The sequence below is a fragment of the Chenopodium quinoa genome, unplaced genomic scaffold, assembly GCF_001683475.1.
Source record: "Chenopodium quinoa cultivar QQ74 unplaced genomic scaffold, ASM168347v1, whole genome shotgun sequence".
Classification (NCBI taxonomy): Eukaryota; Viridiplantae; Streptophyta; class Magnoliopsida; order Caryophyllales; family Amaranthaceae; genus Chenopodium; species Chenopodium quinoa.
The window spans coordinates 4,275,657-4,347,745 of NW_018744593.1; the positions used below are offsets into that span (position 1 = coordinate 4,275,657).

The following is a 72,089-nucleotide window of genomic DNA, read 5'->3' on the forward strand; positions in this document are numbered from 1 at the left end:
GGTGGGGATCTGGGTTATGGGGCGTGGGGCGTGGGGTGGTGGTGGGGGTAGGGGGTGGGGTGGTGGTGGGGAGGTGGGTGGGGCTTTTTTTTATTTTTTTCTATTAAACTTTCCGACGGAATTTCCGTCGGAAATCTCCGACGGACTTTCCGGTACCTGAAAAACTGTTTTCGATGAAAAAATTCCGTCGCAATTCCGTCGGAATAGTGTTTTCCGACGGAATTTTTGACGAAAATGGCCGTTTTTCCGACAAATGGGTTTCCGACAACGTGCTTCGACGGAATTCCGTCGGAAATAGCCATTTCCAACGGATTTTCAAGGTGTACCGACAGATTTTTTCCGTCGTAAATCAGGTGTTTTCTAGTAGTGTGGGATCATCTCAAGAAGAGATTCGCTCAAACTAATGGTCCTAGGGTGCAGCAGATTCGGATTTCCCTAGCCAAGTGCGAGCAAACTAAAACGATGTTTGTGTCCATTTATTATGGCAAGTTACATGCCTTATGGTAGGAACTAGACCACCATGAGCCCTTAATCTCGTGTAATTGTTGCACGAAGTGCACTGCGGGTCAATTATATGAGGCTAGACGAGAACAAACCAAGCTTCATGATTTTCTAATGGGCTTGTACAGTGGTTATTGTTCTTCCTTGCGTACTAATATACTATCGCAAGACCCTTTGTCAAGCCTTGATAGGGCTTACCAGCTTGTGACTCAAGACCAAAAGTGTGCATACAGTCAAGCAAGAGCCCGAGGAAAAGCAGTCAGCCGAGGCTCTTGGCTTTGTTGTCCGTGCTGCCTCTAACAGTGCGTGTGGTGTCAAGACTTGCTCGCATTGTAAGAAACCAGGCCAGGTCACGATATTTCAAGCTGCTGGTTTCAGTCTCCTTGTCCCCACTGTCAAAAGAAAGGCCACGACCCAAGCAAGTGTTATGAGATTACAGGATATCCGGAGGGGTGGAATCCCCGCAATTGAGGGGGGGGCACGTGCAAATGCTACCACGACAGATTCTCAGGCCTCTAATTCGGGGCAAGTTTTTTCCAGTGAGAAATGTAAGGCCCTTACAGGTTTTATGGGTAATTCTAATATTCCCGGAAATCGTTTAAGTGGTAAGTTCGATGACACTAGTTGGATTATCGATACAGGAGCAACGCATCATGTCACTGGAAATAAAACTTGGTTATTTGATACTTACAATATTGAATGTCCCGTTGGTTTGCCCAATGGTGATAATGTGCTCGCAACTTTGGCCGGATGTGTTTGGTTGTCTGCTAAAATCACAATCTCTGGAGTTCGTTTTGTTCCTAATTTGAATTGCAATTTAATTTCCGTCTCTCAACTCAGTGATCAGTTAAATGTTGTCGTACAATTTAACTCACATATGTGTGCTATAAGGACCAACTAAAGGAGCTGATTGGAACGGGACTTAGGCGAGATGCATGGACTCTATTATCTTAGCAAACTGGATGTGGTGCAATGTGTGTCTGTGGTTGAAGCGAAATTAGATTTGGATCTTTGGCATAGACGGATGGAGCATCCTTCAGAGAGAGTAGTTAAGTTGCTTCCTCATATTAGCAATAATAAAAGTAGTTTAGCAAAAGGATGTGAAGAGTTTTTTCGTGCTCAACATCCTAGAGACAAATTTCCTTTGAGTGACAATAAAGCTTCTAGAATTTTTGAAAAAATACATTGTAATTTATGGGGTCCATATAGACATGTTTCATCTTGTGGAGCTCGTTATTTTTTTACTATTGTTGATGATTATTCAAGAGCCGTTTCGATTTATTTGTTGATTAATAAGACGGAAGTTTTTCAGATGTTTATAGCGTTTGTTGCTATGGTGGATAGACAATATAATCAAACAATTAAAATTGTGCAAAGTGATAATGGAACTGAATTTAATTGTTTGCGTGATTATTTTATTGCAACTGGTATTCTCTTTCAAACCTCGTGTGTAGGGACTCCTCAACAAAACGGAGGGTAGAGAGAAAACACAAACACATTCTTAATGTTGCTAAAGCCTTGAGATTTCAAGACAAACTACCTATTTAATTTTGGGGAGAGCGTGCTTTAGCCGCGGCTCATTTGATTAATCAAACTCCTACGCCTATACTACAAAATAAAACCTCTTTGATATTCTTTTTAATAAATCACCCTCATTTGATGCTATTCGCACCTTTGGTTGCTTGTGTTTTGCTCACAATCAAAAGACTAGGGGGGATAAGTTTGCTAGTAGGAGTCGTAAATGTGTATTTGTGGGGTATCCTTTTGGGAAGAAAGGATGGAAGCTTTTTGATCTTGAAACAAAAGAATTTTTTGGCTCTCGTGATGTGAAATTTGTTGATGATATGTTCCCCTTTGTTAGCCCAGATTATGCTAATATTAACGCCAATTTCAGTGATATAGGGGAAGATATACATGTTGATTTTGCTAATTTTGATTTGGGTTATGATGATAACGGTGCACATGGTAGTGAGGGTGCAAACAACTCGGTGGAAAGGGGGGAAACAGTCTCCTCTGCAACCACCCCGCGGCATAATGCTGCTGATCGTAGGGGGGCTGGGGACCCTCCTGTTCCAGCCCGTGATTTTAGCTAACAACAGCAGCATTATGAGCAACAGCAAGCCGAGGCTGCCACTGCCCAGCCAACACAGTCCGAGCAGCAGCTAGATAATGCTGCCACTGTCCAGAACCAACAGCCTGAGCAGCTCATACCTCGGCAGCACACTGACCCACGGATGACCAGCCACCCTCCGAGTTGGGTCGCGGTTTCAGGGAAAAATATCCCTCGATTTTGCTACGTGACTTTATTACACACACGGTTGCTAAGAGTCCGCCTCATTCCTCCAATCAGTCTCCACGTACTCCGTACCCCTTAGCACATTATATAAATTGTGACACTTTTTTATGAGTTATCGAAAATTTATTACAGCAGTTGTTCAAAGCATGGATCCGAAATCTTTTAGAGAAGCTATGAAATCACTAGTAAAGAAACACAAATGCGCACCGAGAAATGCACACCGGTTATTAAAAACCGGTGCGAAATAAACAAGGTGGGATTTAATGTAGGAGAAATCGCACCGGTTCAAACCAAACCTGTGAGAACTTAAGTTCATGGCACCGGTTCAAACCAGTGCAAACTAAAAAAACACCCTTTACCCCCTTTCTATCTCTCATCCGCCTCTCTTGTTCTCTCTCTTTCTCTGTCATTTTTTGTTCTCTCTTTCTCTCTCATCTCAAGTTCTTTTTCCTCTCTTAGCTCATCTCTCAATCTTCTTCCTCTTCTCAACAACTATCATCACACAACCACCTGCTTCTCAACAACCACCATCGTTCTTCTTCCTTTTATGGAACCAAGCACAACCACCATCGCCGCTGCCAATTCGAACCATGCAAGTATCGACCGGCCACCGCTGCCCTTTGTCAGAAATTGGCGTCGTTAGAACCAAGCACAACCACCATTGCCGCTGCCGTCAATTTGAATCAAATACAATAACAACAAACTTGAATCAATTATCGATTCAAAAATCAGAAATTTGAGGTTAGGGTTTCTGGGTTCTTTAGCTTTGCGTTTTGGTCCAATTATTCATGTTAAATGCCTTAATCTTTGGGTTTAATTTATGTAATATTGTTCAAAATTGCTGCTGGTTTTGGAGGTTTATGCAGTTAGGTGTTGGCGTGGTAGGTTGCGTCAGGTTGTAGTGACGGCAGGTTTATGGGTTCTCTAGCTTTCCTTTTCTCTCTCCTTCGATCTCCTTCTCCATCATTGCGCCACAAGAAACGCCATTAATAGCTAGGGTTTTCTAAAACAATTTTCATTCAACTTATGCAATTTATCTCCTTTTTCATCCAATTTTTGTGAAATTTCACAATTAATCCTGCTTTTCCTTTTCATATTCAGTAACTTGATGTTTAAATTTCAATTTATGCCGATTTATTAATTATTTTTGTGCTACTTTGTAGAGGATTGTGATTAAAGGGTGAGGTACTCCTTAATACGAATCATCAAGGCTCAATTGAAATGAGGTAATCCTTGATGTTTAATTCTTGTTTCTGTTTAATTTTTAGGATTTTATATTGAAGTGTGCCAATTTTACTTTGATTCAAATTATAAGTACTTAAATTATAAATTTTACTTTGATTCTTCTTTAGATTCAATTTCTAGGGTTTATGTAATTGATTATTTGTTAGTATGCATTATTGAATTTTACGCTATGGAAGTGACTGAATGATAAATGTTTGAATGCTTTGTTGTGCGGATTGGTGCCCTATTTTGTTTGTAATGGTTTTGTGAGTATAGTAGTATCTAATGTGATTTTGTTAATAATTTTGGATGTAACTTCATATGGTTATGGGGCCTGCAACTCATTTTCTTGTGAATTGGAGTTGTTGTGATGTGTGGTGTGATTGTGCTTTGGTGTGGAGGCTACCTTGTGTCTTAAATTAAAATTACGGTCTGCTGTGTGTGAGGAGCAGAGCAAGGGTAGTGAGGGAGTTCTGTAACTGTGTTTTGTCTATTTTATGTGACACATATGCCATATATTTCTGCATACTTTCCATGTATTTTATTTGAGATGTTAACTCTGGTGAGTCATTTATGTGGGTATAAATACTAGATATAGGAGTTGTGAATACCAGAGGATGAAGTGGTTTATGATATGAGATTTATTCATTTATGTGGGTATAAATACTAGATATATATAGGGGTTGTGAATACCATAGGGGTATAAAATATATTGCTCTGCTTGGATTTGTTTAATAACATGATTGATGTGGGGATCTATGTATATACCCCCTTTTTTTTTTTTTGCATTGAGTGTATATACACAAATCATTCGAATTTTTAGGTCATTAATTTCATTGTTTTTGTCTTCTGGAAATCACAATTCAGTTTTCACATTTCATGGTTTTAATTTCTAAGTTTTTTTTATTGTGATTGGCTTTGTAGGTTATATAATAGAATTCTACATTCAATTTCGAATCATTTCTTCTTTGAGGGTTAGGAGGGACAAGGAATGAGGGACTAGTGACTCTGGCCTGGAAAGGTTGCAGCTACTTTTGCCCTACCGAGGCTGCTGCTGCAGCTGGCCTGGAAAGGGTGCAGCTATTACTGCCCTACCGAGGCTGCTATGGCAGCTAGCTTGGCAAGGCTGCAGCTACTACTGAGGCTGCTGCTGCAACTGGCCTGGCAAGGCTGCAGCTGCTACTACTCTGCTGAGGATGATGCTGTTGCTACGTACCTCGCACCTCAAAATTTTACAACTTGTTCTTATCCACAAACTTACAATTTTAACTAATATTCTGGTTTGGTAAATCTGTTAGGTCAGTCTAAGTTTTAAATTTGACATATATAATGATTCATGGAGATAGGTCCACTGTTTGTGTAGTATGTGTGTACATTGGTCACTTGCTAATTGCAATGTTTTCCTTGTGTGTGGTGATCAGGAGCTGATTTCTACAATCCGGTTTGGCTGTTTAGTTTACAGAGGACAAAATTTTGACATAGCAGCTTGCAAATTCATTTGGTATACGAGGTAATCTATGTGTTTATTGTAGTGGTTTTTGTGAACTTGTATTAAGAAACTAAGAGTGAGCAAGTGAATTAGCGTGGTTTTTTTTTTTTTTTTTTTTTTTACTTGGCTAAGGGTAAATCAGGGACAAGAGCCAATTGTTTACTTGTCTCTTAGTATTAGTTTATTTGATAGTTATTGTCCCATCCATTAGCTTAATTAAGATTACTTGATTCATCATTGTGTTTCTACTACTTATCCAAGTGTTATGTTCCAGCTCTCCACGCGGCTGCCTCTTCATAAGAGAGTGGATCAGCTCTCCATGCTGCTGCCTCTACTGCTACCCCCTCTGCTGCTATTACTACTTTATCTTTGCTGCTACTGCTGCTTTACATAGCTGCTATTGCCTCCTATCTTTGATGTTGTTGATGCTTCTATAGTGCTGCTACTGCTTACTCCTATTATGAAAATAGAAGAAAAGTTTGATTCTGTAGTTTTTTTTTAGTTTTTTAAAGTGTAATATTACAAGTTATTGATGAAAATATATGTGTCTTATGTATATTATGATTATATATAAGTATCAGGTACAGTTTAAGGTAAAAAAAATGCAAAAAATAAAAGAAAATAAAAAAATAAAAAAAATTATTTTTTGGGCTACTAAGGGCACCGGTTAACCGGTGCTAATAATCATGTATTCGCACCAGTTAACCAGTGCTAATGTTAATTATTCCCACCGGTTTTGAACTGGTGGGAATAAATTCAGCTTTTGGCATCCTTCAAATGACCAACGGAAGGATGACCAACGGTTCAAAACCGGTGCCCAAAGTCGATTTTGAACCGTTGCTCATTTGCATTTTTCTACTAGTGGAAATGATGGGTGGCGCAGGTTTATGCAGGAAGAAATTCGGGTTCTGGAAGATAATGGGATATGGACCTTAAAGCGACTTTCTCCTGGCAAGAGAGCTCCTCAAATTTTTGTAGGCAGTCAATGGGTCTACAAGACCAAATTTTTGTCGAATGGTGAAGTAGAGCGCCTCAAATCTCGCTTGTTTGTGTTTGGCAATCATCAGAAAGCAGGGGTTGACTGTGATGAGACATTCGCTCCGGTGGCCAAAATGACAACAGTTCGTACTTTTCTTGCCATTGCAGCTTCTAAAAATTGGGAGCTCCATCAAATGGATGTTCATAATGCATTTTTACATGGTGATCTAGCTGATGAGGTTTATATGAAACTTCCTCCCGGGTTCGAAAGTTCATATCCTAACTTGGTCTGCAGATTGCACAAGTCTTTATACGGTTTGAACAAGCTCCTAGATGTTGGTTTGCAAAACTAACTATGGCTTTAAAACAATATGGTTTTCTTCAATATTACTCTGATTATTCATTATTTACATATACTAAGACTATTGTTCAGATTAACGTCTTGGTTTATGTTGATGATCTCATTATTTCTGGGAATGATTCCGGTGCTCTTACTGTTTTTAAAGCCTATCTCAGTGATTACTTCAAGATGAAGGACCTTGGTCCTTTAAAATATTTTTTGGGCATCGAAGTTACTCGTAGCTCTACAGATTGTTTTTATGTCAACGTAAATATACGTTAGATATCATCTCTGAGGCTGGAATGTTGGGTGCAAAGCCTAGTGGATTTCCGATAGATTAAAACCACAAATTGAGTACGGAAAGTGGTGAACTTCTATCGGATCCTGAGTCATATCGTAGGCTAGTATGGCGCTTGATATACCTTGCGGTCACACGCCCTAATCTTGCTTATTCTATTCATATACTATCTCAATTTATGCAGCCACCTCGTCGTGAGCATTGGGATGCTGCTTTAAGAGTGGTACGATATTTAAAAGGCACTCCGGGACAGGGTATTCTTTTGAGCTCTGCTTGTGACTTGAATCTGCAGGAGTGGTGTGACTCCGATTGGGCTGCATGTCCCTTAACTAGGCATTCTTTATCGGGGGGCTCGTGTTCCTTGGCAAATCCCCAATTTCATGGAAAACGAAAAAGCAACCTACAGTTTCTCTCTCCTTGGCTGAGGCCGAATACAGGTCCATGGCAGGCGTCACTTGTGAGCTAAAATGGCTAAAAGCCTTGTTATTAAGTATGGGTGTTCAACATCCAAAGGCAATCAAATTATTTTGTGATAGTGAGTCCGCTTTACACATCGCAAAGAACCCGTTTTTTCATGAACAAACGAAGCACATTGAGGTTGATTGTCAATTTGTTCGTGATAAAATTAATGAAGGCTTGATATCTCCGTCTCATGTTTCAACAAAGGCACAGCTAGCTGATATTTTAACCAAAGCTCTCAGAAAGTCACATTTTAATCATCTTCTTTCCAAGTTGGGCATTTCGGATCCGCATGCTCCAACTTGAGGGGGGGGTAATGAGATATATCATATAATATATTTTGGGAAGATATTTATTAGCAAAGATTATCTTTTGTATTATAGTTAACTTCCTAATATTCTATGATATCTTTTGATTCTAGGTTAGGAAGATTGTAACTATTATATATTGTGTGTCATGATTAATGAGAAAGTTAAGCCATTCAATTATGTTTCTCTTTAATTTTTTCAGTTCAATTAATCTGGTTCAACTTAAAAGAACGGAGCCTAACTTTGGACTTACTTTAACCCAACTTTATTTTGTTCGTTCAAAGTCACCGATTTTGATTTTTTTTTTTTTCCAATTTCACTTTTATCACAGTTTATTTCCACTCCCAACATCAAAATTCTTAAAAATGTTGCGTGTCAAACTTAGATTGGCTTAGTAATGTCACTATAACTTTGATTACAAAAGTTAGAGTTGTCAATTCAGGTGATTGAGTCGGGTCGAGTTGACTCTGATGCAAGTTTATGTCATTCTAAATCATTGTACCCACACAAGCTGAAATTTGTAAAGGGCTACTTTCGGATCGGTCTGGATAAATTTCTAATACCTCTAAGAAAGCCCATACACACCATATAAGTCTTACTTTAAAACATAAAAATTAAAAAATTCTTCGTTCTTTTTTACTGTTTCATTTATCATTTTGGCAATGTATAAATCTAATAAAAATATCTTTAACTCCTAATAATTAAAATTTATAACAAACGGATTTTAGGATAAAATTTAATGTAACGATTCAAACAAGTAAGATCCCAAATATATATGTTTTTCTTTGCGTATAGATAACAAAAGACGATCAACTGAGTAACTAACCGGTGGTTCGTACACCCGAGTGTACCATGCGCATGGTAAACCCGGATCAAAGTAGAAAGAATATAGCTTATAATTGTATAAAAACATTATAAAATTATAAAAGAAACAACATTGAAATACAAAGGGCATAATAATTCCTGAGAAACCTTTTCAATAACGGTAAAAGATAATTACTAGTAATTGATTTTTATCAAGTATATAATGCCAAATAATTTCAAAATATTCATGTAGACACCTATTTGTGTCTCCCTAAACACCAAACCTAGTGATGAGTGACTTTCACGTTTTGATTGACGAGTTCGACTAAGAGTTGAAAAGTCGCGCAAAGTTTCCTTAAGCCTATTCCTTTTTCTAACCTTACCCAAAATGTTTCTAATCCAAATCATTGATTTCGTGTCTTAAATTCAAAATCATTCATTTCGTCTCCTTAAAATCATTCATTTCGTGTCCATTTTATAAAAAACGTCAAAACTTGATTATTTTGCTCTATGTTCCCAATCCAATTATTGTTTAGTTGGATGGGGCCTGAAAAGAGCTTTCCAATGATATATCATAAGCCCAAGTCCGACTTAAAACGAATACTACAAAAAAATGTCCATATAGAAATGGAATATTATTAACGGATATCAATCCGTTTCTAAATTAGAGACGGAATTATAAAAATCTGCCTCTAACTTAATTTAGAAACGGAATTAAAAAAAATCGTCTTTAAATTAGAGACGGAATTCAATATCTATCTCTAAATTAGAAACGGAATAGAAAATCCGTCTCTAATTTAGGGACGGATTTTTCTCCGTTGCTAAATTTAGAGACGGATTTTTTTTTTGTTGCTAAATTTAGAAACGGATTTTTTTTTTTGTTGCTAAATTTAGAAACGGATTTTTTTTCCGTTGCTAATATGAGCGACGGATTTTCAATTCCGTTGCTGATATGAGCAACAGATTTATAATTTCATCCCTAATTTAGAGACAGATTTTTAATTCCGTCTCTAAATTATTTTACAAATGAATTATGTAAAATATTACTTTAGAGACGAATTACGTAAACTAGAGACAATTTTTATTTTTTTTTTCGGTTGCTAAATTAGAGACGTATTTTTTTTTTCCGTTGCTAATTACAGACGGATTATCAATTCCATCCCTAATATTTCTTTTACTTAATATCAAATATGTGCGTAGAAATAATCAAATAGTATATGGTATAGTTGGTAAGAGTTTCTCCACGTGACTTTGAGGTCACAGATTCGACTCCTACCAATTGCGATTCTTGAGTTTGGGTATTTAAGGAGCCTTACATGCAAAGTCAAGTCGGGTTGACCCGAGTGAGGTTTCGGAGTGGTAAATGGATCAGGTCGAATCGAATAGTAACTCTACTTTTAGAGACAAAATATTTTTTTTTTTCGTTGCTAAATTTACAGACGGATTTTATTTTCCGTTGCTAAATTTAGAGACAGATATTTTTTTTTCCATTGCTGATATGAGCGACGGAATTTTTATTTCCCGTTGCTGATATAAGCGACAGATTTTTTTTTTTACGTTGCAAATTTAGCGATACATTTTTTTTTCCGTCTCTAAATCCATTTAACTACAAGGTTTTTACCAGCGGAGTGATTCTGTAGTTATATACGTAGTTAGCTATGTCCAGCGACGGATTTTTAGAAATTAGAAACGGATTTCACCTGTCGCTAAAAGGCCAAATTTTTGTAGTGGAATAAGTTATGGACAAAATACTAAACCGAGCCCAAACCAAGCCTAGGTCCACCTTACCTACGACCCAATGATTATATAGAGTCCAAATATTTTATTTAGGCCCTATATGATCATATTCCCGATCCTAAATAAGTTAGGAACTTCTAGAATCCTCAAGAAGGTTCATATCTATCCATTTAGAAAAGATAAAAATCAAAGAAGTTCGAGACTGAATAAAACTTCTCATAAAATAATCCTTGTTCTATTCGAATACGAACACGTTCGGATATCTTCTGCAAACATCATTCCATTAGAAATCAAACTTCGCAAGGCTTTACTATCCTTTAGGACTAGCGCGCAATGTTATGACCATCGCACTGCGATAGTCATGACGTGGCGTGACAATCCTGTCGCGTCGCGTCAAAAGTTGTTCTATTTTATTTAGAAATTCTGATCTTTTTTCTGATCGTCAGACTCCCTTTTTTCTGTATAAATAGAGGTCGTTTTCCCCGTTTTGAAATCAACTGGAATAAGCTTAAATTAGCCACAATCATCAAGAATCCTTATCAACAAACCATCATCAATCATTATTCTTAATTCCAATGTTCTTAGCCATAACCTAAACAAATCCTTGATACTCCCAAAATCAAACACAATACTTCTTTTGCGTGATTCGAATGCTCCAAACCATACTCGACGTTGCCTTCGACCTCGACGTGAAAGGTTGATAGTTCTGAGGGTTTGGTCCCAAATCTATATTTCAATTCATATTTGATTTATTTACTTTATTGATTTAAATTTCTTGAAGTTTACTAACGTGTGTATTGTTTTAATAGCAAGAAGGTTGAGGTATCAAAGTAAGCAATTCAATTACCCTTTTATTTATTTATTCTCTTGATTTTGGAGTAGAAATCATGTTTAGGATGTTATTTTGATTTTTAGTACATGTTTAGGATAACACTTTGATTTTGTTATTAGTGACATGCAAGGGTCGTTATTAATCCGTTTAGTATCATGCCTAGGATCTTACTACTAACGTTGTTCTTATGATGACTATTGTTATATTGATCTATGTTGCTTGATTATTCATGATTTATTGCTATAATATGATCACACCCTTTCTTGCAGGTTTAAAGGGAATTTGCACATGAAATCACACCTATAAAGATAATTGATAATTGGATTTAGGCTTAATATGATTCTAATTCCGGTAGTGATCACCAATATTAGCTTTGATTGTGCATTAATAATCAACCAACGTAGAATAAACATGTTTAGGACTAATTTGATGTATGTATGTTGATCAAAAAGCGCGCATGAATATCATAAGAATTAAGTAGAGGCCTATTTAGGGCGGGTTTGGCTTCTCTTAGGTCAAATTCGTACCATCATCTCCGAACATCCAGTCATGGTTCCGGACCACTATGGAGTTAGCAATCTGTGTGATTGTGAATGGGGTGTAACCTTCACAATCGTGGACAGTTTACAAGTTCCTAAAACTTGTTGGCGACTCTTTTTTCTCTAGCTTCTTTTCCTTGGAGCGCCATCATGCTTAAAATCATTACCCACACGTAGGGCCCAAAAGAGTTTGAAAATTCCCTACAGTTTTTTGGCGACTCAACTGGGGAGGATTTCTAAATTAATTCCTAATTTGTTTAGCTATTAATTAGAATGAGTGGCTGAGACTTGAAAGATTCTTGATATACATGTTCGTAATTTTGATTAACATTGTGGCATAAGTATAAAAAGGTATGCATTGAAAAGACCATCCGTAATACGTCAAAACATAGGACATACACGTAGGAAAGGCCGGAAATATTTTTCACAACTAAAATCGAAAAGTTGCTACGAAAAATCAGAAAAAATATCGAAGATTGAAACTGGCGTCGAGCGCTAGAACTGTCACATGGCGACAGTAACCAACGCTGGACAATAGCCGTGTCTTTTCGCAACAAGGTTGTCTCCGAACGTTGGATCCTGCCATCCAGCGACAGAATCTGACGATTCTGTGAAAGCTTTCTGTCTTTTCGTTTTGCCTGTTATAGTACTGTCTCGATGATTTTACTTCCTGATTAAGTTTTTTTTACCATTCTGAACCCATATGTGTTTTACATGTGGTTTTACTTCTTAATTATTCACGCTTCGTCCACCCTAAAAACGCTCCGTGCAATAATGGGTGTATTTGAGTTTGTGAATTCACCAAACCATGGAGTTGAGTCTAACTCGAGGAGTCTCATCCATCGCGCCAACCCTTCTAAGGTAAGGCTTCCGCGCGATGCATACGGACTCTTAACCATGGACCCTCTTGGACACCATAATCCTTGACCTTAAAGAACTAAAGCCATGGTTAGGTTTCAAACTCATTGCATCATGTTGTAACTACTTGACTACTTGTGCATATCTTACTTGTGTTTCGGGGTTTTTTATGTCCCTCAGGAGAGTTACATCACCAAGACTGATTTCCCGCCGGCTGTACCTACAAAACAATAGAAGCTCCAGGTGTTCGAAGTTCCGCCTCCGACGTCAAGTTAGAAAGTCTTCGGAGTGATGTAAAAAGTGCGGAAAGTAAAAGTAGATCTTCTCGGATTCCGAGATCAGGTGATTTCTCTGTTCAAGAGAGTTGATTGTGTGTAATAAATGAACATGTTCCCAAAATGGGGGAAATCTCCCTATTTATAGGGTCGTTGGTAAATGTGCCCTACCTAGGTCATTCTAACCTAGATTTGGGGGTTGCGCCATTTTGCGGCTTTTCTCGGGAGTTAGGCCCTGAAGGCAGTCTTTTTCCCTGCTGATTGGGAGTGCCACGTGTCACCCTCTTATAGGGCCACGTGGCTTGGGTATTTTTACCCAAAACAACTTGTGCATACCTTGTTTGTGATTAAACTAACCTTTGCTTGCATTGTGAATAAACTAACCCTTTGTCTTGACTTGATTACTGTACACATTTCTATACAAACTAACCCTTTGTCTTGACTTGATTCTTGTACATATGCCTATACATACTAACCTAGATGACCTTTCTTAATTAATTTGGGTAATTAATATGAACCCATAAAGTATAAATATGCTCGACCTAGAAGACTTTTAGGCTTAAACCTTCGAAAGAATGACTGAAAACAGATAGCAGTGACATTCCAGTTTTGGCGCGCCATTTTGATCCGTGGCGCAGAATAATGGTAACCATCGCGCCGCGACAGGCTTGTTGTTCCGCGATGGAACCATCGTCCTGCGACAGTTCCATCGCCATGCGATGGTTCAGTCCTTCTTTCCGAGTCTTTGCATTGAGTCCCACTATCACGGTTAACCAGTTTAATGACAGTATATGGTCTTTGGTCATGTATGGGTTTAACCACATGTCTAGTTACTTGGTCATGACACGAGTCTTGTAAATATCACTTACACTCAAGGCTCTTTGCACACACCTTTTACATATCATTTTTCACACCATGACCATGTCTTAGATCCATGTATGAGTCACCGTTTCCGTCATTTGAGTTGAGGGTCCATCCTATTCCCGGAAATTTCCATATCCTTCCACAAATATATCTTTTCCCTTTACATCACTTTCCATACATTACATACCTCACACTTTCCTTCTTAAACACTTTCCTCATTCACATACTTTCCTTATACATATATACCTCCCTACATACTTTCCTCCTACACGTTTTTCCCATCCATATCATTCTCCCTCATACACCATGTTCTTTCAAGAATTTCCCTATTTGTGCATGTTGAATCGAGTTCGTGAATGTTACAGGTTTCAAAACCTTATTATAGTAGACCTCATTGATTCGAATTGGCTTCATGTTCCTCCGAGCAACAAGAATGCCAAGTGATGATAAGCACAAAGCGTGAGGCAGGCTTCAACGACAAGATTTCATGATTCTTTTCTTATTCTTGTTTTCCCCGTTCCCACAATAAGTCTATCAAAGGCACCCTCCATCATTTCTTAGATTTATTTCATGAGTTTGTTTTACCTTTTCCATTTTCAATAAATGAGCATTTATTTCCTTGCATATGATCATTGCATTGCACCTTTAAAAAAATAAATAAATAAAAAATAAAAAATAAAAAAAAAAACCACGCCGAACTAAGCACAAGGTATACCAATGATTTGAGGCACCCTTTGTAGCCACATCATATTACCTTTCCCTTTTAAATATACAATCTCTTTTGATAAACCACTTTGAGCCTCGTCTAACGAATGGTCTTTCTTCTTCAACCCACATCTACCTAACCTTGGGATGAGACGGTGTGCAACTTATGCAATTTTCAAAGCCAAAGCAAAAAACTTTAGTGATTTTTACCAAAGTTTCAAAAGTTCAAAAGGAAAATAAAAGTGTGCAAAAGGGCAAGTGTTCCAATGTATTTGATATGAACATGTCTTGGATTGCGTCTCTTATCGAGTGCTCAGCACCGTGCCTGAGAAACATGAATGTCAACTGAGTGATAGACCGCATGATCGGGAATGCCTGCACTTATCCAAAGGAGATTCAAAAACAAATCTCAAATACAAAAACAAAAAATACAAGTTCAAAAGTGAGAAACCTCAAGCATACAAATACCAGTTCAAATGCAAGGTTGCACACCTTGGGGGCTTACTTTAGGTCTTGAGCCTTTATCCCTTCTTCTTCTTCAACCTTTAGCCTAACCCCGTTACAATCCTTGAAAGACCTCCTTGAGGTGTACATACACTTGTGCGAAGTTCGGCTAGAGCTATGTTCGGTCTGATTCCTAACGGATACGTAGGCAACCTCACATTGGGGTGCGACCATAATAGTTATTCATTACATATTCATGCATGATCATATCAAGGGATCTCCAATGCTCATCCCTATCTGTTTAGAGCTAGACTTGGGGGTTTGATCCGTACTTCATTAGCCTACCCAGCCTAAGAGTCACCATCATTTGGCTCTTCTAAAAAAAAAATTCATACCCTTGGCCTTTGCAACCTAACCTTAGTGGCACTCTCACACACATCACAAATACATAGCCAACTAATTCTTCCCTTAGGAACCCTTTCTCGTAAAATCTTGATACGACTTTGAAACATGCCTTGTCATCTTAGAATCACTCATCTTCATAATCGTCATCGTAAAAGTATGAGTTACTTAGCCTCCGAGCCTAAGTTACCCAAATACTTTCATTATCGAATCATCAATTGAGATAGTCTAGGATGCTACAATCCTGCACCATGAAATACCACGATTAATGCATACACTTGAGTAAGCTCATTCAACACGCATCATTACTTGATTCATTCTTTTTCATCTTTTTCCTTTTGGGGAAGTTCAAAAACTTCTATTTTCACCAACTCTTTACCTCTTTTCATTTTTCACGTCTTTCTTTTCAGGAGAAAGTCGGCACCCTCCACAAAAATGACGGAAAAATTTTGCTTTTCTACATTTTTGAGTCGCACGAGCACAATCACAACACTACACACAAGTCACGCACATTAAGTCATGTCATGTCACCATATCGAGTTGGGTCTACACTCTACACACGTGAGTCTACATACACGAGTCATGTCATGTCAAATCACATCGAGTCGAGTTGAGTACATTAAGTCATACAATGAATCAAGTACACCAAGTCTTGGGTCAACCCCAAGAAAACCACCAGCAAAGTCCTTTGGCAAAATTTGGTTTTACAAGATACACCAATTCATCGAAGCTTCTATTTGCAGCCAATCGAACACTCTCACCATTCGTCACCTATCCATCAAAGCTTCTATTCGGAGTCAATCAAGCAATCTCGCCATTCATTACTCTCGTTCATTGAAACTTGTTTGGAGTCAATCGAGCAATATCACCGTTCATCCTTTTCAAAGCTCTTTTCTTCAAAGACGCGTGGACATTTCTTCCAAAGCTCCTTTTGTTCAGAGATGTGTGGACATTCCATTCAAAGATCTTGTGTTTAGAGACGCGTGGACATTCCTTTCAAAGCTCTTTTGTTCAGAGACGCGTGAAAATTCCTTTTAAAAGATCTTTTGCTCAGAGACGCGTGGACATTCTTTTTAAATCTCTTTTGTTCAGAGACGCGTAGACATTTATTTCAAAGTTCTTTTGTTCAGAAGCGCGCGTGGACATTCCTTTTAAAGCTCTTTTGTTCAGAGACGCTTGGACATTTCTTTTAAAGCTCTTTTGCTCAGAGACGCGTAGACATTCCCTTCAAAATTAAAGCTCCTATGTTCAGAGACGCGCGGACACATTTCAGATCGATAGCGCTCCCTGAGAATGAGGAGGTTGTCACCAGATTCGAGAAGACAACTCAAAGCGAAGTGGTCTTCGACAACGCTCCCTGAGAATGTGGAGGTTGTCAAAACAAAAAAGAGTTAACAAGATGTCACCCAGAGACGTGTGCTCGGCAATCCTAGATACGTATTTCTTTCCCCATAACTCCTTTATTTGTAGAATTGACCTTTTCTACAGGTATCGGCGTTAAAAGGATGATTTAAGATCGCAAAACGTTCTAGTTCATTCTCCGTCCCTATCGACTTACTTTGACTATTGTTTAGAAACTTACACTTCTCCTAACTCAGTCAAAGTGGGGGATTCCGTAGACACCTGATTGTGTCTCCCAAACACCAAACCCAGTGATGAGTGTCTTTCACTTTTTGATTGATGAGTTCGGCAAAGAGTTGAAAAGTCGCGCAAAGTTTCCTTAAGCCTAGACCGTTTTTCTAAACTTACCAAAAAAAATTTAACCAAAATCATTTATTTCGTGTCTTAAACTCAAAACATTAATTTCGTGTCCTTAAAATCATTCATTTCATGTCCAATTTATAAAAACGTCCAAACTTGATTGTTTTAGTCCATGTTCCCAGCACAATTATTGTTTAGTTTGGGGCTTGAAAATAGCTTTCCAACAATATATTATAAGCCCAAATCCGACTTAAAACGAATAAGTTATGGCCAAAATACTAAACTGAGCCCAAACCGAGCCTAAGTCCACCTTACCTACGACCCAATGATTATATGGAGTCCAAATATTTTATTTAGGCCCTATATGATCATATTCCCAATCCTAAATCAGTTAGGAGCTTCTAGAATCCTATACAAGGTTCTAATTTATCCTTTTCGAAAAGATCAAATAAGTTCGAGATTGAATAAAACTTCTCATTAAATAATCCTTGTTCTATTCGAATACGAAGACGTCCGTATATCTTCTACAAACATAATTCCATTAGAAATCAAACTCTGTACGGCTTTACTATCCTTTAGGACCAGCGCGCAACGTCAAGACCATCGCACTGCAACAGTCCTGACGCAGCGCGACAGTACCCAGCGCGGCGCGACAATCTTGTCGCATCGCGTCAAAAGTTGTTTTATATTATTTATAACTTCTGATCTTTTTGTGATCGACAGACTCCCTTTTTTCTTATAAATAGAGGTCGTTTTTTCCCGTTTTGAAATCAGCTAGAATAAGCTTGAATTAGCCACAATCATCAAGAATCCTTATCAATAACCCATCATCAATTATTATTCTCAATTCCAATGTTCTTAGCCATAGCCTAAACACATCTTTGATACTCCCAAAATCAAACACAATACTTCCTTTACATGATTCGAATACTCCAAACCATACTCGATGTTGCCTTCGACCTCAACGTGAAAGGTTGATAGTTCTGAGGGTTTGGTCCCAAATCTACATTTCAATTCATATTTAATTTATTTACTTTATTGATTAAACTTTCTTGAAGTTTACTAACGTGTGTATTGTTTTAATAGCAAGAAGGTTGACGCATCAAAGTGAGTAATTCAATTACCCTTTTGTTTATTCTTTTGATTTTGGAGTAAAAATCATATTTAGGATGTTATTTTGACTTCTAGTATCGTGTTTAGGATAACGCTTTGATTTTGTTATTCGTGACATGCTAGGATTGTTATTAATCTGTTATTATCATGCCTAGGATCTTACTACTAACGATTTTCTTACAATGATGATTGTTATATATATTGATCATATGTTGCTTGAATATTCATGATTTATTACTATTGCTTGATCAAGCTCTTTCTCAGGTTTAAAGGGAATTTGTACTTGAAATCACACCTAATAAGATAATTAATAATTGGATTTAGTCTTAATATGATTTTAATTCAAGTGATTACCATTATTAGATTGATTGTGCATTAATAATCAACCAACATAGATTAAACAGGTTTAGGGTTAATTTGATGTATGTATGTTGATCAAAAAGCGCGCATGAATATCATAAGAATTAAGTAGAGGCCTTATTAGGGCGGGTCTGGCTTCTCTTAGGTCAAATTCGTACCATCATCCCCGAACATTCAGTCATGGTTCCAGACCACTATGGAGTTAGCAATCTCTATTATTGTGAATGGGGTGTAATCTTCACAATCATGAACGGTTTACAGGTTCCTAAAACTTGTTGGCGACTCTTTTTTCTTTAGCTTCTTTTCCTTGGAGCGCCTCCATGCTTAAAAACATGACCCACATGTAGGGCCCAAGGAGTTGGAAAAATTCCCTACAATTCTATTTTTCGGAATTTCTCTATCTAAAATTATTTTTTCCCAAATAATAATTCAAGATTTCATTTTCAAATTTCAAAAATTCAAAGTATAAAATTTCATTTTCTAAATTTCAGCTTTCAGAATAATATATGAGTTAAAACAAACGAACATGAGCGTAGAAGAACATATTTTTCAAGTAAAAAGACCATACTTCGTGTTATTAAAAACCAAAGAACTCTTTTAATCTACATGCTTTAAAGAACATAATTTGTAATGTAATGAACATATGATTGAGACCCAAATAAAGAACATATTGATCAGACTCAAAAAACATAATTTTTTTTTCAATTATAAAAAAAATGAATATGGATCCAAGAAATGAAAATAATAAATAAATAAATAAATAAATAAAATATTCAACATAATTTAAAGAACATCTTTTTTTATCTCAGAAAATAACCCAAAAACAGATCTAAATAAATAAATAAAATTAAAAAAATATCTTTTCTCTCAACAACGAATTTGTCAATCCAATCTTTTATTAAAGATTCATCGAAATGATAAATTAAGATCAACTCCGTAATAACATTGAATCACTTATAAATTCAAAATTTGCCATTGTTTCTCTCTGTATAAAAATATGAAATTATGTTAACAAATTATTATGAAATTAGGTTAGAACCCGTGCGATGCACGTTTTATATAAAATCTATTTTTATAATTTGTACATATAAGAATTATACACCTTGTACAAAAATATTTGTAATTTTAAAAGTTTAGATTTTTATCAAAATTATGATATAATAATACCTGTTCAATTTCTCCTAATACATATTTCAATGTAGGAGTCCATTTATTAGTATGCTATTTACAATTGTTTCATTTTATAGGATAAATTGATAGGTTGTAGTCGTAATGTATAAGCTTCTAATATTCAAATTTCAAAATTGTTAAATATGGTAGCTCCACCAAAAAAAAGAAAACATTATCCTTGCATTTAGGCGGGGAAAAAATTATTATGAGAATGACATGTGGATAGTGATGATGTCAGCAACGTTTTGTTTTAGTAATAGTTAATAGATGTAAATAATAAATCAATTTCTTAAATCAAGAAATATGAATAACAAATCAATCCCTTAAATCAAGGAAATAATTATTTTGAACTGTTTTTTTGCTTGTGTTCTTTAAATTAGTATATAATATTCTTTCTGCATTTTTTACCAGGCTTGTATTTTAACCGAGTTTACCATGCGCATGGTACACCTAGGTGCATGAAGAAATTTCCAACAACTGAAAAAGTGTAGTAAACAGTGCAAAAGTCAAATTAGGTCAATTTTAAAAAAAATAATAAAAAATGAGAAAGTATATCATACAAATATACAATAGACACATCCTTAAAACAGTTAACTTGATGTAACCTTAACGTTGCTACTCTTGGGCCTCTTGGCCTCATATGGCTATGGATAAAAACAAAATAGTCAATCTAAATTATCCATTTAAAATTATGATGTCTAATCCTTGATGAAAAGTGTTAGAAATGACATGATCCAACTAATCTATTCTATTAACTATTACTAAAACAAAACGTTGCTGACATCACCAACCTTTAATTTATAATACGTGTCATTATCACATTAAAAAATTTCCCTCCATTTCTATGTGTGATGTCATTAATTATTAATTTTTTTTTAATCTACACTATACATTTTTCAAACAAAAAACAATTGCCACTTTTTTTTTACACAAATGATAAATTTTTTTTAAGCATAATAAAAAAATTATTCAAATCGTGCAATGCACGAGTCTAATCTAGTGTCTATTTATTTCGTAATTAACTTGAATCAAATTTTAACGTGTGATAGTTTGACCGATGACTCAATAATTTATAATGACTTAAATTTACAAAACTTTATTCGATTAGACTGAGGCCTCATTTGGTTGACATGGGAATTAAATTCCCATAGGAATTTGCATTTCATAGGATTTATTTCCCTAATTAAATTCCTAGAATTTCATGAACTTGTTTGGTTGACAATTTGGGAATTCAAAATTCCCATGAATTTGAATTGACCAAAAGGGGGCTAGGTAATTTACTTCTTTTATTTTGTGGCCCATGAATTTTGATTGACCAAAGGGGGGCTAGGTAATTTACTTCTTTTATTTTGTGGGAAGTTAAAATTCCCATGAATTTCCACTTCCCCCTTTTTGCTTTTATGTATCAACCAATCTTCTCAATTTATTAAATCCCATGAATTTTCACTTCCTCCATTTTAAATTGTCAACCAAACAAATCAAATCTAACCCTATAATCTGAAATAACACCTCTGGCATAAATTTCTAACACCCATTACTTTACCAATATTGTCAATCTATATAATTAACACAAAGCATCAAATTATCAAAATATGCCATCTCCTTAAATCCCTAATGTCCCTATACATTAAAAAAAAAAAAAAAAAAAAAAAAAAAAAAAAAAAAAAAGGCATGATCGTGGACTAAAAAAAAAAAAGCACGGTCGTCAATAGTCCACATCATCCATCAACCACCATCATCATCCTCGCTCCATTCTCATAAAAACGCCAATTCATCAAATCCCAACTCATTTAAATTTCAATATTTCACAATCATAAACATTCTTCCCAAAAAAAAAAAATGTTGATTTCTTCAATCAATTATTGGCTAGTTCATCACCCAATCATAACCAATTTCGAATGGAACCCTGAAATTACTCATTTCTCCTCACTCCAATTCCTCATTCTCACAACCCTCACTTACCTTTCTCTCACTTTCCTCCTTTCTCACTCCTCTCTCTCTCCTCTCCCACCACCCCTCCTCCGCTTCATCTCCGCCGTCCATAATCTCATCATCCTCCTCCTCTCTTTAGTCATGGCCGTTGGATGTTCGCTCTCCACCTTAACCCAAATGCCTTCACCCCACTGGATCTTTTGCTTCCCCGCCAATCAAACCCCGCCACGTGGACCCGTCTTTTTCTGGAGTTACATCTTTTACCTCTCTAAAATCGTTGAGTTTATTGACACACTTTTGATTATTCTTAGTGGGAGTCTTGGACGGTTGTCGTTCCTCCACGTGTACCACCATTCAACGGTTCTGATTATGTGCTACATTTGGCTTGAAAGTTCTCAGTCGTTGTTTCCGGTTGCGTTGGTGACGAATGCGAGTGTGCATACTGTGATGTATGGGTATTATCTGATGTGTACGTTTGGGATTCGTCCGTCATGGAAGAGATTGGTCACCAACTGTCAGATTGTTCAGTTTGTGTTTAGTTTTTTGGTTTCTGGGGTTATGTTGTTTATTCATTTTACGAGATATCCTTGCTCTGGGATTTTGGGTTGGTGCTTCAACGCTGCGTTTAATGTTTCTCTTTTGTATTTGTTTATTGATTTTCATTCTAAGAATTACAACAAGAAAAAACAATTGAATATGGTAGGAGATAAGGATAAGGTTTTGTGATTTTTTTTTTCTTTTGCCCGAATGTAATTGCGAATTAGACTTGTGGAGCCTTTTTCTTGTTTAAACATTCAAAATAATGTAGCCGCTAGTATTAGTTATTGGTCGAATAATATCCCGAATTGTGTGACTGTGTGTAATATCAAATTGACTACGGAGTTGAGGTGTCAAAATCGAACTGATATGAAAAAAATCATTAGCTTTGATTTGTAATTGATCCGATTTGATCTGATAAATTCAGAACCCAAATCCGATCTGTTATCGATCTGAACTTAATCCGACACCGATTTGACCTGACTTGAACTCAACTCAAACTCGATATGACCCGACTTGAACTCAAACAGAACCGATTTGACCCAATTTGAACTCAACCCGATCCGAAATGACCCTACAAATAACCGATTTAATCCGATCTGTTTTAACGCGAACTGATATTAACCCGACCCGATTTTAAACCAATCCGATTTTAACTAGATCCGATTTTAACCCGGCCATAATTTTAAACCTAATCTATTATTGACCTTTTTTTTTAAGTTCTTATACTTTTATATATTTACAAATTTACTAATTATTACACGTAATAAGTTACAAAATCTAAAACTCTTGACAAATATCTTATACAAATTGAATTAGTAATAAAGCAAACTAATAGTACTTGTAGCCTCATGAGATTAATTAAACAACTGAAGAGTAGTACCTTAAAAAGAGCACATTCTTTTTTGTATATCACCATTTGTGACTATCATCTATCAATTTATTAGTAGTTCATTACTAATCGTCCCACTTATGTACGTAGGTATGATAAGTCATCGATAATTATTCAATTTAAATTTGGCTCCAAGATAAATATTACACAAGAATTGATTAAATGAGAGAACTAATTCTTCGCATTTCGTAATAATTAACCACGCAATATAAGAAATGACACATGAATGACTTGATATCGATCCAATAATAAGGTAAAAATTCAATAATTACTCTAATTTAAAAATGACCTTATTTGGATATTGAATTTGGTCAACTCAACCAAAATATAGACAAACACAAAAAGAATTTGAATCGGAATTGACCAAATACTGAATCAACCTTATCTTAATCAAACCGAAATCATCCGAACCGAAATCATCCGAACCGAAATCAACCAGACCCAAATTCATCCAACCTGAAATTAACTTGATCAAACCCGTTTTGAACCCGATTCAAATTTATCCAAACCGAACATGAACCGATCTGGAATTGACCCGACCTATATCCAACCAGGACTCGATAGACCATGACTCAAATGTGACCCAACCCGAATTCGACCGACCGACCCGATCCGAGTTAAAAGAATAATTTTGATCCGAACATATCAGACCCGACCTGAATAGACCCGACTCAAACTCCATCCGATTATCCGAATTGACACCTCTACTACGAAGTGTGCATTGTGACTATTGATTTTACTATGTACACGTAATTAAAGTTTCATTAGCAAAAAGGCCCTATCAACTATTTACATACTTCCACCCTTTTATTAAAGTGACACAATTTAATAAATTGATTTATTTTTTTGTTAACATATTTTCAAAATTTGTACTCCTTCTGTTTTTTTAAATGTATCAGTTTAATCGACACATTTATCGAGATATAACTTTGACCATTAATATCTTTAATTATCTATTAGTAAAAATTGTAACAAAATTAAATTATGAAAGTAGTCATTGTGATGAACTAATGATATATTATATAATACATTTATTTATTTTATAATAGCAAAACAATTAAGTCAAATATGGCACGTGAATAGTGCAAAAGTCAGATGGTCCATTTAACAAAAAAAAAAAAAAAAAAAAAAACAAAGGGAGTAGAATTTTATATTTTATCACTTTTTCAAACACCTATTTTAGATTTAACCACTTTTTTTAATATTATTGTAAATTACTACCAGTAAAATTAAAAATACCGTGACACTTGATGAAAAAAATCGTACTCCCAAGTGCAAGATGCACCAAAGTTATTATTTGCTCATTTGATGATTAAATAAGCGATAAACATCATCATTTAATCATCATATTTTCAGCTGTGTGGCCCACTTATATAATTTCCCTCCCCTTTTCACCTCTATTTCCACGATTTTCCCTTAATCTCATCAAAATCCTAGAAAGGCCGAAGAATAAGAGTTAAAATAATACTCCTTTTTTTTTTTAAATACATCACTTTCTTTTTTATAGATTTTTTTTTAAATGCATCACTTCTATATTTGGTAATTAACCTTATAATATATTTTATTATTGCTTTTTCTTACTTTAAACCCCACTTAAATTATTTTATCATTTCTCTCTCTCCCATGATCCCCACTTAAATAATAAAAATAATTGTTCTCTCGCATACTTTCTCGGTCCCCATCTAACGTTTATGATAATAAATTATTTACCAACTCACAATGTTATATTACTCTCCTAAGTTGTAAAAATTTCAATTTTTCTATGAAATTTGTGTGTAGTAGAGAAACGTCATTATCGTCATTAAAACCACCAAAATAAGCCCATTGCATCATCAGCACAAGCAACGACAGAAATTAGGGGTGGTGGCAGGGTTTATCAATAACAGTATGTAGAGCAAGGAGTTCGTGGCTAGGTTAAACCATCGGTAAATGTCTAGTTTCTAATGGTTTTGAAAGCCCTCGAAATATTCTTGCAGTCACAAACTATATTGATGGTTGGAAGTGTGAATGTTTTGTATGTGGGGTGAAGGGTCAGGTAACAAGGAGTTGGGAAGTGTGTAATACCTCGTATTTTTTATGTGTTATATAATTTATTTAGTATGTGTAAAATATAGACATTTTCATGTATTGTTGATTTTTTTTTTTAGGAAATCATGTATTACTGTTGTTATTGCTACTGTAATATATGTTTTCATTACTTTTTTTATCTAAATTTTGTAAAATATGGAGAACAAATTATTTTTTTTTTAGCGGAATAGGGTGATTTCATTAAATAATAATAGTCATTCGGTACTTATATACAATCATCTTTTAAGATAGCTAAATTCTCAATACAAGTATTTAACACCTCTAAACTAACGACATCGCTTCTGAACTGTTCCTGAATAATTTTAGATGTCTTTGCATCGCTTTTGACGGAGCTTCATTGATGTATAGTCGCGAAAGTGATAAAACTTGATTGATCATCAAGATCGGCAAATTTGCAAGACGAATCTTCTAAATCAATGGACCCACAATTCCACAAATTTGCAAGACGAATCTTCCAAATTTGTATCCTTGTACACACGAAAAACAAACAAACAAACAAACAAACAAACAAACAATACTAAAAATCTTACTATTAGGGAACCAACTAAATCCTATATGGAGGGACTGACTATAATCACCATACTATTGTTGATCTTTATTGGCTAAATACATTAAATTGAAGAAGAATTTGAGGCTTATTATCGATAAAATTGATGGCAGCCCCTAAGTTTTATTATGGTGGCTAGGTTTGAAGAGAAAAAAACAGAGAATTTTTTTAGGGTTTATTTTTAGAACAAATTTTGATTAAAATAATGTGGTTATGACTAAAAAAAAACAATTCATTAGCGACAAGGCATACTACATCAACAAAAAAAGAGATTCTCTCATATTATGGATAATGTAAAAAATTCTGCAAAACATAACCAGTAATATAATAAATAGAACAGGAGAGTATAAATTTAACAAATACATAAAATATGGATCGGAATTAAGCAAAGGAGGTTATGACTTTGTTTTTTTACTAGTTTACCTCCCGTACGATGTAACAAAAAGAACACAAATTTTACTTCATCCATTTTTTTTATAGTGCCCCATACCCTTGGGCAGATAGTTGTAGGCAAAAAAAAAAAAGTATAAGTGGGTATGGTTAGTTGGGGATTTTCCCCAGCCAATCATCATCTGACACGTGGACCCTTCAGGTCCTGCCATGTGTCCGCCACATGGACCAGCTGGAGCCTGCCACGTGTCAAGCGATGATTAGTCCACCTTGGACCAGTTGTGCCACGCCATGTGGCCCCCCCTATGCCAAATGGAAAAAAATGGCCACCAAGGCCCAGTCTTCGGAAGAAGCCCAATCAGCCCTAGGTTGACCTAAACCTAAGACTGGCACGCTTCCCAAGGCATATAAATACCCTCATTAATCCTCATTAAAAGGGGGGTTAAGCACTTAATTACACTCACCTAGAGTACCTAAACACAAGATCTCTCCTCACCTAGGGGAACCGATCTTCCAACCTTTACTTTTCCACACTATTCACTCCTCAAACAAGTACTAACTTGATTGTAGGAGGCGGAACTCCCACCACAAGGAGTCTCCGTTGTTTTGCAGGTACAGGCGCAAGGATACCAGTCCCAGAATTGTAACTCTCCCGCAGGACATCAGAAAACCCCAAAGCATTTTGGCGTCGTCTGTGGGGAGAGTACTTTCGAGATGGAACCATAGTCTGTACCGACCCTAAGTGACAAGCGTCCCATGGACGACCCCCTGGTTCAGACGGACCAGGATACTGAAAATGAGGTTGAGGTCGAGACTCACACGGCCCCCGACAGGACCTTAAGAGCTCGACGAACTCGTTCCTCTGAAAGAAAGGATCGACAGGATTTCCTGGCTGGTTCTAGTAAACCAGCCGGTCAGCCGCTTGATCACCAACAGGCGGCCGAGGGATCTGCTCCCATCATTAGAAGTGAACTTGTGACCTTCATGAACAGCTTCAAAGGAGAGATCCAGGATCTCATCAACAAAAAGACGCCTGCTCCATCCAAGGAGCAGTCGGCCAGAAGACCCTCCCAGTTAGGGAGGAAGAAGCTTCTAAAAGATCGAGAGGCGACTCCTTATCCTAAGTCTAGGAACTGGGAACCACCTGTGATCGATCTAACTAAGTACCGATTCCCTTCTCCAGGGAAAAGAAAACCCATCCGTCAAGCGGATGGGTCAAAGAAAATATACTCTGATGCTCGATTGTTGCTAGAGCAAAAGGAGAGTGACCGACTGTCGGAGTCGGCCTCTACTTCCGATTTTCAAGACAGTTTGCACAATACCACCATGAGGTGTTCACAATTAAATTATGAGAGTCGGAAAGGCAGTACCTCCCACCGGTCCAGCTCCCAGAAAAACCAGGCGGCACCGCATGTGCCATCCCAGCCATACGTTCCGCAACCTCAATATTTCATGCAGCCTACTCTGTTTAGAGGACAGGCGGCAAGAAACGTCCAACCTTTGGACTGGCAACTACAGTTGCTTAGACTTGGAGAACAGCCGTCCGCCTTCTCCAAGGAAATTATTGAGGCCGCCCAGCCGGCCAAAGTGAAGAATGACAACACTACTAACCTAGAGGACTATCTGATGGCGTTCACCGACTTATGTAAATCCAAGGGTTGGATGATCCCACGTGGTGCAAGTGCTTCCCAGCCACCTTGAAGGGTTTTTCTTAACAATGGTTCGGCAACCTACCGACTGGTTGTGTGAACAACTTCAAAACCCTCGCTTACCTGTTCACCTCTAATTTCGCTATGAATATCCCTGTTAAGAAGACAACCCTCGACTTAAGGACCATACAACAGGGAGAGAAGGAGGGACTCCGTTCCTACATCAGGCGGTTCAACCTGATGAGGATTCAGATACAAGGGCTACCGGATGAGGTAGCCTATACCGACTTTTTTCAGAGGTCTTAAGGATGGGTCGACCTTCAAATTTGACCTGGTCCGGAAGAGGGTTGCTACCCTTCAAGAAGCCTTAATTGAGGCTGAAGCCTACATACAGGCGACTGACCTGTGTAATACTGGGAAGCAGTCGGACGGAAGGAGGTTTGACAAAAAAGAGAACCGACCAAAGCAGTCGGCAAATAAAGATGAGAAAAAGAGAAAAGAAGTCTGGGCGTTCGACTCCTCTGAACAGCCGTCCCAGAAAAAGAAGAAAGAATACAAACCATACTCTCCCAAGTATGCGTTCAACAAGGATATCCAAGCTATCCTCAATGAAATCAAAGGCCGGATCTCAATTGAGAAGCCGACCCCCATGAAAGGTTCTGCGAGTAATCGGAACCAAAACAAATTTTGTAATTTCCATGAAGACATTGGTCATGAAACCAATGAATGTATAAGCCTCATGCGCTTCCTGGACCGCCTGGCAGAAAAAGGCGATCTTGATTCATATGTCAAGAATTCCAAGGGGAATGCTCCCCCTAAACAAAAACAGTCGGCCAAGAAGAATCACCGGTCGACCGACAGTTTTGATACTGATGACGCCGTCGTCTATACCATAGCAGGCGGCTTCGCAGAAGGCGCGGCCCCACAATCAGGGGCAAAAAAGATAACATCAAGAGGTTGGATGTTAACTCCGTCAATCAAGGACGAACCCTCAAGAATACATTCCCAGAAATTGTCATCACAGAAGAGGATCTGGGAGGGGTTAGGGGGCCGCATGACGACCCAATTGTCATTGAATGTAAAGTGGCCAACCAAAAAGTTGGCCGGATCCTCATAGATACCGGCAGTTCCCCTAATCTCATCAGCAACAAGTGCTTGGAAAAGCTCAAGTACAAACCTGACTGCATACATCCAGTATCTCACCCTTTAGTAGGGTTTGGAGGAAGTGTCGTCCACCCAGTGGGACGGGTGGATCTACCCATCCGTCTGGGTGAGAAAGGGGAAGGTCACCACATGGTGGTTCGGTTCTTAGTTGTTGAAGAACTCTCGGCCTATAGCATGATCCTAGGGCGACCCACCCTGAACAACTCAAAAGCTGTCATCATTCCTTCTCTTATGCTACTCAAGTTTGAGAAGGATGATGGAACAGTCAGCTCCCTAAGGGGAGATCATAAGATGGCACGAGAGTGTTATCTCACTGATATTAAACCCACTGTAGCGGCTGCTGGCCCAAGTGGAGAGAACAATGACCTTGAACAGATCAAGGAGAATGCGCCTGCAGCAGGCGACAAGAAAAGAAAGGCCACCCAACTAGGAGCCGAGAGAAAGAAAAGACGATAGCAATCACTGGCAGAGGAGCGGTCAGACGAATTCCACCCTCAGCCGGCTGGTGAGAATACGGATGTCATCCTGGACGACTCACGTCCTAACCGAACAGCTAAAGTTGGGACAACAGCTCTAATAGTGCTGGGTGATGATCTTCACCAACTCTTGAAGGAATTCAAGGATATATTTGCATTTGAGGTATATGAGATGCCAGGCATCAGTCCAGACTTGGCAGTGCATAAACTAGCTGTGGATATGAAAAAGAAGCCGGTCCGGCAAAAGAAACGGAACCATGGTGAAGAAAGAAGTCAGGCGGCTGCCGCCGAGGTTAAAAAGTTGCTTGATGCAGGGTTCATTCGGTAATGTTATTTCCCTGACTGGGTTGCAAACGTTGTACTAGTAAAGAAGCCGAATGGGTACCTGACGAATGTGTGTGGACTACACTAATTTAAACAAGGCGTGCCCCAAATTTAGTTATCCATTGCCTAAGATTGACAGCCTGGTCGACTCAACAGCCGGGCACGCTTTGATGAGCTTCATGGACGCCTACACTGGTTTCCATCAGATTCCGCTTTGGAAGAAGGATCAGGAGAAGACGGCCTTCGTCACTAATCAAGGGTTATATTGCTACACGGTCATGCCGCTTGGTTTGAAGAACGCCCCGGCCACTTTCCAAAGAATGATCAACACGGTTTTCTTTGACCAAATTGGAAGGAATGTCGAGGCATACATAGACGATATGATTGTGAAATCAAATCTTCAGACGAACCATCTGGCCGACCTCCGAGAAACATTCACCACACTAAGGCGGCACCATGTCATGCTCAATTCCAAGAAATGTGTTTTTGGGGTTGAGTCTGGGAAGTTTCTCGGATTTCTCATCAATCAGAGAGGTATAGAGGCGAACCCCGAGAAAGTGCAGGCGGTCATAGACATGCAATCGCCTCGCAATGTCCGAGAGGTTCAGAAGTTAACAGGTTGTCTGACGGCCTTAGGAAGATTTCTCAGTCGGTCAGGCGACAAGTGCCTTTACTTTTTTCAGGCAATAAAGAAGAAAGCTAGGTTTGAATGGGGTCTGGATGCTGAGGCGGCTTTCCAAAAACTGAAGGCCCATCTGCACTTCTTACCAAGGCTGGTCAGTCCCTTGCCCAAAGAAGTGCTCTACATGTACCTCGCAGTGTCTGACCATCCTCTAAGTGCTTTTCTCCTTGCTGAAAGATACGGCTGTCAGCTCCCGGTCTACTTTGTCAGTCATGTGCTGAAGAATGCTGAGTTGAGGTACCCCCTAGTGGAAAAATTCGGTCTTGCTCTTTTCATGGCAGTTAGAAAATTGAAGCCTTACTTCTTGGCACATTCAATCGTTGTATACACAGATCAGCCAATCAAGCGGCCACTGACAACCATGGAGTCGTCAGGCCGAATGATCAAATGGGCGATAGAGATTCAGAGCCTTGAAATCACATTTGAGCGAAGAAAAGCAGTAAAGGGGCAAGCATTTGCTGATTTTATTGTAGAAATGACTCGGCCCTCTGATTCTCAAATTCCAGACCAAGTCTGGAAGGTCTATGTGGACGGGAGCTCCACTTCGAATGGTTGTGGGGCAGGCGTCATATGTCAGTTGCCAGAAGGCAACAGGTACGAGTATGCTCTACGTTTTAACTTCTAAGCCTCGAACAACAAGGCGGAATATGAAGCTTTACTGGCCGGTATCCGCATGTGTAAGGCGGCTAGGGCAAGAAGAATAGACGCCTGCTCTGACTCACAATTGATAGTGAGTCAGTATAACGGCGAATATGAAGCAACTCATCCGGCTATGATTAAATATTTGCAGGCGGTATGACAAGCGGCCGGGTCACTTAAGGAGTTTCATTTAACTCAAGTACCCAGGTCCGAAAACAACCAGGCGGATGCTCTCTCAAAGTTGGCATCCTTGGCCTCTTGTGACACTCCAAGAACCGTCTTCTGGGAAGTTATGGAAAAGAGAAGTATTGAAGAAGAACCTATTGGAGTTCTAGATCGAAGTTCAACCTGGATGGACCCAATCAGGGCTTGTTTAACAGACGACACCTTGCTGAATGATCAATCCCAGGCGACCTTGCTGAAAAAACGGGCGTCCTGCTTCGAAATGTGCAAGGGCGAGCTCTTTAAGAAGGGTTATCTTCTGCCCCTCTTAAAGTGTGTGACCCCAGAAAGAGGACGAGAGGTCCTAGAAGACCTACATTCAGGGTATTGTGCTTCGCACGTAGGCGGTAGGTAGCTTGCTGAACGGGCAAGGCGGCAAGGTTACTTTTGGCCTACCTTAGAAGCAGACGCCATGGAGATGGTGACAAAATGTGACAAGTGCCAAAGGTTTGGCAAGTTAATTCATCGTCCGACTACTGATCTTACGGCCATCCATAGCCCACTACCGTTTGCTAAGTGGGCATGGATATCCTAGATCCCTATATACCTGCTATAGGCGGCAGGAAGTACATAATTGTGACATTCGACTACTTCACCAAATGGGTAGAGGTAGAGGCTGTAAAGGGAATCAAGACGAAGGATGTAATCTCATTTATCTTGAAAAATGTCATCACTTGGTTTGGTGTGCCCATGTCTATGGTTTTTGATAATGGTCCTCAATTTGAGATGTTGTTCTCAAAAATTGGCTAGAAGACCAAGGCATCCCGCACTACTTCGCATCAGTCGGCAGACCGCAAGCAAACGACCAAGTAGAAGCTTTCAATAAAATCATCTCAGACGGTCTCAAAAAGAAGATTGAACGAGCAGGCGGCCTATGGGCAGACGAACTACCACATGTTCTTTGGGCCATTAGGACGACTGAAAAAGGGGCGATAGGAGAGACTCCATTCCTCCTAACTTATGGGGAAGAAGCTGTTCTTCCAATTGAACACTACGATCCGACTCTTCGAATAATGTTGTATGACGAAGAGGCGAATTGGGATTCCATGCGCCTGGCATTGGACTCACTCCCAGAACGAAGGGGCAATGCAGCCCTACGCCATGAAATATACCGCCTGAGAAGGACAAGGTCATACAACAAAAGAGTGCATAGGCGTCCACTCAAAGTGGGGTACTTTGTACTAAGAAAGATAGAAGCAGTCGGTAGGGCTAATGAGTCAGGCAAATTAACTCCCAACTGGGAAGGACCCTACCGAATCTATGAAGAGGTCAGGGACGGCACCTACCGCCTGGAAACACCAAACGGCCAACCCCTACCTCGAACCTGGAATGTAGATAATCTAAAGAAGTATTATTTTTAAATGATGTAAATAGCCGAGAGCTACTAATAAAGTTTGCTATTTTGCTTCATCTATATTGTATATTAAGAGGCATGCCGCCTGCTCCATTAGCAGTCGGCCACTCTCCACAGTTGAGGGGCATGCCAACTGGTGAAACAGTCGGCTACTCTCCATTTTACTCAAATATGCATTTAATTAAGAGGGGCATGTCGCCTGTGGCTATACAGGCGGCTACTCTCCTATACTTGGTTCACCATGAACTACCTAAGGCCTTTGCCCGAATGATCAGACCAGGCGCCAAGCTAACTGATCCAATCTTTAAATTAATACGACCTGTCCCAACATCATAGCAGGCGTCCGGCGGCATCCCTTCGGATGAAATTCGTCGCAGAGAGAAACTCCCTTTTGGGTGGAACATTGCTCTATAAACTAATTACATGGCACCTAGACGACTGACCCCAAGGGCAACCACGTAGCCGTTTTTGAGACAAGGATAACTCTAACACTAAACCAAACAAGTGTTAGCAGTTAACATCCGCGTCGGATAACGGACTGTATTACTTGGGATAAGTACAACCGGTACCTCTTGAGTAAATAGCCAACAAAAATTGGCGAATCAAGGGGATCAACAGGCCTCCGCCGCCTCATACCTGTACTACTCAAGCTCAGAAGCTGACGAATGAGTAATCATAAAGATTACTCATAAGTCACTCTCTTATACTTAGTAAGAATCCAAAAAGGTATGATGAGTCCGCTTTTCCAAAGGCAAACAAAAGCTCTCGTACCGCGACCCCTACTAAGATGATTTCTTTGCAAACCAAACATGTTTGAAAAACTGGTTCGTGAGTCGACTGTTTTTTGGCATACAGGGACTCAAGAACTATTCCTATTTAAAAACAAACAGGCGGACTGGTTATAAGCGGCCTGTCCCTTTCTAACTTATTTCCTAAAATACGTTGGAATCCGACTGGGTAAATGGCCGACTGATCGCCTAACCTGGAACCAAGACAACCAATCGTCCAGGGGCATAGGCAGTCGGTACCTAGTACCTATTCACAATCTTTGGCTCACAATAAGTTACAAATTTTAAAACAGCCGAAACAGTCAGTATGACATGCAAGCGGATAGTCAGGATCCTCTACACTTGGCAAAAATGAAGCATGAACAATATTCAGTGAGCAAAGACGACTGAAAGATGGTCGCCAAATTCATATAAACAGCCGGCCATAAAGACCGGCAAAATATTCATAAACCCCGCCCCTTGGCCGGGTAAAGTGATACAAGAACAAACGGCACGCAGGGCGAAGAAAAGTTTGAAAAAATAAAGCTTTAAGCATTGGGAGGGGCTTCAGTATTAGCTGCCGCCTGATCGAGCTCAACGATGGGCGCCTGATCCTTCAAAGCGTCCTCCTTTGTTGTCGCATCTTTAGGGGCTGGAGCTTTAGATGCATCCACTTCAATTGGCTGTAGCACCACCACCTCTTCTTCCTCCTCAGAGCTGGAGTCGGTCGCCTCATCTTTGCCAGCCGCCTGTTGCATGATCATTCGGTTGTACTCTTCAGTACAAGCGTTGAACTTCTTTTCCCAGGCGGCATAGCTGGCTTTTGGGAAGAGGGCGGTCCAGATCATCTTCATGATCTGAGCCGAGTCCTCCATCATGGCTTGAGCTAAAGCCATCTTTTCAGCCTCGGCCTTAGCTTTAAGATCTTTAGTAATGGCCGCTTCCTGCTTTTGCAGGCGGTCCTTGACACTCTCCAAGGATTTCAAAAGAGATTCATATTGGTGCGCCATATGCTTAAGTGGCTTCAGCTCCGCTCGGAGATCTTTGACAGTCGTCTCTAGCTCATTGTTCTTCTTCTTGGCCGCCTCTAGCTCGGTGCGGACAATCGAAGTGGCCTACGCCTGATAATAAAGAATATCAGTTGTCAAAATTTCATTTTGGGCAATTTGAAACATTGCCTTATCAACATCAGAGGCGGCCATAGCTTTAACAGCCTTTACCTCTTTGTTCTTGGCGTTGATCGGCCTTCGGGGGCCGTGTACTCGCAGCATGGTCTGAAAAAAGGAAAACAGGCGTCAGATTTAAAAATAACAGGCGGCACGCAAAGTCAACATTTTAAAAATATTCTAAGTCTACCTCAGAAAGGAGACCCATAATGCCGTCTAGGTCAAGGGTACCGACTCCCTTGACTGCATCCCTCTCCTCTTGAGGGACGACCTTAATCATAGACTTGGCCATTTGGACCAAGTCTGGTTCTTAAGGGCCGTTTGCATCCAAAAAAGAGAAACATCAAAAACATGAGGAGAGCAATGAAGAAATAAGTTAAGTCCAGCAAAGCCCGTTTATACCTCTTGGCGGCCGACTGTCCCTAGGGACTTGTGTTGGCTTACCCCCACTTTGTGGGGTGATCGGCTATTTGTCAGTCGACTGCTTCCTGGCAGAGCCAGGTGAGCTCCCAATCGTCAGCTTGCGAGCCTTCGTATCCGGCTACTGGGAAGAAGAGGGTTTGGAAGTGCCCGCCTGCAAAAAAGATGTATGGTTAATACTAATAAAAGCAGGTTTTCAAGACAAGTTCGAAGGCTCGGAACTCACTATGGGCGACTCCTTGGCAGGAGAATCAAAAGAGGTCCGCTTCTGATGCATGATGGAGGTTCGTAGTAAGGCAGCCGCCTTCTTTGACGCAGAGATGTGGTCCATAGCTTCAGCTGAAAATAAGTACCGCAAAGGGTTAGAAAAAATTCAAAAACAAAGCAGAAGATGTGTACATATGCTCAAGAGGCAAGATACCTCTGGAGGACCGACTACTAAGGCCGCAGGCGGCCAGAAGATACTTGTCATAGAGCCGTTGAAACTTGGGGACGGAGTTTAGGGGCACCTGCTCTCGTACCCTAGTAGTAGAGTTTGCCCTAATCTCTACTTTGAAGAGTCCTCGGTCATGGATCTCTTCCCTAGCCTTGCGGGGGACAAGCGGCATGCTGCGACCGCCTGCTAGAAGAGGCGGATCCTTGTTCCACCTATTGTTGCACTTGTTCAACAGCTTGTCAGGACTGGCAATGATGAGGAAGGTGTTTCTCCAATCCTTCTATTTATTTTCCTTCCCCCTCGTCATCAAATAGCCCTTGTGGCTCGTTATTTGGTACAAGCCAGTACCGCTTGCTTTGGGGGTCCGGCTAAGATAGTTCATATGGGTGAACGCCTCAAAATTCGGCTCTACCCCATGCATTTCACATCCGGCTACATAGCCAAGGATGTTAAACCAGGAATTAGGGGCTAACTGCCATAGCCCCACCTCGTATCCATCGAGGATTTGTTGAACGACCAGATGCAAGGGAAATCGAAGCCCAGCCTTAATGGCCGCCTCGTAGCAGCCAAAACAGGCGTCGCCGTAGCTAGTTCTCGCGGGCCAGACGACTTTATCCTCAGCATTCGGCACAAATAATTGAAAATCAAGACCCATCACATGGTCCGATAGAAAAGAGTCTATTCGTTCCTTCATGGCCTTGACTCGGCCCTTTGGAACGTGACAGTAGTAAGGGGTATTTAGCTCCCTATGGGAGGCGGATGGTTCTGCCCAGTCGTCCCCCTTATCAGCTGCATGAGAAAGTCTCGCCTCATGCAAACGAGAATGCCTTTCCTCTGAGTTTATAGAGAGGCGGCTTGAAGAGCTAGAGTCAGACTCACTATCAGAAGAGTCCGACTCCTCCCCTCTCCCTGAGGGGGCCGACCCCTCTTCTTCTTCAGGGGCCATCTGCTGACTGGCCAGGTCAACAGTGAAGTGGGAAGGGGCTATCTTAGCTCCCTCTTCAGAGCTCTCGGCAGAAGGGCCACCTTGGGTCCCTGCGGTATCAGGCGGCTGGTCCGACAGCTCACTAATTTGAACCCGGAAAGAGGAGCCATCAGAGCTTTCAATCCTCTTTGTTCTTTTTGTTCTTGCCATACTATCCTACATAGATACAAAGACAGTTGGATTCCGGGACTTGCTCAAAGTTTGAAGTACCGCAGGGCAGTCGGCACCCCTACTCCTAGACTCAGCCGTCCCCGGTGACCGGCTGATTGCTAACCTAGGTCGTGCCGGATGCTTTTGAGGCCTCATTTTCAAAAACGAAAGAAAAAGTGCAAAAGAAAAACAGAAAAAATATAAAGGAACAGACGGTTACCTGAAACTTAAGTTCTGAAAGAAAGCTTGATTGAACAGGCGTCCAACAAAAACAGGCGGTTGGTAAAAGCAGTCGTCCAGAAAGTCAGAGCTCAAGTTTAGGGGTCCGAGAGTTCTCTTGAAAAAGTTTGCAAATGTGAAAAAAAGACTTGGTTAACATGCCCTTATATAGGGCAAAAGGAGAATGCGAAGGGTCGCTTCAAAATTCAAAAAATAAGCGGGAAAAGCTCTCGGCCTATCACAGGACGACACCTGTAATAGTCCGTCGCCTGTTATAGGCCGACACCTGTCACAGGTGACATGTGACCAGTCACATGCCACCTATGAGGGGCAAATGATTAGGGAATTTTCCCCAGCCAATCATCATTTGACACGTGGACCTTTCAAGTCCTGCCATGTGTCCGCCACATGGACCAGCTGGAGCCTGCCACGTGTCAAGCGATGATTAGTCCACCTTGGACCAGTTGTTCCACGCCATGTGGCCTCCCTTATGCCAAATGGGCAAAAACGACCACCAAGGCCCAGTCTTCGGAAGAAGCCCAATCAGCCCTAGGTTGACCTAAACTTAGGACTGGCACGCTTCCCAAGGCATATAAATACCCTCATTAAAAGGGGGGTTAAGCAATTAATTACACTCACCTAGAGTACCTAAACACTAGATCTCTCCTCACCTAGGAGAACCCGATCTTCCAACCTTTACTTTTCCGCACTATTCACTCCTCAAACAAGTACTAACTTGATTGTAGGAGGCGGAACTCCCACCACAAGGAGTCTCCGTTGTTTTGCAGGTACAGGCGCAAGGATACCAGTCCCAGAATTGTAACTCTCCCGCAGGACATCAGAAAACCCCGAAACAGTTAGGAATAAAAAAGTTTGGAAAAGTAAGAGAGAGAAATATGAATGGGAACCACTATGAATAATGTGAGATGGAGAAAATATTATAAAATGATAGTGGGGTTAAAAGGAAAAGAGAGAAATAATATATAATGTGAGTGGGGTTTTCACTTTTGGTAATGGGACACTTATAAAAACAGTTGTTTATGGGAAGTGAGGCACTTAAATAAAAAAAAAAAAAAAGGGAGTAATTGTTAATCTTTTGTGTGTGTGTGCGTGTGTGTGTGTCAAAAAAGAACACAAATTGATTAATAATTACAAATTTAAAAGCATCACAATTTCTTACAATTAATTGAAAAACTTTTAAAAATAAAACAATTGTATTACATTGAATATTAATCAAAATTACAAAACAAAAGAATCAATAACTACACACATTAAAAAATAAGCGAAAATGTAAATATTGAAATATTGATGGAGGCATAAAAAATTAAGAAAGAGGCGACAAAATAACACTATTGAGGAATAAGAAAAGCAATAAGGGTTTCAATAATTGGTGGGAATGGGAAGAGTGCTTAATTTGAGATTGGTAAATATATAATACTATTTTTTAGGCATAATAGATGGAAGGATTTAGCCCAAAAAAAAAAAATTAATAAAATGATGTCATCAATACATTTAGGCGTGAAATTTTTTTATGAGAGTATGACATGTGAACCAATTTAGGAAGGGAATGATGTCAGCGGTTTCTACTTTAATATTAGTTATAGATGACTTCATGTACAACTCTATAGTAAACTTTAGTTATTTGTATAAAATATTAATTAGTGGTTGATTTGTAATTAATAACATAATACTAAAACAGACACCAATAATGACACATCACACATGTCACATCTTGGTGTTGTTTTTTTCCCTCCAAAACTCCCCCTCCCTTTTTAGCAAAATCTTATTTAGGAATATTTGTATAATACAAGTATATTCATAGTCTTTATATTATCTTTATAATAATTGTCTTCCTTTTTATTTCATGTTCTATTTACTTAAAATAGTTACACAGTACAAGATTTTGAGACTTTTAATTAAGAGAGAATAATCTATAATTTAGAAGGTTGAAATATGGTGGATAATATAAAATAACGGAGCCAAAAATACAATATCGGGGTTCAATGGGGAAAAAAAAACATTATTCATGGTGTTGATTTGAAATCTTATGAAATAATAATTGAGTTAGTTTTCTGTTATTTATTTCTTTAATAATTTTACCAACTTTTAATTTTTTTTTCCTTCAAAAAATCTATTAAATATTAATAAAACAGGTCATGCTTACATCGATCATTTATATATATATATATGTATATATATATATGTATATATATATATATATACATACATATATGTATATATATATACATATATGTATATATATATGTATATATATATATTATTATTATTATTCTACTGAGCTTATTTTTTGGAAGTACATTGTATAGTTCTAAATTAATTCATTAATATAAAGTCATACAACATCTACATTGTATAGTTTTATTAGGAATAACATGCCATTAATGTAATATAATGCATATTATTTTTTTTAAATACTTTCAACACAATTTATAAAAAATAATAGTTTTTTTCTCAGTTGTAATTTTAATAATTTTTTCCTTATTATTTCATCTTTCTTATATGCATTGCATCTGTTTATTCCACATTAGTTGCTTCATTTTTATATTATATCACAAATTGATTATGAGAAAAATATTATTACTATTGTGCATCGCACGGGCACTAATCTAGTAATAATATTAATAAAATCTGATCAAATCTAAGAACTTCATATCACATCAGCAAATTTTAGGCCACGTTAAATTTTATTGGGACAGTTTTTAGCCATCGTAGCTATTTTAAATCATTTTTACAACTTATTTAGACATCAATTTTAATTTTTTTAAAAAATGGTATTCACATACCCTCACGACAGTTTTAATGGCAAAATACGGTCGTAGATTTGCGACAACTTTTACACTGTCATAGATTTTAAATTTTGCGACAGTTTAATGGCTATTCTAGACAAACCGTCGTAATTTGATCGCTTTCTAGTAGTGAAAATAGATCATATTAGAAAATTTTAGATCATAAATACTAGATCAAACGAACTGAATATAGCCATGGACGAAGTACACATACATCTATTCTATTAACTAATACTACAACAAAACATTGCTGACATCATCGAGTCTTAAACTATCCTACGTGTCACTCTCACATTAAAAATTTTCCCTCCAATTTTCATGTGTGATGTCATCAATTATTAATGATTTTTTAATTTTTATTTTTAATCTACACTTTTGACTTCAATACATAAGTGTATATATAAAATTCATTTAACCAAGTTTCTTTACTAAATTATAGTTTCACATACCTAATTTGTTTGATGTTTGATCATGGTTTCAATTTTTTTTTTCTTTCCTTACGTGTAAATTATTTTTATATCTAATTCTAATCTTCATATAAAATGTAATGCAACAAATTATAAATTACAAGAAAGATGATTCTAACCGTACATCGCACGAGATAACCTAGTTAATTTAGTAATATAAAAACGATGATTACATTCTTAGTGAATCAGTGTGATCATCTAAAAATTTTCTCTATTCTCTCTCTTAAAACTTAGCCACCATAGTAAAACTTAGGGGCTACCATCGATTTTTATCGATGGTAAGCCCCAAAATCTTCTTTAATTTAATGTTTTTAGCTAATAAAGATCACTAACAGTATGGTGATTATAGTTAGTCCCTCCACGTTAGGGATGTCAATGGGGCGGGGCGGGGCGGATGCTGGCTTTCCCATCCCCATCCCCACCTAAAATTTTCATCCCCATCCCCATCCCCATCCCCGCGGCTGGTCTAAAATTCATCTCCATTCCCACCCCGACGGGTACAATTCCAAAACCATCCCCACCCCAACCCCCACTTGGATATCCACCCCCACCTAATCCCCACCTAAGACCCGCCTCCCAAATACACAATCCTTCATAATTAATAAAGATTGCAAAAAGAAAAAAATTATTGTTAATATTACACATTTTTTTGGTTTATAATATAAGTGTGTTACAAAGTATTATATTTACTACTTTATTTTACATAATTTTTTTTTTTTATAAAATAGTATAAAAGTATATAATTTTGTTTTTAAAAATATATGGATGTGGGGATGGGGCGGGTACATAGTGGGGTAGGTGGGGATGGGGCGGGTACGAAGCGTGGCGGGTGGGGCGGGGCGGGATGGGGCGGGTACAACCTATAATCCACCCCCGCCCCATCACCCATGGCGGGTATGGTTTTTATCCCCATCTTCGCCCCACCACCCGCCAAACCAAGATCCATCCCCGCCCCATTGGGGCGGGGATGGGGCGGGTCTCCTATTTGACCCGCCCCCCTACTCCACGTAGTGTTTAGTCAGTCTCTCCATGTAGGGTTTAGTAGTGTTTGTTTGTTTGTTTGTTTTTAGAGTGTGCAAGCATATAAATTTGGAAGATTCGTTTTACAAATTTGTGGAATTGCGGGTCTGTTGGGATAGGGGTGCAGATTTAAAAGATTCGTCTTGCAATTTTGCAGATTTTGATGACCAATCAAGTTTTATTACTTTTGCGATTATACATCAATGGAGATCCGTCAAGAACAATGCAAAGACATCTAAGATTATCCAGGAGCAGTTCAGAAGCGATGCCATTAGATTAAGGGTGTTTAATTCTTGTATTAAAAATTTAGATCTCTTAAGAAATGATTGTAAGTGCCAAATGACAATTATTATTTAATAAAATCACCCCAATCAGTGTCACCATCTAGTAGATAATCATGGTATGCTAGTGCAATTTCTCTTCCAAGCCAGACCAAGTCAAATTAACAAAATTAAAGCTGTACTGTACTACATCCCATTTTGAAATGGTAAAAACTAAAAAGGCGTAGTTTGTAAAACAAATCCCACTTCCTATTTTGGTGGGATCCTTTGTGTAGTGAGTTTACTATCTCAAACACATCAAAAAAAAAAATAAAAAATAAAAAAAATATAAATATCTCGATTCTCGAAGGTTTGTTGCGGGACTCTACTTCTCCATGCAACTTTCTAGCCAACCACAATGGCCCAATTCATGAAATAACGTTTAGACACACATCATATACGTGATTGCATATTAATTTTCGTTTTTTGTTTTTGATTTTTTGAAAACTAAAAAGGAAAGAAGGAACCATAAAAAAATGGCTTGGAATTTTTTGTTATCATCAGTTTTAAAAATAATGATAATTCTAATAGATTTGACTTTTTTTCGTGAACGAATCTTTTTTTTTTTTTTTTTTTTTTTTTTTTTTAAGCAGTTCAAAAGGACTAAGTTTCATTGATTAAAGTCATACTATATCTACAATTGACAAATAACGATAATGAAAACAAATTTAACAAAATCAAACAAGAATTAACCGGAGAAGTGCTAAGAATCCAAATACATAGATATAACAATTCGACATATTCTCGATTCGTTGTCTTATACAACTTTTTGAGTGGATCCGTCGACGGTTCAATATTTTGTGAGGAAAAAATTTCTTGTGATAATTTTGTAACCCAAATTCGAGCAATAATCAATCGTAGCCCCGTAAAGCTAGAGACCCTATCAAACGCAAATAACACCTTGTCTTTCAAAGGAATTTGAAAAACCTTTTCTTTCGAAAGAGATCGAAAAAACATTGTCTTTCGAAGGAGATAAACCCTTTCTTTCGAGGGAAACATTATTATAACCTAAGAATTAAAAGAAATTTAAAAGAAACAAATGATTGGGGCTTTTCACCGGTGAAATCTGAAGAAAGCCCTTTCAAAATTTACAATGGAGGCTAAAGTTTATGAGCAACAAACCTTAGTTAATACCTCAAATTATGTACGTTTTTTCTAGTATAATGGTCAATGTGCTTAATTTTCATGTAAAATTTATAAAAAGTTGATAATTGAAGGTATATATATCTAGATGAATCTAACACAACTATTTTTCATTACCTATAAATCATAAAAGATAATTAAAAGAAAATGTTTGAATGGTTTCAAAAGTCAATATGACAGCGCAACGGAGGGCCATATTATGGGGTATATTCATACTTTGTCAATTTTTAACAACAATGTATTGTACAAATGTAAATCTTGTAGAGTGGGATTGAAATTACAAAAATACCCTTCCAACCTGGACTGGCGGCCTACTCAGCCCCAGGCCTTCCTACACATTACTTAAATATAAATATTTGACAGACTGAATTCTCACACGCTAATATCACCCAAACTTCCCAACACTCCAACCCCACAAAACCCATTTATGGAAAAACAATCGTACCACACTACCCCAATCTTTTAATTACAATTACCACTACTCGTATAATTTATTAACACCACAAATCTCCATTATTAAGTGCAATCTTAATCAAATCCTCTTTCACTTTATCAAATTATATCTTTATGCTAGACTGTACACACTGACAATCAAAGCTTTTAGGGTTCTCAATTCTATATATACCCAATAATCAACCAGTTTTTATTCACCTGTAAACCCTTTTTTTAGAGAGTAATTTAAATAATATGGCAAAAAGCTCTGTTTTTTACCAAAATGCCCTGTTTTTTTGCAACTCTGTTTCTTCTTTTTCATGGAAATTTTGCTAGAAAATTAAAAAGAAATGGTGGTAATGGGTTAGAAGAATGGGGTTATGTTGAAGTTAGACCAAGTAAGTGTTTTTAATTTTCTTCAAATTTTGCTACATTAATATCATATGTATTTGGTTTGGTTATTAATTTTATTTGTTATTTGTTGCAGAAGCACATATGTTTTGGTGGTTGTACAAAAGTCCCTTTAGAGTTGATGATCCAAACAAGCCTTGGCCAATAATTCTATGGCTTCAAGGTGGTCCGGTAAGTAATTCCCATTTCCGGAATACAATAAGGTTGCCTATATCTGAACCTATTAGATCTCGATAACCTAACATATTACAAAAATACTGGTGACACTCATTGGTAGAATTTGAAATAATGCAGGGAGCTTCAGGAACAGGAATTGGTAATTTCGAAGAGGTCGGACCATTAGATACAAATTTAAAAACTCGAAATTCGACATGGTTGAAGAAAGCAGACCTTCTCTTTGTCGTAAGTAAATTAAACCTTATCGACCTTATCTTACAATTTATCATTTATATATGTAACGTTGCAAGTAATGAGTGACGGAAATAACAGGATAATCCAGTGGGAACAGGATTTAGTTATGTAGAAGACAAGAAATTAGTGGTGAAAAGTGATGAAGAAGCAGGAGAAGATCTAACAAGATTGTTAAAAGCGATATTTAACAAGAATGTGAAGTTACAAAAAAGTCCATTGTATATTGTTGCTGAATCTTATGGTGGTAAATTTGCGGTTACTCTTGGATTAGCTGCACATAAAGCCATTCTTTCTGGCCAATTGAACCTCAAGCTTGGAGGTATCTCTTTTTTTAAAAAAAAAATAATTATTACTTCGTATTTTTTTTCTTTCTAGATTATAGAGTTTACAATTTAATTTTTTTTTTGTAAAGTATATCTGTTAAAAACTGTACACAATAATTGTAATACACATTATTTTTTTTCCTTGTAACATTTTGATAAAAAATTCGTCTACTCCCTAATGATTGATGTTAGACCTGAAAAAAAAAAAAAAAAAAAAAAAAAAGTCATTTAAGGTTATGCACATTGCACTCTATATATATGCTACATCGTGATTTATGATCACATGCACAAAATAACCTTTGTAGCTAGTTTATCTTTCTTACATATTCTGTAGTCCGTACATGTTTAGTATTAGACTATCAGACAAGTAAAACAAATTTTAACCAATTGTGTGATTCATGCGATGATATTAATCACCAATTCCAGTTTAACAGTAGGTGAACTGATCAGCAAAGAGTTGTGAAGATAAGTAAATTTATTTATTTTTTTTTGTAAAATTTTTCACTTGTCTAACTATTTATCAGGGAAAGAATTCTTTAATCCCAACAAAAAGAAAAGAGAAAAATTATGGTAGGTAAAGTTGATCAGACCGTTAATAAAGTGAAGAAGAGGAATCAATGAATCAAATCATAGTTTTTGACTTGTAAAAAGAAAGTTTGTAACATTTTACATAAAATAAAAACTGTTTATTTTGGTTTTTATACTGTTCATCTAATAGTATTAGAAGTTACATAATATTAGATTATAATTAGGTTTTTCAAATTAAAGTAAACAAGAGAAGGAAAAAATTAGGTTTAGGAGTATGAGTTAAATTTTTCCATGACCTTTAAGTGATTATATCTTTACGGTTTTAACAGCAATCATTAGTGGTTGAAAGAAGCTTAAAATTTGTGCATAATCTTTAAATGCCTAGTTTTTGTTCTATATATGTTGTATTAATTAGAGGTTGAATATTGATTTTATTTTTCTATTGTATGTAAGGTATTGCCCTTGGAGATAGTTGGATATCTCCTGAAGATTTTGCTGTAAGTTACCTTAATTTAATCCATTTCCTATACATTTTGTATGTCCCTTGTGAAAAGAATGAATAATGCGAATTTCATTTAACATATATATATTTGGACTCTATATATATTGAGTACTTATATATGCATATATCATAACCGTTATTAATTTAAACACGGGTTAATAAAAATATGAATTTTTCATAAAAGAGCGTGTATATGACCGATCCCGTGCAAGAGGGAACATGTGGAAAATTAAAGAGAAGGTTCAAATTTAACATTCTATTAGACAAAGATACTTCCTTTGGGTTTTATTACTAGTATGTGGAAAATAAAAGAGAAAATTCAAAATTGACATTCTATTATTGGATATAGATATTTCCTTTGTCCTGTATATTGCGCTTTCATTTCTAAGTATTCTTGAGTGCCTATTTGTAGTCATCGTGGGGGCCTCTTCTTAAAGATGTTTCAAGGCTTGATGATGAAGGATTTCAACATGCTAACAGGTAAAGAGGTCTATCTTTACAAAAGTATTGTGATTTTGTATTAGCAAATCAATATTGACACATTATTTTCAATCATCGAAGAGTCTTAATATAAATTGACAAAATGTGATTTCATTCTAATTGATGCTTTGTACTATCAGTTTGGCAGAGCAGATTAAGCAGCAATTAAGCAAGGGACTATATGAGAATGCCACAGATACATGGTCAACACTAGAGAGTGATATCAGCTCTCGTAGTAATAGTGTGGTAAGTGGTAGCTAATCAATATGATTGATCATTCGTTTGAATTCCATAGTCCACCAATATTGTACATGCTTTCTATCGCGATTTAGTAATTTAAAAATACAGACTAATTTATGCTTTGAGTCTTTTGACATAATAATAGTTACTCTAATTTACCTAACTACCCCCAATGCATATAGCCTAAGTAATTTTTTCAACTTTTATATCTGGTTCAAATATAAATGATAATCTACTTTATTTTTAGTAAGGAGAAGGTTCTACCGAACCAGGTTAGCTCTAACCCTTAAGAATGTGAGAGGCAATAACTACTTAGGTAACTCGTAAGTATGAGAAAGGTGTGTGTTGTCTTCCTATGTAATTTTGTACAAATTTTTGCAGGACTTTTACAACTTTTTATTGGATTCTGGTTTGGACCCACTTTCAACAACTACTACAACGACAACGACAACAACAACAAATGTGGGATTATCAAAAAAGCTAGTGTTTGGCAGATACTCAACTTATCTTTCTTCTTTAATGAGTTTTCCTGCTGGAAATGAAGGTGGTCTTGGTTCTTTAATGGATGGTCCTGTTAGAAAGAAGCTTAAAATTATTCCTGATAATGTCACGTAAGATAAACTTATCCTTGCCTTTTTCCTTTACCAATAAAAAAGAATAAAAAAGTACAACAATTACCCCATATTCATACTCACATTTCTTAAGATTCTTATTTGCATATTTTTGTGGGTGATTCACATTTTCACATGAATCTTGCGGTTTTTTTCACCTTTAATTAATTCACTTTCTTACTTTTTGTGTCCCATTATGTTATTTAGAACAAAAGAAGTATTCCGTAATATAATTTGTATGATGATGATGATATAACTAATATTTGATATAAAATGATTTGTTAGGTGGGGAGGCCAAGGTGGCTTGGTTTTTGATGGACTTGAAAGTGATTTCATGAAGCCTAGGATTACAGAGGTAAATAATTTGTGCAATTTTTGTTATTCACATCTTCTATTAGTTCTAAAACCAAATGTGTACTATTCTATAAGAATTTATGGCAGTCTGGCAGTTTGGCAGATACGGAAAATAGCCTTATAAAATAGGACGTACCAATAATTAATAGCGATGCTACAATCATTAGAAATATCGGCCTATAGTTCCTCGCCTTAATTGATATATTTACGATGTACATTTAAAAATATATTTGTCTTTACATAACGTGGTTTTGTTAATTTGGTACTTCATCTATCCCTCTATTAGATGCCTATTTCTAGCATTTATTACTCACATAATATAAAGAAGTAAACAATTAATTAAGGAACGGACGGAGTACTTCATATTTATTATAGAAATAATAAAGAGAGGATTCTATATTGATTACACGTAGCTCTCAAAGCTATATAATTGGAAAAACCCGTCATATTATAGAAATGTGATATGTTAAGAGACAAATTAGATAAAATATAATACATAACATTGTAGCAAACGAGCAATACAAAGAACAAAAAAGAAGTCTATGATGGGAAGATAAATTTGTTGTCATTAGCTAATGTCGGCTTGTGTTTATGGTCCTCTAACGTAAACAAATAATGTAGAATGCACAAGTGATCAATGAACCAATTTGTACTCTAGCTTTTGGGGTATTATTTATTTGATTATTATTGGACAATATAAACGTAAATGTAAAGACATTATAATCCTAAAAAGTCTCGTTCTTACTATTGTGTCAAAAAATATTTGTCATTCTTACTAGAATTATACAAAGAAGCTACCTTTTTCTTTGAAGTTCATTGTCATTATTAAAACCTATTTTGTAATGTGCTCTCAAAAAATAATTTCTTATTAAAAAATACAAAACAAATAATTATTATCGAAAACTATATAGAAAAAAAGAATCTTGATTGACTGATAAATTCAATTGTTAGAATTTTTCTCTCTTCTATAAAAAAATCAAGGTATTTTGTTGCAAACTCATGTAATGTATTCGTGATACAGGTTAACGAGTTGCTTTCTAAAGGAGTTGATGTTACTATATACAATGGACAAGTAAGTCTTTCTACCCTAATCTATATTTCGAGTTGATAGTAAGTGTATACTTATGAATCTAATTATTTTAAAAGTTTTAGTCTTTTATGTATGAAGTATAATAAAAAAAATAAAAAATAAATAAAAAAAGCAACCTAGTAATATGAAGTATAGGACGTAGTATTTAAAATCAATCAAACAATCAATCAAAACTTTAATCTCATAAGTGGAGTCGGCTATATGAACCAAAAGTGATTATTACATGTACCCATCGACAAAAATCTTCCTCCTCCATCCCTTACGATCTAATGCCTCATTCTCATCCAACTCTATATACTTCATATCCTTTCTAATTCCTTCCAACTAAGTCAATTTCGGTCTGCTCTCCCGGCCCTCATTTAACCCCTCTATGGTCCCACTCTTCCACTCTTCGTACTGGTGCATCATCCGGTTTCCGTCTTACATGCCCAAACCAACGCAGACGATTTCCTCTTAGTTTGTCTGCAATGCCTGTCACACCTACTTACTTGCGAAGTATAGAATGTAGTATTTAAAATGTTATCGATAAATATTAGTTTTATAATAATGGGAAAGAAACTTCTAACCCGGAGGTTGGGAGTTTAATCCTTGCACTTCACAGGTGGGAATCTGTTTGTCCTTATGTTTAACCCGCTAAGGCATTGATATTGTGATAAAAAAAAAAGGTTTGATTTTCAATCAACTAAACTAATTGACATTATCCACCTAAAAATCTAAATATAAGATACTTTTTAACTGGGAGCTCAATCTTTTTTTTTTTTTTTTTTTTTTTTCGGGATAAGATATAAGTACAATACACAGTACAAACCGGCGTGGGAGATTGAAGCTGCAACTTTATATAATGATTGTTGAAGCAAATGTTTTCATATTGGCCCTAAGTTTTTTGTTTTATCATGTTGGTTTTCCTCAATTTGTTGATTAGGTTAGTTGACCATTAATACAGTAACCACTTTGGCTCAATATCACCATACTTTATTATGTCATCCACGTCAACTGAATTCTTGATTCCATTCTTTTAAAGTAGTGTCCACCTTATCTAGCCATGCCGTTACGTTTACGCCGTGTATACCATACGGTGTCATTTGATAAATATATATTGCATTAATATCAATAAGATTGTCTTAGTTTATTAGGTTTCAAAAATTAAGCAACATTTAAATAATATGCTTGATTATGTTTATTTAAAACAGTGCATTAAGGGTAATTCAGGTTTGTAGAGGCGTATGTACCATGTGCATTGTACATACATTTCATTAAAGAAATAAAAAATAACATATTATAAAAATGTAATAAACATATAGTTATAGTAAAATGAACATATTATTAAAATGTAATGAACATATACCTAGAGTGAAAAGAACATACTGTTAAATAATGTTTGGTACATACGCCTCTACCATAAAAATTTCACATTAGGGGGGCATTGGGTTCACAAAGTAAGACCATGTTCATTTGAGCTACTCTGCTCTGCTGACACCTGTTTTGCTGAAATTTGCTCTGCTCTTCTTGCCAAGAAGCTCAAAAGAACAGGGCGTAAAAAGGGAATGACATAAAAAATTTGCATAAACTAGATACAACCAGCTGTGTCACCTAATAATTTATAAACTACATGTAATTCTAGCTACAATCTCTCCATTAGATAGCAATATGCTTTTATAATTTTTTGCACAACTAATAAATACTTCTGGGGTAGTACATGGGACCTTCATTGATAAGATCCCAAGTTCTTCTAAATATTACCCAATATCTTGAAAAATACACCGTACATACGAAGTCACTTGAATTGTGTAAAATGTGATCGTGAGCTTTATTAGTTACATAAAGGGTTTCATGAGCTCGTATTCAATTTTTAAGATAAATGCCGCTAGTTGGTAATTAGGGTTGATTGTAAACATTCTCTCGTTCTTTTATTGTTTCTCTCATTTAATTAAGCTATATGTACATTGTATAACAACAGGTACTTTTATTAAAAAGATAAAATGCGTACTATTTGCTTAATATAATTATCTAAATAAGCGAATAATAATTAATATTTTTTTTTTTCATTTTGTATGATTAGCTTGATGTCATTTGTGCAACCAAAGGAACTGAAGCATGGGTGGAGAAGCTGAAGTAAGTCCATCATCAAAGACTCACTAATTTTTGGCAAATAAATTCTCTACACGGAATTTATTTTAAAAAAAATTATATAAATTGAATCACCTAATTTAGTAAATTAAGAAAATTATATTGTTAAATTTTTTATAATGAAGTTAATGAAATGTGATAAATTTTCAGGTGGGAAGGTCTAAAGAGTTTCCTAAGTGAGAGTAGGACACCCCTATACTGTGACAGTGAAGCAGGAACAAAGGGGTTTTACAGGTCATACAAGAATTTGCATTTCTATTGGATTCTTGGAGCTGGACACTTTGTAAGTTTCTTAATTTATTTTTTCTCTTTTACAACTTTATATATTGAATAATTTCTTGAATCATTCTTATCATCATACATCATCATTATGGCTAATGAATAATTTCATGCCATCATCATTATTTATCTCATGGTCATGGGACCCTACCCAGCTGTTTGTATCATTTGTTTTAGAAATGTTACATGAAGCCATCATGAGTAACATCATTGGTAACGAGCAAGTACGGCTAATTGTCTAACAGATAAACATATTGGATGGAGTATGATTGTCTTATGATTAAGCAACTAATAGATCGTAATATGGAAAATAAGCTGAACTTTAAGTAAAGTAATAATTTGCTTAACAAAGATATTGATGACAATTTATCCATTTTAGCCCCTTTTTTTCCTAGTGATTTACCCTTGTCATCTTCATATGTTTTTTTTTTTAATATAACTAATTTTACAGTACTATTTTTCCTGATTCCGACAAATTGTTACCAAAGTTTTCCTTTTAAAAAATCAAAGACAATACTAGCATCCCACTAGTAAAATAGTCAAATAGATCGACCTCATTATCAATAACATGATCATGTCTACACAATTGGTTGGATCAATTTTGATCAGTTATGCACTTACCCCAATCCAAAAATAGGAAGGGCTTCCAAAAATCACTAAAATCAAAAGGAATAAGTGATTTCCAGCCAAGATTACCAATACTGATTGAGTAGTGGGATACTAATTTTAGCTCTAATTTTTTATAAATTCTGTTTCTGAAAACATCCTAACTTAGGCGAATCTTGATTTACATTAATAAACACCGGTGTCCGAATCACCTTAGGGCAGTTCCATTTCTATACACATAACAAGCTGACCCAATCATTTATTACATGAAGTAACTGATATGGAAGTCAGGAAAAAAGACTGTTGGCTGACTAGCAGAGGTTTTCTCCAAACAGAAAGTCAACTGACCGCTGAACAAAACCAGTGTATTATCATCTCAGTTTCGGCCTGTTCGACAAAAGTAGTTGTGACTGTAAGGGTTCGCTGTTAGCTGTACAACTAATTATTACTAGTGAAGTTAAAATTTTAAAGTATGAGTGTACGGTAAAATAACAGTTGAGTACGAGTATTTTTAAAATTTTGTCGCAAATTCATTAATCCATTTTACTTTATGATATTTATTAATCAGGTACCTTTGGAGCAGCCATGTATTGCATTAAAAATGGTGGGTAACATTACGCAGTCTCCTGCTACATAAAAGACGCATCAGATAGAAAGAAGATGATAAAATTACAGGGTGTGGTCAATGAATAACTGCGCACACATTAAATGTGTGCGAGTGAAAAAGGGTAAATGTTAGGAATTTAATGTACAGATGGTTGATCAGTCAACAATCAACAGATGAGTAAAAGAGAATTTTATAGAGAAAGAGAGGTTTTATTTTCGTGAAAAAGCTGATTGATTGCAACTTTTCAATTGTTAAAAAAAAAAAAAACTGTGTTCTTGCGGGTAATGTAGGAAAGGGAAAAAAGAAGGAAACAGGCAATTAGTTTCAACTGAACTATATATGATTATTTTAGGCTATTTTACTTTGATTGTTAATTTTGTCTTTAGTAGCTATGTCCGACAATCGACACCCTGACATGGGTATGGAATCCTTACTTGACGCATTAATGCTCAACTAGACACTTCAACTATCTTAAACATAAAATCGTAGAAAATATTTACAAGCAAAAGGAATGAAAGAAATATGCGCTATATGAGCTCACAAATCGGCACCAGATCGCATTTCAACAACCTAAAATGTGTGTATTTGCACATTAAAGCTCAATTATAACAACCTTCCAGAAACAAAAATATATGTTCCATTATGAGTCCATATCAGCGCATAGCGTCTATGGATGAAGAAAGCAAATAGGAGGGTAGTAGTGTAATTTACCAAGCTTAAGAAATGCAAAAGTGTAGGGCTGACTTACCAAATACCGTTATAATCTAAAATGTAACGGGATGGCTTTCTTTTGAATACGAAAAGGTTATTTTTCATAAACTAACAGCAAAGCATTCTCTCTCCTCGTTTCTCTTGTTCGCTCCTCCCTGTAGTTATTGTACTCTGTTCCAACGAAGAGATTACGACGGTGGTTGCTGCCGGAGCTAGAAAAGAATTTTGGTGCGTGGTAATCGTGAGTAGTTGCGTGAATTGTGTACCGGCAATCGTTGGTTCCTTTGATTGAAGGTATGGTCTCGAAACCGACTGTAACAACTTTGCTATCGCATTTGTTGGTTATTAAGAAATTTAAAAAGCAGTTGTAAATTGTTTGTTGTGTTTTAGTTTTTGTAATTTAGGGTTTCCAGTGAATTTAGCGATTTAGGGTTACCTGTATTGTTCATTTGTTTAATTGGGAAAAATTTTAGTGGGCGTGGTTCTAAAACCCTTAATTGGAATGAATTTGTTGTTATGATGTTTTAGTTTATGTGATTTACGGTTATCCAGTGAAAATAGCGAATTAGGGTTTCCTTTGTTGTTCATTTTTATAATTGGGATTAATTTGAGGATGTGAAACCCGTAATTGGAATGAATTTGTTGTTATGATGAAGATAATGTAATGCGTTATTAACCACTGAAATTTGCGACCCTTTGTTGTTTAATTGTAATGAACAAGCGAAATTGTTTTGGGTGTGGTGGTAGGAGTGTTGAATTAAAGTATTTAATTTAATTTGAATCCATGTAAATGAGTAATTAATTTTGAGTGGTTTGTGGTGGAAAACGTATTGAATTATGAATAAGTGATATTGTTACATTAAGAAATTATGACTGTTGTGGTATGTATATGTGAATATAGTGGAGAAATTATATGTGAAGAGTTAAGGGTTTGTTGAAATGGTTTTATGTAGTTGGGAAATCCCATTTATCGAGCGTTCATTTAAACTTGGCTGGAGGAAATAATGCCGAGGAAGAGCAAGCGATCAGGATTGGTGAGTTATTATTTGTTGAAATTAAAAGATTGTGTGTTTTCTTAGTGATGGTTATGTGTTGTAGTTGATTTTTGCTGGCAAATATTTGTGTTTGTGTAGGCGCGGTCGAAAATCGTGAATGAGGAGGCGCCTAAAAAGAAAGTAGCTAGTAAAGGGAAGAAGAAACTGAAATCTAATCCAGTTTTTGAGGAAGAGTATTTAAAGGACTCTGATGAAGCTAGTTCTGATGATGGTGGTTATGATGAATCTGGTGGTGATGAATCTGGTTATGATGATGCTGATTCCACATATGGTGATTATGAGGTAGATGAGGATGTGGAGGACGACGGTGAAGGTAGTGAGGAAGGATCTGAATAGGACAAAGTGAGCTACCAGGATCTCCTAATCAAGTTATTGCGGGAAAAGGTTGAGAAAGGGAAGCGCAATCGAGGTCATATTGAGAAAAATACAGGGAAAAAGGGGCAAGCTAAAGGTATGTCATGTTAGATGCAAATGATAAAAGCTTATTTGTTGTGTAATACTTGGATGGAGAAATGAAATGTGTAATGTCATGTGTAGGTCGAGAAGACGAAGGGAGAAGTGGCGAAGGAGAAAGGGGTTGTCGTTAAAACCCAATCAAGAAGTACGCAGAAGGTACTCTCTGAACATTATTTGAAATCCATGACATGGAAATGTTTGTTGGGATTTCTGTGGTTGGGCCTTTGTTTAGGTAGTTGGGAAAATAAACTGAATTACTAAAGATTAATTGTAAATTGTACTTGAGTTGTAAGTTAAGTATGAATATTGTGAGTCCTTAATTGGATGTGCAAGATTAAAATTCCTTATAAAATATTCACAAGTAATTTTAATGGGATCGTATAATTAGTGTCTCTTTAGATGGTTTATATGGAAGGACAGTTGCTGTAATTTGTTGTAATTTAGTTGGAAATGTGAAAAATTGAGGTAACCTAGAAAGGAATTAATTAGAACTGAAGAATTTGAGTAACCTAGATGGAATTTGTTTGCTGGTGTCATTTGATTAAAGTTTGTCTTGTTTGAATGTAATGTTGTAGGCCCCAAATTTGCATGGTGTGAAGGCTTTTGCAACTACAATGAAGAAGTTTGATGACTCTAGGGAGAAGCTGGTCACAAAATTGGGTTTTGGAGGGTTGTTAAGTATACCCCTAACTTTTGTACCCCGGAAGTTTGTGTACTGGTTGTTGACAAGGGTGATGGGTTATGGTTCGATAACTTTTGGAGATGAGTGTGTGCTTCCTTTGAGTCCTCTTCAGGTCGAGTACGTACTTGGGATTCCCATGGGGTCGAAGGCATTGTCGTGTACGATTCCTAAGGATAAGCAGGCAGAGCATAGTAGAATTTTGGAAAAGTTTGGGAAAAATGATAGCATTTCATTAGTAGCTGCTTTGGGGGCACTAATTCGAAAGGATGAGGAAGGTAATGTGTTGTCACTGTCGAATGAAGAGAAGGCTGATTTCAAGATAGCCTTTCTCATAGCAGCTCTGGGCTACTTATTGTGTGCTACGGAAAATACAAGCTATCTTGGGGTGAAGCTTGTACCGTCGTAATTGGTTTACGATGAAGATGATGAGTATGACTGGTGCACTTATATATTTAACTGGATGGTTGTAGCAGCCAGGAGTTTCCAAAAGAAATTTGCTCGTGATGGATATGTTGCAGGTTCTGGGGGTTGTATCCTTTTTTTGTTGGTGAGTAAAATTGGGTATTTACCACCGTACACCAAATGCTTTTTGAGTAATTTTATTATATTTTGCAGTCTTATCATTTGTAATGGTTAGTTGAACTAAATCATCCATCCAGTGCATTTTTGTAGATTTTTTTTATCTAGATCACCTCAGTCGTGTCCCAATGAGGTGGGGTGTGAGACCGCGACTTGAGGCATGGTCTGAAGAAAAGATCAATGAGGCGGTTGGCGATGATAAAAAAGAATCTGGGGATTTTGGAAAACTGCCAGTTAGTATTAGTTTGACTTTCATTTGATGTGAATACTATTGAAGCTGTTGTGTTTGATTCTTCTGCAGTCTCCAGATATAGCATATGGGGAGGAGCATCCGTTGACTCCTTTGGAGGTTCCAAAGCAAAGGGTGGAAAGAGTTGACATGCAACAGACTACGCAGGAGGTAGACGTGGAAAATATTACGCGGCAGGTATAATGCAAGTTAATGATAGTTTTAGATGTAGCTTTGTATTTTATAAAATAAGTGATGTCCTATGCCAGTTGTTAATAGTTTGTATTTATGTTTTCCTGAAGGTGTTGGATAGAATTACTCCAGAGCTGATGTCTGTGATAGACTTAAAATTAGGTGACATTATGAAATCAATGCATCAGTTGATGTCACAGTGTGTTGACGTAGCTAATGCCCAGAGAGTGATTAGGGGGAAGCCAATGGAGAGGGGTAAGCCAATGGAGAAGGAAGTTGTTGTGCATGAGAACTTGTCTGGTGAAAAAGCATGATGCTTTGAATGGTGCTAATCAGGATTTGGCCAGTTGTTTGTTGGAGAAGGAACAACTGGAACAAGGTGGGGAAGGACTTGGTGAAGATCCTTCTACTGATACAGTTTCAGTTGAAGATAACTTGGAATTTTTAGTTCAAAAGATTGCGGCTGATCCACTATTTGCAGAGGATGGAGTGAGGTCAAGGTGGTTGGGGATGAATCCAAGGTGGATGGGGTTGTCGATGAAGGTGTTGTCCCAGAGTTCCATAGCTGTTCTGATACTGAAGTGGAAGATGAGAACATTGAGCCTGGACCTCAAATAGTTGTGGGCTTGGTTGGGACGAGGGAAATTACTGTGTTTATTGATGCTGAGTGCAGTTTGGCAAATTCATCTTCATCTGATGAGGAAGATGAGTCTACTGGGAAGGGGGACGGAATTGCGGATAAGAGGGTGGTAAAACCTACAGAGGCGACCTTGTCAGCCATGTTCACCAATGTGTCAAAAACCCGACGTTGTACAACGCTCGAGGCACGTTTGCTGCAGTTTGTAAAGCACTGGAAGGACCTGAAGGATCCACTTAGGTAATTCAGAAACGTTTAATTAAGTGAAAAGTCTGTTGTGTGCATGCCTTTTGTAAATTTTTGGTTTTAATTGTAAATTCTAATATGTTTATGTGTATACTTGGTGTTATGTTGTTGCTTCATAGCCCTGGTATTGTGTTGATAAAGTGTGGCCACATGGAAGCCAACTAAAGGGATTTCTTTGAAGTAGTGCACCATAAATCGCGGGTTTCTACTAATTATGTTAGAATGGCCGGTGTGCTAAACACCAAGCAATGGGCCACCAAAGACTTTGTGAACAAAAGCAAGCGTATTTTGCTTGACCCGAGCTTTTCGGTAAGTGGTTCTTGGTTCATTTCAGCTTTGATGTGTGATATTTACGTGCACAGTTAATGATCATGCTTGTTATTTTTTTTTGTTTGGATCGTAGAATTGACTATTGTTGAACGAAGGAAAAGAAGAACATATTGGTAACAAGTATGGCAAATTTCTTCTGAGCTTTAAGCTATCGCAAATTCGAGCGGTCAGCTTCTTACTCTCATAGTTCAATACTCTAGGTTTAAATGTGTTTCATGTATGTACTCTAAATTGTGCTTATGGCATTGACATTGTCATTTTATCAGGTCTTTGTTCTAGTGCTTGAAGTTCCTAAGGATTCCCCTAACGAGTCGCACTGGTGGTGCTTAGCATTAGACATGAAGGCTCGACAGTTGTGGATGATAGATTCTATGTACCCTGACTCGTTCACCACGCATGCCAAAGAGTTTGATCTTCTGGTACTAATACTTATGCCTTTCATTCTAAACAAACATGGTATTTACTGGGACCCATTTGGTTATGTGTAATGTGTTTGTCAAACTACAGGTTAGTGGTATCGACGTCCTTTTGCAACTCTGTGACCCAGAATGGAAGACTGGTCAGCTAAATTCTTGGACGAGATGCACTTTTGAGATCTTAGAGCCAAGGGATAAGTAAGCACTTGTTTCCTTACTCTGCCAATAACTTTGAGCCTAGCTGACCATTTTAAGGTAAAAAAAACGTATGCTCAACTTCGATTTTGTTGTAAATTATTATGAAATACAAAGTCTGTCAGTCCACTTGGTAGATAGTAAATGGTGGAAATGGTAATAAATTTATATACAATTTTGAAAGAACAAACTCACTGTGGCAGTTCTCATCCTATTCTTTGCTTTTGCCATACCTCTCCAATTACTATATAAGGACATATCAACTATCTCATTATTGCTTTTTTAGATTGATTGGAACATTTTATCAAGCTCTGATTCAGAATATAATTAGCTCAGAATTTGGTTGAAAGGCTGGAAGTTGTGTTATTTATTTATGTTGATTGTGGTCCTCCAATGTGCAGCTCATACTGTGGTGTTCTTATGCTGGCATGTATTAAGTTCTTGGCCAGAAGATTCACCACGAGGTTTAGTGTGGTAAGTGGTGTATATATCTGTGTTTTGTGTTAAGATCTCTGAAGTGGTTGGCTACAGTGTATGTTCATACATTTACAGTGAAAGATTTCTAATGCTCGGGCAAATTTGTTCTTGGACGACGTGTAGTGTGAAATGAACGAGTTGAAACATGGTATGGGGGATTTGATTCCAGGTTCTAGGAAAACAACGCGAAAACTGTGATGTGTTATGTTAATGGCCTGGGCGATGGTGTAATTATTTTCTGTGGTTGAACTGTGGTGGCTGTAAGTACTGTGTATTGAGCATTTAAACACTTGGGTGTGGAGGTGGTCTGTCCACTCAGGGGTAACTATTAGGTTGCTTTGGCTGTGGAGGTGGTTTGTCCACTCATGGCTAAGTGTTTGATATGATGTCTACATTAGGTGTTTTGTTGCATTTTGCAGATTATGCAGAAATTGTGCTTTAATTACATGTTACAATCTACATGAACAGGGTAATTTAAACTCAATGTACAGTGCCATAGGTACAAAAAAACATGCCAGTGGGGTATGCTACATCTGCTACTGGTTAAATCAAAATGCCATTGGGTGGAATGGATTTCCTAATGGTACATTGCAAGTGCCACTGGTAGAATGTAAATGATATTCTTACAATTTAGTTCGCAATGGTATAGTACAAGTTCCATATGTCTTTGTAATGGTACATTATGAAGGTGTGATTTGTACCATTGATCTGTCAATGTATAATAATGCTAAGGAACGCCAATAGTAATCCAACTACAATCCATAGTTCATGCCTGCGTAACTCACTATCAGTAATAGAAAGTGTCACCCAAAAAGGGGGAGGCAAAGAAACAAAAGAGTACTGGCAAATAAGATCCCATTGGGTCATATTATTATAATACCTTTGATAGACAAGCTTAGCAATATGATTTGTCAAAATATTCAATTTTATTAAACTGTTAGACGTATTGGTTTTGGTTTAAACATTCTATGCCATACTGGCTACAATACTACCCTTCATTTATATGACAAGTTCTGGACTGATTGCCCCATATGAAAGGGTCAGTATTCTCGTACCACTAGTTTTCTAGAGGTACAATTAAACGTACAAAACGTACCACTTTGATTGTAGTTGTGCATATTGACTTCATGTACACAGCATAGGTACGTAGTATGTACACACGGTGCATATGAAAGGGTCATTATTCATGTACACAACATAGGTACGTAGTATGTACAAAGCATAGGTAGCTACCACTTTGATTAAATGTACCAACGTGATTTCAGTGGTGCGTTTTCGGAGTGTTAAATGTACCATTATCATAGTTAAGTGGTATATTCAAGGTTCACCCTATTCGTATAATTAGTAATATTGCAGTAGTCATTACAGAAAGGCAAAATAGTTAAGCATTATTTAACAAAGGCTGCAACTGGCAAATGTAATAACTTCTGAGCTAATACATGCATTAAACAGTCAAGGCATAATCAAACATAGTCATGGCATAATCAAACATAGTCTTAGGCATAAAGAAATATAATCTTAGGGAAAGGCAAATAAAACTATAGTACTAATTAAACAAAGACACAGAGCATGGAGGAGTATTTAATCCCTAGCATCTTCATCATAGGTCTTTTCCAAATTTCCAGTGGTGGTTGGAGCCGTCAAAAGCCAAAGTAGAATTGAAGTAGTGACTACTTGGCTCTGCCTCCTCGTCCGAGCTGCACGGGTCATTGTTCAATTCAACTTGTTGTGGAGGCCATGATGGTGGTGGTGGAGCCTGTAATTTCAAACAACATTTATTTCGCTAAATAACCTACATTCCAAACAATATTGTAAAACAAACAAATTACCTGGAAAACAACATCAACAAGCAATCCATTTGGCACACTCGATCTGTGCAAGAAATTGGCCCTTAGCATATTTGGTTTCCAAAAACATCATAACTCCACCAAGCCTTGACTCCGGACCACATATCTCCACTTGATATTCACCTGGGAGGTTACGAACAACCCAATTGTTCGCGTAATGTTGACCAATACGAGCTTCCAAAATGATGACCAACAGGAGGTTAAATTTTTCGTGTAGGGTGGGAAGTGCTCTCCAAAGTAGGGCCTTGTGCACCCTCGTGCGTTCCAATATAGAATGAGGGACCCACGATCGACTACAACACACTCTCGGGTAGAGACAAGATGCTCTCCTCTATAGCTAACACCGTTGTAGCGTTTACGTATGGGCAAGCAATGGTTAAGCCTCGGCTTTAGGGTACAACCTTCAACCTGGAACCTCAGGTGGATGTTGGTAGTATTGACCGTCATGATGTAGAGGGTATCCGTGAAAGAGCCAACAAATATGTGGCGCCAAACCATGGGGAAACCGTAAGCAACTACGGAGTCGGTGTTAAGATTGGGCTTCAAGTCAATTGCTTCCTCTATCTCAAGCGGTACAGTAAGCGGGGACGATAAGGTATAGAACCTCTGTATCAGCCAATACAGCACGACACAAGCTCCCTCGTTGTAGCAACCCACCAAGTCCTCTACAAGAGGAAGGTGTCCCAAAACTGGGCTGACATCTTGTAGAAGCATGTAATCAGTTTGGCAGGACATTGATTGGCGGAGATGTGCTCTAATGGATTGTAGAGTCTGGTATATCTCATTTACCATGTTGTACTTGCTCCTAAAAAACTTCACAAAATTCGGGTTTATTTCGGACACCTCCCTCAAGTTTTTTTGAAAGTACATTATGGTTTATCTGGGTGGGGTAACATTTGGTGACCTGAGGTAGGGAATGGAGAGCGTTTGACAATGGTTTTTCCCACCATTTGAGTACTTGGTAACCAAGGAAGAGGATGGAGATGAGATGACATGGGAAATGGAAGGCAACTTAACTTTTTTTGATGAAATGTTTTGAAATTTTTTTAACCTTGGAAATACCGAGTTACCGCAGTCACTAATAGGGTGCAGAAGTTCCCCAAGGAGTTGTCTTGTCAAAAGAAGCACAAAGTCTGGCTAATGGTACAAGATAATCACTGGTGGTACATTTGATTTTGTATTTGGTTTAATTAAATGTACCATTGTATGTATTGTTTTAATTTTTACCTTCAGTTACTGTGGTGAATGTTCACCCTGTTACAGGCTACGTGGCCTAGGTCCAGTACTATGAGACAGAGCTGTCGTTTCAAAAGAAACACACATTCGTTCCAGTGGAACAATTTATAGTCACAAACATACAGGAACACTTAACGTAATGGTACACTTTTTGTACCACTGGAAGTAACGGAACTAACACAAAGTAGTTGGGAGTGAACTTAACGCATGTTGATAGTTGCGAGTATAAGAGGGGGGCAAGTATTAGTTCATGGCTAGTTTCCTTTCCTTGGAGTAACAGAAATTGCGAAAAAAAAGGGGTAGCCAAAGGAATAAGAGAGTGGTGGCTGATAAGGGAGTGGTTGGTGATAAGACCCCAAGGCGCCTTATGAAGCAGTTAGAATTCATGAAAAAAATGGGTATCACGACGCAAATGGTGTTGTTCGAGACTTTTACCTCCCAAAAGAGGTAAAGAAATGATGTTCGCCCACCAATCAGCCACAATTGCTCGTGGAGGGCTTGAAAATCCCATCACTGGGATAGATTTCCATATGGAGTACCCTTTCCTAACTCCTTTTAAAGTAGGAGGTCCCGGGTACTTTCGGATGGAAGCATTATGTTTCATGCACTATGTTGTTGATGCTTACAAGATCGCTATAAGTGTGAATCTTCGTGAGTTCTTGGAAAACATGATCTTTTGGATATGATATCCATACTATTGCAGACACTTGATAAAATTTTGGGAGCTTTTCCTCCCTATGTATGATTGGCATCAAAATGTTGAGTACATGCTCAATAACCACTGTGAGGAAGGTGATAAATTTGGTTTTCTAATACTTGGTCACGATTTCACGTCGGACTACGACAAAGATTTGATTCACGTCACGATAGAGTGGCTGAATTTCTCTCTAGAGGATCCTTTTGACATGATCCATACGAGCGAAGAACAATGTATTTTAGAAACAAGATGTTGGCTGAAACGGGTACGATGAGATGCAACACTTAGATCTTATCACAAGGGAGCCATTTCAGTACAATAACTACCCATCTTGGTATGTGCGTCATTTGACCGAGGCGAAGGATAGGTTCGAGAACAAGTCCAATCTTGATTCCGGTGACTTTTGGGATGGTTATGAGCCTGATTATGGTGACCCATATGGGGATCCGTGGGAAGGGTACCATGATTTTGTGTTCGACTAGTTACGTAGTGTTGTGTTGTATTTTCTTTGTTAGTTGCATGTACGCATTACCTTTATTAGTCTTAGTATGTATTACGTACCACTGGCCAGTTAAATGGTATACCATTCTCATTACCACGGTACGTTTTACTATGTTTTATGTACCACTGGCCTGTTTAATGGTACTCGGTTATGTTTCTTGTTATCAAAAAGTACTTGGGTGTTCTTTTCAAGACTCATCGTCTAATGTACCACCATTGTATTAGGTGGTACATTCACAACACTAAATCCTATTATTAGTTGGCTATAATTTTGTTCACTGTGGTACACAGACTTTTTTGTTAGTACCAGTGCAAATGTGTTGTTTTCACATGAAATTGAACCAGTTGAACTACATAGATCTGCATATGGAATTTTAGCATACAAAAGTGCAAACAATGTTGTGTGTGTTGTTCTGAACTGTAAAACATATTATTATATACAAGTTAAACACAAATTTAACAAATCATATACTGCAAGTAAAAAAAAAGAAATGTCATTAAACAAATCATATATATCCTACATCCTGACTAGACCATGTAATAATTTAGAATATTATGTGTATTGTTTTGAACTACTTGATAATTAAACTTACCTATATTAATTTGTGTAGTATCAAAGGCAAATATTCAGCACATATAAATAGAACAATGGCAATAAAAGTTTAGAACAATATGGAATTGAACTACTTGAACTACATAGATTTGCATATGGAGTTTCAGCATACGAGAGCGCAAACAATATTTTGATAATTAATATTCAACTACACGACTAGTTGAACGACTTACATTACTATTTAAATTAAACGACAACGGCAATTACAAGTTAATATTGAACTACGCCACTAGTTGAACTAGTGAAGTGAAGTGTTTGGCCGAGAAAGTTATTGTGTTTAGGCGCCAATATTTCACCGTGGGCCCCATTTTATATAAAGTGTGAATTTGTAAAGACGATTTGCTTGTGATCATATAAATTGTACCCTATGCTGTATAAACTATGTACCACTCTGTGTACAATGATACATTAATGACATGAAAAGGTACCACTGTACTAAGGCCTTTTATAAATTTCATTGTCATTAGGTAACATCGAAAGGATGGTAAGTGTTAAGTCCAATTTCATAAGGCGGACTACATAGAACAACACTCTTCATTAAAGGGTTTAATTAGTTAAATCATTTAACAATCGATAACGAGTAAGGACTTGAACAAACCAAGCAAAAGCTCAATGACTCAAACAACGAATTACAACAGATAGACGTATATATTGTATTAAAAGGTAATTGAATTCATTAATGAGGTGAATATCCCAAAGGTTGTGATTACAAATTAAAGGTACACGTAAGGGTTGTCATTACGAAATAATTAAAAGATTACGAATTAGTTAGCCAGGTAAACCGTAGTATTCATACATGTAGGTCTTACTAACAAAATATTAGTGAAGCAACAAAATGTCATTAAATAATGTTCTACAATGTCCTACTATCAACGTAAGTGTCCCAAAGGCTGTGATTAACAAATCATTGAAAGATTAGGAATTACTTAATGAGGTCACTCTAGTAATTAGTTATTTGTGACCAAAGATATTAGTGAAACCTAATAAGAAGGATATTAGTGATACAAAAATTGTGATTAATCAATGTCCTCCTATGTAGGTTTTGTACCACCTTGAACAAGAAACATGCCTTTGCCTTTTCAGTGGTTCGTTTTATACGGTCATATGTACCACCCTGACTACAGTGGAACCCTAATTGTCTTAGTGGTACCCTCGATCAGATGACAACGTCTACTCTGACCTTGAAACCTTAGATATGCTGAAAATGTACCACCCTCATTACAGTGGAACTCTGCGAATCATATGGTATACTATTATAGAAACATATTCATGTAAACACCTGTATTTTCAACACATGAAGATAACTGACCAATGGTACAGTTCATGAACGATAAGTGTACCACTGCAAGATGTTTTGACAACAAATACAACAAATACATATTAATGCATTAATAAACCAGTTGAATCGATTACATTACAAGTGATAAGAACATGATGTACCAGGAGTACCTAGTACACTTGCAAAAAAACCACCAGAATTTGTTCCCCTAACACAAGTGAAGTACCCTAAGGAACCATCCACATCCCTCATTTGAATCCCTCCAACCGATCGTACATAGTCATTCGTTGATAATGACATATTGTTCTGTGCCGCCGCAGCTTGCTTCTTTGCTGCATTTTTCGCCCTAGCAGCCTTTTCTTTTCCCTTTTTCACTGTATAAGATGGATACCTCACATTGGTTGTACGATGGGCCTTCTTCTTGGGCAGCGGTGGATCCTTAATCACTGCTGGAACGGATCCATCAAAACTCCCCACAAAGGCACTAACTGGTGTAGGGATTATATTTGGCAACCTAGATGCATGTGTGGCTGGTGTATTTGTATAACTAGGCCCCTTGTTCAAAGCCATAGAAGAAGGCGTCCGAACAACACAATGTACGCCATCATCCTCACCTTCGTTTTCATTATCCTTAGCTGCCTGTTCCTGTTTTTTGGCAACCATTGCCAACACTTCATCGACTCTAAGGTCCATCAATTGCAACAACTCTGCCACAGCCTCAACACCCTCCTTGCAAGCTGAAGCCTTTGAGAAAATTGGTTCATACATCCTCATCAATTTGTGATATTGCCTGGCTTCATTGGTTTTAAGTGGATTATGGTAAGCTACTTTCACTCGTGTGTGTTTCCTTTGAATATCCTTCCTCCAACGACGTAGAATATATTTCTCAAGAACAATGGAAACACCACAATGATCATACACAAAGATCATACGTCGACAAATGATTCTGCGGCACTCAAAGTGTTTACATTCACAACTAGCTTCATATGTATTACTGTCATAGCACACCCTGTAGCATCTCCGAATCTTAGTTACAGATTCTTTCTTTGCATATTTTGGCTTGATCCACACTCGGTCCTCAATAACAAACTCAACTTGGTTCTCACCAACTTCATAGCCATCTAGGTGATGCACGTACAACATCCTCTTGCACTCCCGCTGAACTTCTTTGAATTTGGCGTCCGTATAACACTTCTAGAACACTTCCTCTGCTGGGAAATCGGTAGCTAAATGCCTCATGCACCGTAGTGTGTTGGAGTCCACAATTCTTTCTGAATCGGCCCTTATCTGCATTGCATCGCAATATCGAAGCACAAATTCAGACAACGTTGTATGCTTGTCAACATAACCTTTGAAGAAGTGATTGAAACTTTCCAAACGTTGGGTCGTTTTCATCCCGACCCAGAATAAATGCTTCAAATACGCTGGGATACACATGTGTCTTTCCTCATAAATCCCTACATTTCAAATAATTGCAATTAATGGCTTATCTAAAAACATACAAAACCTCATACACCTGGACTCCTATGAATGGTACATTCACTATCTCAGAAATGTGTCATAGATAAGAAACTTGCGGAAAAAAAAAACATTCAGTGGTACAAAAGTCTACCACTAAACCTGCTCCTACTCTAAATTAGAACTGAAACAGCTTCCAGTCCCCTGCACACAAACAGTTACACCTCTGCATATTCTAACATAAATCAGTAACAATCACAAAAAAAAAAAATGAAGATATGGAAGTGCAATACCTTCAAGCCAACTGTTATCTCATAGTTTGTAATAATCGACTGCGTCCACCCAACGATCTACAAATTCATCAGCATCTAAACTACCATAAATGATATTTTCAAACTTGTCCTTTACAGCTTCATAGTCCTCATGCTTACCCACATACCTCCTAAACTTCTGAAGTATGTGCCATATCCACCACCCATGGCAACTCTCAGGCATAGTCAAGTTTACAGCTTTCCTAATCGTCGGATCTTGATCCGTTAGGATTGAGATAGGAGCTTTACCCCCCATGCAATGTAGCCAAGTCCTCAACACCCACTCATAGGTCTCCGCTGTCTCCCGAGAGATCAATGCACACCCAAACAAAATACTCTGCCCATGATGGTTCACACTGATAAACACAACAAAGGGAAGGTGAAATTTGTTTGCAAATATGTACTATCAAAACACACAACATCTCCAAACTCCTCATATGCAGCTCTACTCCTCGCGTTTACCCACACTACATCTTGTAATGTCCCGTCCTTCCCAAACTGACATAGATGGAAAAAATTCTAATTGTCGGCACTCATTTTGTTGAAGTACTCTATCATGCCATTTAAATCACCCTCAGTAAGCTCAAGTCTGGTTTTCTGAGCCACTGCATTCTCCAAGTCTCTTTACGTAAATGTCATCACCTCCACTCCATTACGCTCCCAAGCATAACAACTGTACATTTTGGATACCTTCACCTTAAACTTCTTCGTCGTATGCACCTGCTTGACTAAGTGATTGTTTTTCACCATTAACTCGTGCTTCCGGTACATCCTACATCCTTGACTTTCCCAGAGTATCAATATGACCTTTGTGCTCCAAATTCAGCCTTCAAACAACCCAGTTCCCTTCCTCATTAACACTGGCATATAACTCCACAAGACACCCGCACTTTTAAGTCTTTCACTAGTAGAAAAAACTAAATAGGCACCCCCCTATAGCACCGGTTCTTGAAAACCGGTGCCAACATTAATGGGCAGGAATGGGAAATTCATAGTTGGCACCGGTTCTCACCTAAACCGGTGCCAAAAAAAAAATTAATGAAATCAGAGGAGTTAGCACCGGTTCCACTAAAACCGGTGCCAACCTTAGTTCTTAGCACCGGTTTGAACCGGTGCCAAATTTAAAAAAAAAAAAACCGGTTTTCAACGTTCTTCTTCTTCAATACTTTCAATTCAATTCTACTTTCATATTCTGAAATTCCCACGACGTGCGCATTCCCTCTTCCCATACGCTTACTCCATTGAAGCTTCTGCCTCCGCACGCACGCAGCATTCCTTTCTGGGCTTCGTTCTTCTCTTCAGTTCGCCATATCCTCCTCCCTCCATTGAAGCAGCTTCGACCTAAGGTAAGTAATAACGCCTCTCCTCCATTCACTTAGCTTCTCCATGTATTGCATTAAAACCATTGTTGGGTAATTTGAGGAATTGGTCTTTAGTTTAATAATTGTAAGTTTCTTGTAATTGCTAGGGTTTATCAATTGCTACTTAATTACTCCATTAAACGCGCAAGGCTCCCCCTCCATTAAACGCACAAGGCTGCCCCTCCACAAATGTAAGTCCTTATTAGTTGTTGTTGCTGTTTGGTGGTTTTTTTAGTTTAGCTTAGTAGCGTACCTAGGGGTGTTGTGGTGCTTGGAATTCTTTTTATGTGTAGTTAACTAGTTATCATTTCCAAACTTTGGTATTATGTAAGCGGTAAGTATTTTGAATCAGTTTGTATACTAAAAGAAAGCACATATATTGCAATGGTTGATAAGTTTGCACTTTGTACAGTCCTACTTATAAGAATATGAATAAAGAGAAAGAATCCTAAAGTGGTGCTCACTGAGTTCAATGTTGTATATTTGCTCTACAATTCTATAGGAGTATAGGGAGTCACAAATTACACTAATTAAAAGAGGATTCAATCCTAGGTCTTTGCTACCCCCCTCCTTGCCCTTGAGACTTCACTAGGCTGCAACATGTTCGTTCAAAAACATTTTATCTATTTAAAATTACTAGCAATGCTCCTTTCAACTTTCAATATATTTAATTTGCTGTTTGGTGCTTTTTAATTATGAGTTGCTTCTCACTATATATGGATTTTAGGCTAAGAAATGGGTGTCAAGGGCTTCTAGGGTAAGATCATCAGTTTGGAGAGTGGGCGGAAAGCATCCTGGTATCTTACTTTGATTGTCCTTGTTCTTGTTCACTAATATCATTCTTATCTTTTCCCTTAATCTGGTTTTTAGTTTGTGTTCTATATAGGCTATAATGAAAAAGATTCAGAGGAATTTTTGGGCGAAGCATTGACCTTGGCATTGACCTTCTAGTGGAGAGTGTTGAGACTTTATAGGTACTCAGGTATAGATATAACTTTATGTGCTATATATAAGTTCTTGTTTGCACACTTTTGTGGAGATGGTGTATGATATAACTTTAGTGCAACTTCTATCATGATGTGTGATTAATCCATTGTTTTTTTAATTGATTGAATGCATCATCATATGCCTAGATACCCATTCAAGGCTTTCTCATTAGGAGAAAGTCCTGAATAGTCCCCGGTTGGGACTGTTCTTGAACGTTTACTCTCACTTAGGTGGTGAATGTATGTCTTTTTTTTCGATTTTAAGGAACATCTTGGCTTACCATTTCCTCGATCACCATGTTCTCTGGGTACATATGTGGGTAAGTAATTACCTACTTCGTGTACTTGGAGAACTGGGGGGAAATGCTGCCGGATTTTCCTTAAAATTGGAAAGTTGACATACATTCACTAGTGAGAGTAAACGCTCAAGGATGGGTTAGGTTGGAGTGATAAGGACCCTTTGGAAGTATATATGCATTTTTGTATCTATATGAATGTTATATGCATGGTGTTTGTTTGAATTTGGTTTACGTATATAATAGATGTAGCAATTATACATTATTCGTAATATGTTGCCATATGTTTAGACACAATTTACTTAATGGAGAAGGATCGTGGCTGGATGTATGGTAGACGTGATACATTGGAATTCTTTGATGGGGTTCAAGAGTTTACGAGAGGGCTTCATCTTATCAGCGCGGAATGGGTGTCGATTGGCTCTATTGTCCTTGTGTTGATTGTAATAATGTGAAGGTGGTCAATAGTGTTGATATCATTAGAGATCATGTAATTTGTCGTGGGTTTAGGGTTAAATACCATGTGTGGATTTGGCACGGTGAAGAAGGAGAGTACAGTGGGGATGTTATTGGGAATGATATGCATGATGATAGAAGCAATGACATTTGTGTGGACGAGGAGTACAAGAATAATGATGAACATATTGTTGATAATGGTGTTGAGGATGGATTTGAGGATGATCATGTGGATGAGGTCGAGGATGAAGAGGTGGATGAGATGATGCGTGGTTTTGAAGGTAACGTGTTTGAGTCATTATCGGAGGCTTCTAAAAAGCCTTTGTATCCTGGGTGCAAAAAATACTCCAAACTATCAGCCGTGCTAACACTTTTTAACATTAAGTCGAAGCATGGGTGGACGGACAATAGTTTTACTTCTTTGTTGACCGCGTTAAGTGAGATGTTGCCCGACGGGAATGAAATTCCTAAGTCTTACTATTACGCAAAGAAGCTCATGTGTCCATTTGGTTTGGAGTATAAGAAGATATATGCATGTCCTAATGATTGTATTCTTTATCGAAATGAATATGAAAAATTGGAGGAGTGTCCACGATGTAAGAAGTCGCGCTACAAGCGCATGAGTTGCAATGCTGGTACGAAGGGACCGCCTGCTAAGGTGTTGTGGTATCTTCCCATTATTCCAAGGTTTAAGCGTCTGTTCTCTTTACCACAAGACGCTAAAAACTTTAGGTGGCATGCTTGGGGAAGAAAAGAAAAACAGAATGCTAAAGCACCCAGCCGACTCCCCGCAATGGAAGAACATTGATATGAAGTTTGGGGAATTTGGTGATGAAGTCAGAAATTTAAGGCTTGGTTTGTGCACGGACGGGATGAATCCATTTGGCACTCTTAGTACCCAGCACAGCACATGGCCGGTACTTTTAGTGATCTACAATTTGCCTCCTTGGTTGTGCATGAAACGAAAATACGTAATGCTTTCACTTTTGATATCGGGGCCAAGGCAACCAGGAAACGACATAGATGTTTATCTTGCGCCACTTGTTGATGATTTGAGAAAGATGTGGGACGAAGGGGTTTCCGTGTTTGATGCTCATAAGAATGAGATGTTCACATTACGTGCAGCTCTTATGTGGACCGTTAATGATTTTCTTGCATATGGCAACTTGTCTGGGTATAAGAACAAAGGGAAAAAAGCATGCCCCATTTGTATTGATGATATGCCAAGCAGACGCCTTGATCATTCTCACAAAGAGGTGTATTTGCGGACCAGAAGGTTGCTCAGGCGCAATCACTCGTACTGTAGGCAGAAAAAGGCTTTAGATGGGACAGCGGAAGAGGGGACTGCGCCTAGGCCGTTGACTAGTGAGGAGGTTTACGCTCGAGTTAAGGGTGTACGAACAGTCTTTGGGAAATCAGAAAAAGCGGCGGAGTCAACTGCTCTCTTTAAAAGAGAATCAATTTATTGGTTGCTCCCGTACTAGAAAGAACATGATGTTAGGCACTGTCTTGATGTGATGCATATAGAGAAGAATGCAAGGGAAAGGGAAAGGCCACGGATGCGTCGAAGAAGAAAAATGAGGGAAAAGCCAAGGAGGGCAAGGCCTATTTACCTCCGGATTGCTACACATTGTCAAGGGTAGAAAAACGGATGTTTTGTGCATGTCTGTATGGCATTAAGGTTCCATCAGGGTACGCATCTAAAATGAATAGATTTGTATCCTTAAATGGAGAATTGAAGCTGACAAGTATGAAATCCCATGATTGTCATGTTCTGATGCAAGTTTTCCTACCAATTACAATACGTGGTATTTTACCAAAGCACGTGAGGGAAGCTATTACAAGCCTCTGTTCGTTTTTCAATACAATATGCAGCAAAGTGCTTGATCCTTGTACACTTGATGCTTTACAGGCGGATGTGGTCGTGACTTTATGCAAATTTGAGATGTACTTCCCACCCTCGTTTTTTGACATAATGGTGCATTTGATTCTTCATTTGGTGCGTGAGATTAAGTTATGCGGTCCAGTGTTCATGCGGTGGTGCTATCCTTTTGAAAGACATATGGGTACGTTGCAAGATAAAGCGAGGAATCGGGCTCACACGGAAGGAAGTATAATTCAAGGGACCGTGGCTGAGGAGGTCGGTAATTTTGTGGCCAACTATATAGCCGTTGCTAAACCTATTGGTATTCCTACTTCTCAACACGAAGGGAGGCTTGATGGTCATGGCACAATTGGGTCGAAACGAATGTCACCTGATCAAGATAAGTTCTTACAAGCGCACCTATATGTGTTGCACCATGTTGCAGATGTTCACCCATATTTAGACGAGCACATGGCTAGTTTGCGTGATGAATTTCCATCGAAAGGTGAACGGGCACTGATGCAGTTTCATAATAAGAAGTTTGTGAGTTGGTTTCGTGATCGAGTGATGGGTGGAAAGTATGAGAGTGTCACAGATACAGTAAGGTGGCTTGCTTATGGTCCTAGGGATGACGTTCGCTCATTTGAGGGATATGACATAAATGGGAACACATTTTGGACTAAGCGTCAGGATTTGAAATCATCCTTGACCCAAAACAGTGGTGTAACGCTTGTGGCATCGTCAAGGGAGTTTGCAAGTGCTAAGGATAAATCACCTGTTGATGCAGAGTTGTCATACTACGGTCGAATTCAAGAAATATGGGAGCTTGATTATTGTGACTTCACGATTGCTCTTTTCCGGTGTAAGTGGGTTGATAATATCAGGTGTAACGTCAAACATGATGACTTTACTCTTGTAGATCTTGGCCACCTGAATGATAGTGCTGAACCATTCATCCTTGCATCTCAAGCCAAGCAAGTGTTTTACGTAAGTGACCCAGCCGACTCAAAATGGTCTATTGTGCTAGCCAGCAAAAGAAGAATCCTTGGTGTTGGAGATGTCGAGGATGAGGAAGAATATGATGCGTTTGATGACTCGACACCTTTCACTGTTCCTAAACCTGTTGTACCAAATGAGATAGACGACCAAGCCAATTACATGCGATTAGACCACGATGAAGGAATATTAGATTAAGGTACTATTTTTTGTTAGTTTGAAATTGTAGGCGTCGAAAGTATTATTAAAATCACATTTTTAGGGAAAAATGAATGAAATTGTTAACTTACTTGCCCATTTTTCGTATTTTCTTTTAAATGAATGAAGTAACTTAGTTCCCCATTTTCTATGTTAATTTGTATTATAATTCAGCAATTTATATTTGATTATAAGTTTACCTTACAAATTTATTTATATTACAACTAATAACGTATTATGTTTGTAATGACAGGTTTTACATCTCATGGCGGATGATCATTACGTTATTGG

General features: G+C 37.6%; 3 protein-coding genes and 2 long non-coding RNA genes across 5 annotated transcripts; 4 read left to right on the top strand and 1 right to left on the bottom strand.

The window, feature by feature from the left end:
* The first annotated feature begins 3,042 nt into the window (after window positions 1-3,042).
* LOC110699882 lies at window positions 3,043-5,993 on the top strand. Its single transcript, XR_002507001.1, has 4 exons — window positions 3,043-4,023; window positions 4,946-5,319; window positions 5,443-5,531; window positions 5,785-5,993. It is a non-coding gene; the product is annotated as an uncharacterized LOC110699882 (long non-coding RNA).
* A 14,815-nt stretch (window positions 5,994-20,808) lies between these two features.
* On the top strand, window positions 20,809-22,421 carry LOC110699690 (elongation of fatty acids protein 3-like). Its single transcript, XM_021877213.1, has one exon. The coding sequence runs from the start codon at window positions 21,537-21,539 to the stop codon at window positions 22,353-22,355; it is 819 nt and encodes a 272-aa protein (XP_021732905.1). The 5' UTR covers window positions 20,809-21,536; the 3' UTR covers window positions 22,356-22,421.
* A 20,447-nt stretch (window positions 22,422-42,868) lies between these two features.
* On the top strand, window positions 42,869-51,868 carry LOC110699691 (serine carboxypeptidase-like 51). The gene is made up of 13 exons (XM_021877215.1): window positions 42,869-43,323; window positions 43,413-43,507; window positions 43,631-43,738; window positions 43,826-44,066; window positions 45,052-45,095; window positions 45,513-45,580; window positions 45,721-45,826; window positions 46,202-46,431; window positions 46,717-46,786; window positions 47,807-47,857; window positions 49,935-49,987; window positions 50,153-50,285; window positions 51,456-51,868. Exons 1-13 carry the CDS (start codon window positions 43,209-43,211, stop codon window positions 51,522-51,524), a joined length of 1,383 nt encoding a protein of 460 aa, XP_021732907.1. The 5' UTR covers window positions 42,869-43,208; the 3' UTR covers window positions 51,525-51,868.
* A 644-nt stretch (window positions 51,869-52,512) lies between these two features.
* On the top strand, window positions 52,513-58,442 carry LOC110699692. Its single transcript, XR_002506967.1, has 10 exons — window positions 52,513-53,239; window positions 53,339-53,711; window positions 53,798-53,872; window positions 54,292-55,404; window positions 55,509-56,275; window positions 56,401-56,590; window positions 56,685-56,777; window positions 56,878-57,030; window positions 57,119-57,282; window positions 57,624-58,442. It is a non-coding gene; the product is annotated as an uncharacterized LOC110699692 (long non-coding RNA).
* Window positions 58,443-65,066: 6,624 nt separating this feature from the next.
* On the bottom strand, window positions 65,067-65,897 carry LOC110699847 (protein FAR-RED IMPAIRED RESPONSE 1-like). Its single transcript, XM_021877359.1, has 2 exons — window positions 65,685-65,897; window positions 65,067-65,159 (listed from the first exon to the last, which is right to left on the bottom strand). Exons 1-2 carry the CDS (start codon window positions 65,895-65,897, stop codon window positions 65,067-65,069), a joined length of 306 nt encoding a protein of 101 aa, XP_021733051.1.
* Window positions 65,898-72,089: the final 6,192 nt, after the last annotated feature.

What these genes read in the sequence shown, in the direction of transcription:
- LOC110699690 (XM_021877213.1), top strand. Translation starts at nt 21,537, where the DNA reads ATGTTGATTTCTTCAATCAATTATTGGCTAGTTCATCACCCAATCATA.
- LOC110699691 (XM_021877215.1), top strand. Translation starts at nt 43,209, where the DNA reads ATGCCCTGTTTTTTTGCAACTCTGTTTCTTCTTTTTCATGGAAATTTT. An exon ending in ATTATTCCTGATAATGTCAC is followed by an intron (nt 46,432 to 46,716) that starts GTAAGATAAACT and finishes ATGATTTGTTAG; the next exon opens with GTGGGGAGGCCAAGGTGGCT. An exon ending in TTCTTGGAGCTGGACACTTT is followed by an intron (nt 50,286 to 51,455) that starts GTAAGTTTCTTA and finishes TTTATTAATCAG; the next exon opens with GTACCTTTGGAGCAGCCATG.
- LOC110699847 (XM_021877359.1), bottom strand. Translation starts at nt 65,897, where the DNA reads ATGGGGGGTAAAGCTCCTATCTCAATCCTAACGGATCAAGATCCGACG. An exon ending in GTTTAGATGCTGATGAATTT is followed by an intron (nt 65,160 to 65,684) that starts GTAGATCGTTGG and finishes GATGCAATGCAG; the next exon opens with ATAAGGGCCGATTCAGAAAG.